A 72,089-nucleotide genomic window follows, 5' to 3' on the forward strand; every position below is an offset into this window, starting at 1 on the left:
ATGATATAAAGGAGCAATTAAAGCTGTCTAAAATTGGAGTGGATTGTCCCTTCCTAACCTGAAATTCTGTATTTAATATATTACCTCTTAATAGCAAGTCAGAGAGCTACACCTTATAGAGCTTTGACTGTGTTGAGCTCAGGTGGGTAAAATGATCAAGTAGGTCACCCCTTGTTTACTTAAGGCCAATCATTCACTTTGGGTGAGTCTAAGTAGTCCATTCTTCCTCCCATTTTTCATTCCCACTCTCTGCTTTTTGATCAGAGGAAAGAGAAAAGGAAGCCCCAAATCGTCAATATGGGTATTTTATTAGCACTTCTGATGACAATGGAAATATTTCTAAAATAAGACTTTGGCATTACCTGATCAGGATATTGTGCTCATCTCTTCCCTGCTCTGTGTAAGGAACTGCATCTTAGCACTTGAAACTGGCCATGGTGGAAACATCTACAGAAATTAGCAAATACGGCAGACCATCTTCCCCCACTCCCCCAGCTCATCGACCAGTGCCCACTGCTTTAGCATCCACACCACCCAGTGATGACAGAGCTGGCACTGTTAATAATGATGACAGACCTTCTACTAGATTTTTGGACCATGTGTCTCTATAAGAAATACATTTATAGACAACGGTATTTAACTTTCATATAAGGGCAATTTGGAATTTAAGTAGTTTAGTGTAATTAACTAGTTTCAGATGAGTGGAATCTTTAGGGGAAAGTATTTGGGAAAAGCTGGATTCATTCTCAACTGCTTTCTAGACCACATCTCTTTTTTCTTTAAGGAAACCCCATAATAACCATGGTCTGTATATTTGAAGAGTCTGTTATGCACAGCTACTTAGGGAGTGACCATGTGACAGACTAGGAAGACATGTCCAAGATGAAGGCCCTCTGGAAGTGGGAAGATAAAGCTCTCTGCTGGCCAGTACTCCTTGTGCCACCTATTGGATTTTGAAAGAACAATCTCTCAGCTTTTGATTCAAAGGTAAGACTCCAGCAAGTATTTTCTGCAGATGGAACATATTCGTAATCTTCCTTAAGGCAGAACTATTGTAAAAACTTTGCATTGTACGCGTTGTTATGAGGGAAATCACCATCAGCCCAAGATTCCCAGGGCCAACTGGTTTCTTTATCATCAACAAGCTCCAGGAATTACAGTCGGCATTTACTGAGCACTCGCAGTATACTATGTACCTTACAAGCATTCTCTCATTTTATCTTCATCTAACCTTATGTAATGGGTATAAATATTTTCATTTTACAGATAGGGAAACAACTTCAAGTGGTTAAGTGGCTATTAGAGTTAAAAAGTTTCTGTGATCCTAGGAAACAGGATTTACATTGCCTACTGCTTTGTATACAGCAGACATTCCATACATAGTTGAATCAGTTTTTTAATGTGAATAAATAGAGCACCATTCTTCTTAATACTTGGAGCCCTTTGACCTATTAGCCTTTTAAGCAGCTTTTATCTAATGGAAAATCAGAATGATTTTCATTTATTTTGCTTCTACATACATTCCAAGGGCAGAGCTCCCTGTAATATCTCATTAACCCTACAATGACATAGAATTATTCTCCCAATTTTAGAAACAAGTTAATGGAGGCTTAGCTGGAATTAGGTTGTCTTTTGATGTTTTCATCACACCAAGTCAAGGCAGAGGAAAGACCAAAGGCATGCATTAAGAAGAACCTAGTTCCTACTGTATAACACAGGGAACTATATTCAACATTCTGTGATAAGCCATAATAGAAAAAATAGGAAAAAGAGCGGATATATATGTATAACTGAATCGCTTTGCTGTACAGTAGAAATTAACACAACATTGTAAATCAACTATACTTCAATAATAAAAAAAAAAAGAACCTAGTAAAGTTATGACCAGAAAAAAGGGTTCTAGATAAACCCGGAGGGAAACAGTCCTCAGAGAGTGACCACAAGTCAGTTCTGCTGAGTATGTCACTCAATGGACAGAGTTCTGTGCTTACTAAGCACTGTAGTAGGCATGGGGGAGATCAGACCAAATCCTGATTTTGAGAAGCCTATGGGCTTTTAGGGAAGAGAAGACAGAGACACATATACATAAGCAAAGTGAATTTGCAGTACGAGAGACTAAAAAGGAAAAGCAGACAAGACAGCGGTGGTCATTGAGAAACAATTAACACAGGCAATAAGCATTGCAGGAGTTCAGAAAAGGGAGCGATTATATTTGCATAAATTTACGCTGACCTCAGCATCTTCACTATGAGCTGTGGGAAGACAATGAAGTTTGAGAGAGCACCTGGCTTCCAAGGAGCTCACTTTCTTCCCTGGAGACTTGAGCAGATCATGAGAGGGTTTGCAGGAAGTAGCCAGAGAGATGAGGAGAAGACCAGAGACCTGATGATCAAGACCAGCAAGATGGTGCTGGGACAGCTCACGTGGCTACTGAGCCTGGATGTTCTGAATTATTAATGATGTTTCTCTCACTGTATTTTTCCCGCTTTCTACCTTTAAGCAAAAGTAGCCTGGAGTTCTTCCTGGACTTTGCTTTTGAAATTTTTAAGCCCTCCAGAGAACTCTCAACCTTGGCTCCTCTTGGAATCACCTGGGGAGTTTTTAAAACACTGCCACCTGGGTCCCACACCCAAATACTCTAATTGACCTAGGGTGCTCCTTTGGTGATTCTAATGAGCAATCAAGTTTGAGTATCATTGACTTAAAGGGTTCCTTGACAGGATAAGAGAGAATGAAATTTGCTAGAATGAACAAAGTATCTCGGAGAAACCGGAGAGGTGGGGAACTTCCCTGCTCCAATCTAGAGAAATAGCCTTGATTTGCTACTCTGGAGTACTAGGAATCTGGGTCAGGCTTCCCCACAGCCCCATGGGGGAGGTAGGAAGACTCCAGAGAGAGTGGCTGTGTGGTGGCCAGGGCTTCTCACACTGGGATATACACACAGATCACAGGGGATCTTGTTAAAATGTAGTTTCTGACTCAGTAGGTCTGGATGGGGCCTGAGAGTCTGCATTTCCAAAAAGTTCCTAGGTGATCCCAATGCTGCTGGTCCACAAACTGGCAAAGAACTGCATAGCCAAGACCTAGGCCGTCTACCTTAAGATTCTCGTATCCATCTAAAGCAACAAATAGGAGGAGCCATGACCCGTCAAACCTGAAGGGTTCCACAGACAGGGACAGTAGACATCTGTGCAGTGACCTGGTTATACTGACAACCAAGAAGCAGATGGACCCCATCTGCAAAGCCTTCTAGACTAAAAGGGGAGCATATCCTGTCAGGGGGTACTGGCAGATCACAGATGACCCATTCAAAAGGGGTCTAGAAACCAGAGGGCAAGAGAAGCCAGCTGATATGGCCCATCAAAGTCAGCCTCCTGGGCACAGAGCAGGGTGAAGGATGGGCACAGACCTGGTGGGGGACATATACAGGAAACTTAGCACAATCCTCAAGAATGAGGTGAAGTGTTCGCCAGGCCAGCTATCTTAGTCTGTTTGGGCTGCTATAACAAAATACTATGGACTGGGTAGTTTAAACACTAGACATTTATTTCTTACAGTTCTGGAGGCTGGGAAGTCCAGGATCCAGGCATCAACAGACTTGGTGTCTAGTGAGAGCCTGCTTCTTGGTTTATAGATGGCATACTTCTGTGTCCTTACACGACAGAAGGAGTGAGGGAGCTCTCTGGGGCCTCTTTTTTAATGGCACGAATTCTATAATGGAGTAGGACCCTATGGGGCCTTCCCGGAACAGACCCCCCCACCCGCTCAACGTCCTCCCCCCACCCCGCCTCTTTGTAGAAAAGCTGTAGTCTCCCAGGCCTCCGCTGAGTCACAAAAGCCTGCCTCAAGAATTAATGATTGAAAGGATGTGAACATGTAATGACAAAAATAGCAAATTTAAACAGTCAAACAGCCATATGGCAGTCACAGAATTTTTAGTTCCTCCCTGAAGTACCTGAATAACAATATCTGATGCACATTTCCTGAGTTGTTTTACAGATGCTAAAACCGCCACCAAATGGAAGAAGTTAACTACTTGATGACCATAAGCACTTAGCCCCCAGACCTACTGGAGCCTAAGGATTGGTAACGTTGATCCCTGTTACCCCACCCTGTTACCTCACCATCAACCACAACTCTTCGATTCACACACCCTGTGACTCCCCTCCCTCACCTTGCCTTTAAAAATGCCTCCTTGAGGGCCTTCCCTGGTGGCGCAGTGGTTGAGAGTCCGCCTGCCAATGGAGGGGACACGGGTTCGTGCCCGGGTCTGGGAAGATCCTACATGCCGCGGAGCAGCTGGGCCCGTGAGCCATGGCCGCTGAGCCTGCGCTCTGCAACGGGAGAGGCCACAACAGTGAGAGGCCCGCGTACCGCAAAAAAAAAAAAAAATGCTTCCTTGAAACCCACTGGGGAGTTCAGGTCTTTTGAGCACAAGTGGCCTCTTCTCCTTGCTCAGCCCAGCAATAAACCTTTCTTTGCTCCCATCCCAACTCCAACATTTCAGTTTGTTTGGCCCCACTGCGTGTCGGGCACACGAACTTGGCTTTGACAACAATTCCAACACGAGGGCTCCATCCTAATGACCTAATCACCTCCCAAAGGCCCCACCCTCCAATACCATCACATTGGGGGTTAGGATTCAACATATGAATTTTGTGGGGGATGCAAACATTTGGTCTATAGTACCAGCCCAATGGGGGCTCAGCCTCAGTCAGAAATTAAGTTGGTATGGAAAATAAAGAAAATGACACCAGCGTTTGCATCTGAGACTCTTACCCCTTAAGATTGGAGCTTACCTTAAGTGTCAAGGATCCTCATGAGTGGCAGATGAATCACAACCCGAACAGCAGAGCTTTGGGGATAATACTTGTGAACCTGTTGGAGAAGTGATGTGCAGAGAAGATGTGGGTTTCAGAAGTTGCTGCTGCTTTCAGGAATGTGTTGAGAATAAGCCACACGTGCTTTGCAACCTGCCAACAGGTGGACAATAGAAGGAAGAGAAAAAGAATGCTGCCTTGTTAAAGTTTTGCTGACAATGTGGATTTCTTTGAGCTGCTCAGAAAAATACTTAGAAAGGCAGGGGTAAGAAAAGTTAACTTTAGGGCCCCACCTCACACCCTGAATTTCTTAAACATCAAGACTAAACTAAACCTCTGACCATCTTTCTGGGAAAAGAAGGGCACAAGCCTGAGGAACTCCAACCTAGGGGAAAGTGGCTAACTGACCTATTTAGAACTGCTTTTGGCCGGCTTGAAATTTAGCATCAGTGGGTTCCTGGCTTACCCTGAACACCTGTGACTTTTCCCAGCGTCTGAAGTTTGGCAAAGGAGGAAGGGGGTGGAAATGGCCGCACACTTTTAAGGTGAAGTGCTGAAAAGGAGGGTTCAGCAGCACCTTCTCCGACCTGGCCAGATAAAACAGCTGGAAAGTCTCTAGTTGCAGAGAGCGGGGGCTACTCTTCGTTAAGGTGCGCCAGCTTCTCACTGCAGTGGCTTCTCTTGTTGTGGAGCACGGGCTCTAGATGCGCGGGCTTCAGTAGTTGTGGCATACGGGCTCAGGAGTGGTGGCTCGAGGGCTCTAGAGCGCAGGCTCGGTAGCTGTGGTGCACGGGCTTAGTTGCTCCGTGGCATGTGGGATCTTCCCAGACCAGGGCTCGAACCCATGTCCCCTGCGTTGGCAGGCGGATTCTTAACCACTGCGCCACCAGGGAAGTCCCCAGCACACACAATTTCAACTGGCACTTCTCAGTCCTTTGGGAAGCCAGGCAGGAGTTCCTTGTGCAGGCCCTGAGAGTAGGCTGCCAAGGCAAAGGGACTCTGTGTCTCTGCACCTGCCTGCATGTCCCTTTACCTGCCATCAGTGCAAGGGCCTGGGGACATGTTACAAGAAACTGAGCTTTGGACGAGGAGGCAGAGTTATAAATAGAGTCCAGGTCTTCTTGACCTTGAGTTTTATTTCTCACACTATTACAGTGTCTCAGAAGTTGAAGGCTTTTGACAATGTGACTGTACTGGGTATTGGTTAAGTAACTGAAGCAATAACTAGGCCTGATGATTAGAAATTGTTCTGAGACCTACTACACATCAAGTGCCAAAATAAATTCCAGGTTAGGGAGTTCTGTGGTGGGCTAGTGGTTAGGATTCTGGGCTTTCACTTCCATGGCCCAGGTTCAATCCCTGGTTGGGGAACTGAAATCCTGCAAGCTGAGCTGCACGGCAAGAAAAAAAATTCCAGGTTAATTAAAAAGTTAAAGAATAAATACTACAACAAAAGAATTAAAAGAAAGCATAGGCAAATATTTAGCTGATCCTAAGGGGGCCAAGGTCTGTCTAAACACAATAGCAAAAAGGAAAAAAATTATAGATTTGAAATATATATAAATTCTTCTATGATTAAAAAATTGCCAAAATTTAATAGGAAAAAAGTTGGGAAAATATTTGCAGTATCTATGATCAGTGGTTAATATCGCTAATCTAGAAGGATACATAAAGAAATAGATGATCATCTCACTTTAGAAGTGCTAATGGCCAATAAGCATTTGAAAAATATTAATGAAGACAACAGTGAAATATAAAAAATGTTTTACGAGGTTAATTTTATGTGTATTTTACTACAATAAAAAATGGGGGCTTCCCTGGTGGCGCAGTGGTTGAGAGTCAGCCTGCTGATGCAGGGGACACGGGTTCGTGCCCCGGTCCGGGAAGATCCCACATGCCGTGAGCCATGGCCGCTGGGCCTGCATGTCCAGAGCCTGCTCTGCAACGGGAGAGGCCACAACAGTGAGAGGCCCGCGTACTGCAAAAAAAAAAAAAAAAAAAAAAAAAAAAAAAAGAGAGGGAAAAGGATATAGTTATGTGCAAAGAACTGAAATCTTAGGTAGGAAGAAGAGATTAAAGAGCTTACAGGAAAGTGAATTTCCTTTAATACTCAGTCTTATCCCTGCATGTGTTTGGAGACTTTCCAGAGAGTAGTTCCCAAACTCTAGTAGATAGTGAAGTTTTTTTACTACTCTATGGGGAAATGAGAAGACAGCATAGTCCGCTTTTCCAAAAGTTAAACATTTTCAGTGTTTACCATGAGCATAGTCTTTCACACCTGTTTGTTATTACAGGCTTTTTTTTCTTTTTGTAATATGTAGTGATAGTGTAAGATAATTTTTTGAGAAAGAGAATATGTATGGGTCTCTAAAATGTCTGCATCTGGCTCACAAGAGACCTGACAACACAACGTTCTCCCTCAAATTAGGGGAAGACAGTGACAAGTCCAGACACTTGCAAACAACTACTCTCAATTTTTATGGAAGACTTACAGCAAAGTTTCATTTACTATTCCATAATACATGATATTATGACAAAATCCCATTTACTTCTTTTGGATTGACTGAGATAGGGAAAAACATAATATCCAGTATTGTCAAGGTTGTGAAGAAAGGGGCATTCTCAGACATTTACATCTGGATTGTAAATTGGTTTGACTTTTCCGGAGGGTAATTTGGCAGTTTATATTATAAATCTTAAAATGTGCATAACTTTTGACTCAGCAATTCCTTTTTAGGAATATCCTAAGGATGATCAAGGATGGACACCAAGACTTATCTACAAGAATGTTTACTATAGCGTTATTTTAATAGTGAAAAATTGTGGGGATGGAGTATTGAGTGTTATATTTGACAGATTTGGGCGGTGGGTAGAGGGGTATTCATTATTGTATTAATTTTCTATTGTTGCTGTAACAAATTACTACATAAAGTTAGTGGCTTAAAACAACACAAATTTATGTGCAACATCATGGATGGACCTTGAGCACCTTATGCTAAGTGAGATAAGCCAGACAGAGAAAGACAAGTACTGTATATTATATGTAGAATCTAAAAAAGTCAAACTTGTAAAAAATACCCCAAGAAACAGAGTAAAATGGTGGTTACCAAGGAATGGGAAGTAGGGGGTAAGATTGATGGTGTTTAAGGGTACAAACTTGTAACGAGTACTAAAATAGCCATAAAGATTTTTTTTAACATCTTTACTGGAGTGTAATTGCTTTACAATGTTGTGTAGTTTCTGCTGTATAACAAAGTGAATCAGCTATATGCATAGATATATCCCCATATCCCCTCCCTCTTGTGCCTCCCTACCACCCTCCTTATCCCACCCCTCTAGGTGGTCACAAAGCACCAAGCTGATCTCCCCAAATGATGCAGCTGCTTCCCACTAGCTATCTATTTTACATTTGGTAGTGTATATAAGTCCATGCCACTCTCTCACTTCATCCCAGCTTACCCTTCCTCCTCCCCGTGTCCTCAAGTCCATTCTCTATGTCTGTGTCTTTATTCCTGTCCTGCCCCTAGGTTCATCAGAACCATTTTTTCTTTAGATTCAATATATATGAGTTAGCATGTAGTATTTGTTTTTCTCTTTCTGACTTATTTCACTTTGTATGACAGACTCTAGGTCCATCCTCCTCACTACAAATAATTCAATTTCGTTTCTTTTTATGGCTGAGTAATATTCCATTGTATATATGTGCCACATCTTCTTTATCCATTCATCTGTCGATGGACACTTAGGTTGCTTCCAGGTCCTGGCTATTGTAAATAGAGCTGCAATGAATATTGTGGTACATGACTCTTTTTGAATTATGGTTTTCTCAGGGTATATGCCCAGTAGTGGGATTGCTGGGTCGTATGGTAGTTCTATTCTTAGTTTTTTAAGGAACCTCCATACTGTTCTCCATAGCAGCTGTATCAATTTACATTCCCACCAACAGTGCAAGAGGGTTCCCTTTTCTCCACACCCTCTCCAGCATTTATTGTTTCTAGATTTTTTGGTGATGGCCATTCTGACTGATGTGAGGTGATACCTCATTGTAGTTTTGATTTGCATTTCTCTACTGATTAGTGACGTTGAGCATCTTTTCATGTGTTTGTTGGCAATCTGTGTATCTTCTTTGGAGAAATGTCTATTTAGGTCTTCTGCACATTTTTGGATTGGGTTGTTTTTTTGATATTGAGCTGCATGAGCTGCTTGTATATTTTGGAGATTAATCCTTTGTCAGTTGCTTCATTTGCAAATATTTTCTCCTGAGGGTTGTCTTTTCATCTTTTTTTATGGTTTCCTTTGCTGTGCAAAAGCTTTTGTTTCATTAGGTCCTCTTTGTTTATTTTTGTTTTTACTTCCATTTCTCTAGGAGGTGGGTCAAAAAGGATTTTGCTGTGATTGATGTCATAGAGTGTTCAGCCTATGTTTTCCTCTAAGAGTTTTACAGTGCCTGGCCTTACATTTAGGTCTTTAATCCATTTTGAGTTTATTTTTTTGTATGGTATTAGAGAGTATTCTAATTTCATTCTTTTACATGTAGCTGTCCAGTTTTCCCAGCACCACTTATGGAAGAGGCTGGCTTTTCTCCACTGTACATTCCTGCCTCCTTTATCAAAAATAAGGTGACCATATGGGCATGGGTTTACCTCTGGGCTTTCTATCCTGTTCCATTGATCTATATTTTTGTTTTTGTGCCAATACCATACTTAGCATACTGTCTTGATTACTGTAGATTTGTAGTAGAGTCTGAAGTCTGGGAGCCTGATTCCTCCAGCTCCGTTTTTCTTCCTCAAGATTTCTTTGGCTATTTGGGGTCTTTTGTATTTCCATACAAATTGTGAAATTTTTTGTTCTAGTTCTGTGAAAAATGCCAGTGGTAGTTTGATACGGATTGCATTGAATCTGTAGATTGCTTTGGGTAGTACAGTCATTTTCACAATGTTGATTCTTCCAATCCAAGAACATGGTATATCTCTCCATCTGTTGGTATCATCTTTAATTTCTTTCATCAGTGCCTTATAGTTTTCTGCATACAGGTCTTTTGTCTCCTTAGGTAGGTTTATTCCTAGGTATTTTATTCTTTTTGTTGCAGTGGTAAATGGGAGTGTTTCCTTAATTTTTCTTTCAGATTTTTCATCATTAGTGTATAAAGAGTTGATGTAAAGTTTATTGAACATAGAATATTGTAAGAATGTAATGTGATAATTATTGTTACAATGGCAACCATATTACATAAATATATCAGAGTAACACATGTATACCTTAAATTTATACAATGTGACATGTCAACTGTATCCAGAAAAATAAATAAATGATAAAAATAGATAAAACAACACAAATTTGTTATCTTACAGTTCTGTAGTTCAAAGTATGACCTGGGTCTCACTGGGAGAAAAATTGAGGTGCTGGCAGGGCTGTGTTCCTTCTGGAGGTTCTAGGGGAAAGTCCATTTCCTTGTCTTTTCCAGCTTCTAGAGGCTGCCTGCAATCCTTGGCTCACCACCCCCTTCTTCCATCTTCAAAGCCAACAACATGGCATCTCTCAGGCTCTTCTTTCATCACCACATGTCTCTCTCTTTCTTTCTCTTCCACTTTTAAGGATAATCCAGGATAATTTTCCTAGTTTAAAGCCAGCTAATTAGCAATCTTATTCCCACCTGCCATATAACTACAGGTCCTGGGGATTAAGAAGTCTTTGGGGGCCATGATTCTGCATACACAATTGTATTATTCCATATACTTATCTGTCTGAAAGTATATAATATTAATATTTTAAATATTAAGTATTTAAAACCCAGCTGTAATGTCTATTTTACTTTATTTTATTTTTTTTCCAGACAGAATTTTTATTTTATTTATTATTTTTGGCTGTGTTGGGTCTTTGTTGCTGCACGTGGGCTTTCTCTAGTTGCCACTATTGGGGGCTACTCTTCCTTGTGGTGCACAGGCTTCTCATTGAGGTGGCTTCTCTTGTTGCGGAGCATGGGCTCCAGGTGCATGGGCTTCAGTAGTTGTGGCATGCGGGCTCAGTAGTTGTGGCTCACAGGCTCTAGAGCTCAGGCTCAGTAGTTGTGGCGCATGGGCTTAGTTGCTCCGTGGCCGGTGGGATCTTCCTGGACCAGGGCTCGAACCTGTGTCCCCTGCATTGGCAGGTAGATTCTTAACCACTGCACCACCAGGTAAGTCCCCCTAATGTCTATTATAGTGTATGGATGAAATAAGGACATATATTCACAGGATGAATGCTATGTGCCCATTAAAAGTCATAGTGTAGGAGAACATGTAGTAACATCGAGTGATTTTCATTATACAGTAAGTTGTGGGGGGAGGGGATCAAGTCTATAAAAGAATATGTACAAGATGATACCAATTATGTAATACCAAAACCCAAAACAAACCTACATGCAAGTGAATAAAAAAATGTCTGGAATGATAAAGGTCAGAATATTAACAATGCTTATCTCTGGATGGTGATTTAAATTTTCTTCTGTTTTTCTGTATTTTCCAAAATGTACATTACACATGTACTATCTTTTCGAAGAGAAATAAAAATTGATCGAGAACGTCTATCTAGGACAATTTTCTGATGAAGCGTCTCCTTGGTTTCTTAGGTTTTGACGACACGCATTCACAGGATGGTCCTCTTCATCAAAAATATTTCAAGTCTGGCCATCGGCGATACTCGCTGTTTTTTTCAGGCTCCAGCTGTCTGCTCTGGAAAGTGTGACCCACGGAGGACAGGAAGGAGCCACACGATGAACTAAGCACGGCAGCGAATCGGCGCTTCTTAAAAACTTTTTTCAAGGCCAAGCAAACCCAAGGCACAGCTACATCCCGCAAAGAACTTAATAACCGGTACCGGTACCTTGGAAGCAGGATGCGCAAGTAAACGAGCTTCTTTCATAATCTCGCTGGCACGTGTTAATGGTTTTAATTAATAATATTGTTTTTAATACATAAAAGAACAGAGGCATCACCCGTGTGCCCGCCCGCAGGGCAGCCGAGAGCGGAAGGCTTGGCGGCGGGACCTACAAGTGACCCAGCGTGCCTAGCCGGGTCCGCTCTGCAGCGGTGCCGGCGCTCCCGAAGCCCGAGGGGGCTTCCCATCCGGGCGTGCACCGCCTGAGCCTGGCTCCAGGAACCACTTGCCCAGGGCGAAGCCCTGGGGACGGCGGCCTTGGCCCAGGAGCCCGTTAGGTTCGCGGGCTTTGGAACTCGAAAGGGCTAGGGGCTCGGCACCTCCCCTCGCCCGCCGCCCGCGGACCCCGGCCGGAGCCAGCCCTCACCACAGAGAGGAGCGCCTAGAGTCAACGGGCCTGCCGCTCCGCTCCTCCCAGTCTCCTCTATCCCGGAAGTTGACGCCGCGCTCCCGGTCGCGTGCTGCTTGCTTGGGGTGTCGCCTTAGAGATCTGCACGGGCTGGGCTTGCGAAAGGATCAACATGCCTGTGAGTTGTTTACTTTCGGGCTTCGCGTTTGTGTCTGCCTTCTCTGTAGGCCGAGGGGCCCCAGGGGCGGGCTAGCTCGATGGCTCCGCGGGCCCCCGGGGCTCCCGGCCGAACGCGGCTCGGCGGCTCGGATCCCGCGGCTCTTTCGCGCGTGGTGGACTTGTTGGGACTTGCCCGGCGGCGCGGCAAGTCGGGCCCTGCCTGGGCGTGGAGCCGTTGGGACTGCACCCGGCGCCGCCCTGGGTGCAGTCTGGAGTCGATGGCTGGGAGGGGACAGCTCCCCGGGTACCTTAGTCAGCCCTCCTGGGTTTCGGTGGGAACCCGCGAGGCTGTGACCGCTGAAGTCTTCTTGCTCTTCTTTTGCTTCGTGGGTCTTAACCCCCGGTGCCTTCTTTTGGAAGCGATTTCCTACTTGTTTCCTTTTTGGAAACTGTCTTCGCAGTTGCCTTACAAATTATTAAGGACCGTCTCGCGTCAGCCACTTAAAAGAGTTCTTAGCAGATGTTGAACCCTGGGGGCAGAAATCACCTCGGTGTTGGCATTCGCCGGGTCTACCTCAGCGACTTGTACTCTCAGCGGGTCCAGGGTCCGGATCACGTTCTTACTTAGCACCACAGTTTTATTTTCACTGGCGACTGTTATTAGTTAAGAAGAACGGAGCTAACCTTACCACATGTTTCCTGATCGTTCCCCTTAACCGGAACTTGGAGAACACAAGCATTATAAAAAAGTGTTGATGCAAGTTAACAGGCTTTAAAATAAGTAACATCTAAAGTGTTGTCTGCTGAATATGACTGTTATTCCTATTTTTGCATGTATATTTCACATATGGTTAAATCGGCCAGAGTTGTGGTGTCATTCTAGTAGTAATAATATGCTTTTTTATTCAGTTGGCTAGAGATTTACTGCATCCTTCCTTGGAAGAGGAAAAGAAAAAACATAAGAAGAAACGGCTGGTTCAAAGTCCAAATTCTTATTTTATGGATGTAAAATGTCCAGGTAAAATTTCAGACTTTAACTCCTTTCCTAAGGAAAATTTCTATAAGAATTACTTACAGAATTTCTCTGTAAGGGTTACTCATAGTGTGTTGTGTATGTTTCGATATTAGGACCCGAAGTGGGATTACAGAATTGGAATGTCATAAGGGTTATTTCCATAATAAACCACTTTAGAAACATCTGGGTGGTGGGGGTGTGTGTGTGTGAAAATGGGACTCCACAGGGGACATGACGTTGGACTTACTAAGTCTTTAAGCTGTTCAGATGATAAGTTTTCTTTTTCACGATGCAATGAAAAGTATATTGATTCTTCAGTGGAAAGCTGCAGGGTCCGGTATGGTGGTCATTAGCCATATGTGGCTACTGAGCACTTGAAATGTGGCTAGTCAAAATGGAAAAATTCTTTCTCATTCTTTTCTTCTTGAGGTATAATTGACATAAAACAATATATTAGTTTCCGGTGTGTGACCTCATGATTCCATATTTGTATATATTGGGAAATGATCACCACAATAAGTCTAGTTAATATCTGTCACCATACATAGTTACAAAATTTTTTTTTCTTGTGATAAGAACTTTTAAGATATACTCTTAGCAACTATAAAATATTCAATATGGTATTATTATTAACTATAGTCACCATGCTGTATCTTTTTTTTTAATGCTGTATCTTTAAGTGTGAAATATACACCAGATTTTTAAGATGTAGCATTGAAAACAAAAAGGCTTTGATTATATGGTGAAATGATAATATTTTGGAAATACTGAGGTTCAGTAGAATATATTATTAATTTCACCTTTAAAAAAACTTGTTTTTAATGTGGCTACTAGAAAAGTTTGTTACATACATGGCTTGCTACTGCACAGCACTGAAGTTCCTAATCTTTTACAGGGTCTTTACTAGAAATATGTTGAACAGGTACTGTGTTTTTTTCTGCTTTTCACTTTTAACACTTCCCTTTTTCAGGCTGCTACAAGATTACCACGGTTTTCAGCCATGCTCAGACAGTGGTGCTTTGTGTAGGTTGTTCAACCGTGTTGTGCCAGCCGACAGGAGGAAAGGCCAGACTCACAGAAGGTAAATCATTTGGCATTTTCTAACCCAGTGATCAGATTTTATGATTTTAAGATCTCTCTTTACTAAAAATCAGTTTAAAAGAAATCTTGAATTCATAATTACCAAAATAATTCTTTTATTGCTCTTTTAGTAAAGAGTGCCCTGTTCAATTAGATAAATTTGTACTCTTGACCTTGTAAAGAATTGCTTTATCTATTATTTTTCTTAGTTTAGAGCACCTGATTCTGTTGTATTTAGTCAGTTTGCTTAACTTGGAATGTTAGACATAAATCAGAATGGAGCAAAAGAATAAATACATAAGATATCTAAAAACATAGGATTTAAAAATTTCTCCTGTAAATATTTTGTTTCAAATGTACTTGGTACATATGATTTAAGATAGTTTTAATCATTGCTAGCTAAGCAACAGATAACTATAATGAAAATGTCAGAGGTTTGATTTCTCTGAGCAACTTATGATTAATATAGTCTAATTTTAATTCTTTCACTTTTGTGAAGAAAAAATAATACGTATGTATATAATTTTCCATAGTAGTACTTAGAGATTTACAGTTCAATAGTGATATTTGAAATTTGCTTGTGGTATTTTGAGGAGCTGTGAATTCCATGTTATTCTCATTGGAAGAGTTATAAGTGGATTGCCAATAAATCCAAGATCTATTTGGTGTGACTTTGTGAGATCTAACTGAAATTAGCACAATATTTAAATGCAGTATTGCTCTTAAAAATGTACTTGCAAGATTGCCAAAACCTTTATATCATGCCATGATTTTAGAACTTTGTGTCCATGTGCTGACAGATGATTAAAAGGGTGCATCTGTACCAGAATTATCCTAAAAGATCTGAAATGAACTCTAATCAGAATTATTTTCTTGAACTCCATTATAACATTTGAGAATCGGGAGTGACAGTCACATCAGAGTAAATTCAAATATAAAAGATATCTTTTAGCAAATTTCTGGTATAAAAAAAATAAATAACCTATATATGAATATTGCTCTACTATTTCTAAAACTTAAGCTTTTATGTAAAAAGTATTTTTTGTCATTAAAACTGTACCAAAGATAGAACAGACTTGTGTTTAATGTGCTCTTGTGATTCCTTTGCAGGGTGTTCATTTAGAAGAAAGCAACACTAATGATGCACACAACTTCCTGAATTTGTGTTCTATCACAGAAAGCCTTATCAGTTCAGTAATTCCAGTTAATCTACCAAGATAATGTAATTATGTTTAATTTTGTAAGGTATACAACAGCGCTCTCCTATTTTGGTGTCAGTTTTTCAATAAAGTTTTGATTATGGGCAAACTTTTTTTCAAGTATGTGTTAATGTACTATACATTTATATATGCTGTGTATATGAATTTGGTTTAAACATTTTTAAAAGGGTATTCTGATTAGTTTGTGTCTCGCTTCAGGAGTAGAAACTTTATTTGATTTTCAGTCCTTTTCCAAATTTACGTGAGGGGGCTAAATACAAATGGAAAGAAGTTCATTATTTATTAATTCTAAATATAGTTTTGGTATTGTAACTATGGAAACATTTATAGAAGTACATATTTAATGCAGTACCAATCACAGTGTAATGCCTTGGATTTATATGCCCATAAATACTGTATACTTTAGTACAGTAACTGCAGCTGGGGTCTGAGTTATAGAAAGCTCGTTTTGGGGCAGAAAATTTGAGAGGAGAAATCAGGAGTAGCATGATTTACCTGGGATGTTCTGGCAGGGGGCAGTAGATGGTATTGAATTCTCTGGTCCAGACAGGTGAGCACTCCTGACTGAAAAATGTGTTGAGTGGTTGTTATCTCATTGTCACTTTTACGGTTTATGAAGTGGCCCTCGGGAGTTAGGGGGTAGAGTGTATCTTTCCCTCTCTAGCACCTATATGACTGCTCATTAGATTGGGAAGATAACTGCTTCTCTTTTACCTGTTACCTTTAAGGCAGGCACTGAAGACAGTCATTTCCTATCAAGAGGTGTTCCTACATATATACACCCCCAATCCGAGAGACTGATCCTTTAACATACGGATTGGTATATCAGAGGAATGTTGCATGAGAACTGAAGAACTATGGAAAGTTTGGAGCGTATTTAATATATGGAGAAATAAATAACTCAGAGCTTCCCAAACTTTCTTGGTTTATGGCATCTTTAGTCTCAGTAATTTTTTCATGGAGTCCCCTGGCCAAAAGAAATACCTAACAGTTAAATTTATTAAGTAGTTAGGTTCTAGCAACTGTAGTAACCATTTGAAAAAAAAGAACACATAAATTAAAAGCAAAGTGATAATTTTTACCTCATTCTTAAATTACCTACTAATGGAATGAGTGTGCCTTTTGGGCACTGCAGTTTCTCAAAATTGGGATCATGTTGGACACAGCCATCCTCATTTTGTTTCACATTGATTTTTGCATAGTACTAGCTTTTTATCACAGCAATGGCCCAAAACCCAGCTTCACAAAGATACATCATCAAAGGGAATGTGGGGCTATCTAATGTAACAATTACCTGGAACTAGAAGTTTGCATGGTATCCAAAAGATGTCAAGTATCAATGTTTCTCCCATGATGCTCCAAGCCACCTCAGCTTGCACAGTTTAGGAACCTTGGAAAAATCTGTGGTAAATAAGGAGCAAATTCCTGAAAATTTTCTTGGAAATAGTATTGGAAGAAAGTATTGTACTTTAAAGAACCTATCTAAGGATTAATTTAAAGAGATACTTGGCACTGGGAACTGAATGATATATTAAGTTTTACTTCATTATTAATCTAAACATACTACTGGGTTTGAAAAATGCTCAGTAGAGAACACTCAGACTTTTCCAAACTTCAAGGTTTGCAACATACATTATTTACTGAATTTTTTTCTTTAATACTATTATTTATATTGTCTTCATTGAGCAGGCTCAGCGGCCATGGCTCACGGGCCCAGCCGCTCCGTGGCATGTGGGATCTTCCCGGACCGGGGCACGAACCCGTGTCCCCTGCATCGGCAGGCAGACTCTCAACCACTGCGCCACCAGGGAAGCCCTGTCTTCATTTTTTAATGTAAATGTATTTTTTAAAAAAACCTTATATCTCTTCCATAAATTAAAAAAAAAAGGTTACATAAAGATAATTAAAAATAAAATGAAATTCTTGGCTTCTGACCTGGTCGGGTGACAAACGGTTTCTTATCTGGTTGCCCCTGTAAGTCACCTGATAAAGGTCAGTTTTTTTTGGTTTGAGATATAATGTAGATACCATAAAATTCAACACTTTACCGTGTAAATTTCAGTGGTTTTTTAGTATATTCACAACGTTGTACAACCACTACCACTATCTAATCCCTGACAATTTTCATCTCTCCAAAAGGAAACTCCATACTCATTAGCATTCACTCCCCATTTCTTCCTCCTCCCAGCTCCTGGCAACCACTAACAGACTTTCTATCTCCTTGGACTTGCCTACTCTGGACATTTTATATAAATGGGATCATACAATATGTGGCCTATTGTGTCTGGCTTCCTTCACTAGCATAATGTATATCATGGCCATTCATGCATGTATCAGTACTTCATCTCCTTTTTGACTGAATAATATTCTGTTGTAAGAATATACATTTTGGACTTCCCTGGTAGCACAGTGGTTAAGAATCCGCCTGCCAATGCAGGGGACATGGGTTCAAGCCCTGGTCTGGGAAGATCCCATGTGCTGCGGAGCAACTAAGCCCGTGCGCCACAACTACTGAGCCTGCGCTCTAGAGCCCCCGTACCTAGATCCTGTGTTCTGCAACAAGAGAAGCCACTGCAAGGAGAAGCCTGCGCACCGCAACAAAGAGTAGCCTCCACTAGCTGCCACTAGAGAAAGCCCGCGCGCAGCAACGAAGACCCAACGCAGCCAAAAACAAACAAAAAAAACCTATTTAGAAAGAAAAAAAGAATATAAATTTCGTTTATCTATTAATCAGTTGATGGACATTTGGGTTGTCTTCACCTTTTGGCTACTATAAATAATGCTGCTGTGAACTTCTGTGTACACATTTTTGTGTAGACATGCTTTTTGTGTGTGTGCGGTACGCGGGCCTCTCACTGTTGTGGCCTCTCCCATTGCGGGGCACAGGCTCTGGACGCGCAGGCTCAGCCATGGCTCACGGGCCCAGCCGCTCTGCAGCATGTGGGATCTTCCCGGACCGGGGCACGAACCTGTGTCCCCTGCATCGGCAGGTGGACTCTCAACCACTGCACCACCAGGGAAGCCCTGTAGACATGTTTTAAATTCTCTTGGGTATATACTTAGGAGTGGAATTGCTCGGTCATACAGTAACTCTGTATTTAGCTTGTTGAGAAACTGCCTGTTTTCCAAAGCAGCTGCACTATTTTACATTCCTACTAGCAATGCACAAGCATTCCAATTTCCTACATCCTTGCCAATACTTGCTATTGTCTATTTTTTTGATTATAGGCATCTTAGTGTGTGTGAAGTTATCTCATTAGGGTTTGATGTGTATTTCCCTGATGACTAATGATGTTGACCATATTTAAATGTGCTTATTGGCTATTTGTGTATCTTCTTTGGAGAAATGTCTATTCAGATCCTTTGCCCATTGTTAACTGGGTTGCCTTTTTATTTTTGAGTTGTAAGAGTTCTTACGTATTTTAGATACAAATCCCTTATATACATGGTTTGCAAATATTTTCTCCCATTCTGTAGGTTGTCTTTTCACCTTTTGTCCTTAGAAACACAAACATTTTAAATTTTTATGAAGTCTAATTTATCTAATTAGATATGGAAAACAGTATGGAGTTTCCTTAAAAAACTAAAAATAGAGTTACCATTTGATCCAACAATCCCACACCTGGGCATATATTGATATCTGGAGAAAAACCATAATTCGAAAGGATACATGTACCCCAATATTCATAGCAGACCTATACCAGGTTGACTGTTATTTTCTTACCTAGCAAATCCTCACATTAGAAAAAAATTAGGGAGACTAGTCCTGTCCGATTTAGTTAAAAGCCTACATTTTACATTTTTCTTAGGGAAGCAGGTTTAGTTTCACTTATTCTACAGGAACAGAATACTGGAGCTGCCACTGCCTTCTGGACCCAGAGCTCAGGAGACGCCAGCTTCAGCCCTGGTCGATGTTTTGTATTCTGAAGTCCATGAGTGTCTTTTTCATTTCACATTTTATATATCATGCTATGTATATAAGAGAGGGGGTGTGTAAAAGCATGACTCTACTGTGCCATCTTTGTCTTTAATTTGCATATTAATAACAAAAGTGTATTTTTTATTTGCAGCCAGATTTACTAATTAAAATCCCAATACATGTTTTTTTATTCATTTTATGTGACTTTTTAATTTTTGCTAAGCACTCCATCTATAAAATTGCATGCCACTAACTGTCCTTTTATTGGGTCTGTAAATTTTTAGAGATGCTTTTTTTATGGGAAGACAAGATAATTTTAGAACAGGCTGTTGAGTCAGATATGCCTGAATTTGAAATGAGTTCTAATGGTTAATGCTTGTGTGACTTTGGGCAAAATAAGTACAATAATTTCTATTTAATCGGGTTGTTTTGAAGATAACATATATAAAGTGCTTAGCACAATGCCTGACACATAGTAAATACTCTGTTAATAGTATTCTTTTAAATAAAAAAGGATCCTGTGTATTCAAAATCAAGCACTTTCAAGTTCTGTTTTTTTCTTCCAAATTATTTACCCACTTCATTACCACACTGGAGCATAGTTAACTATTGCTGCAAATGAAGTCACCCCAAAATTTAGTGGCTTAAAATAATGATGACATTCTTTTTCATGATTCTGTGGGTTGGTCTTACCTGGGCTCACTCATGCATGGAGGCTCAACTGGACTGGAAGGTCCAAGATGGCTTCAGTCACATGTCTGGTACTGGCCGTCAGCTGGGTTATCCAGTAAGGTAGTCTGGTTTCCTTACGTGGCCGTCTTGGGGGCAGTGTTCTTGGAGGGTGAAGATGCAAGTTTGATGGCCTCTTGAAGCCTAAGCGCTGGAACTTGTGCAACATCATTTCCCTGGGTCAAAGCAAGTCACAAGGCCACCTCTGGTTCAAGGGAGTGGAGAAATAGACACCACCTCTGGTTGAGAAGAGAGGCAAAATCACATTGCAACGGAGCATGCACAATGGAATGGGAGGAATTTGTGGCTATTAAAATTTTTACCACATGTTGGGAGAACTCCAATATTTATCAAGGTTATTCATTCTCTAACCCATGAACATGTCCACAATCAATTCTTAAAGAAATGCTGTATTCATTTCCCTATTCTGGATGAGCACAGAATATAAGTGGGAAATTTACATTAGAGGAAATCCAGATGGCCAATGAACATATGAAAATAGGTCTAACTTCACTAACAATAGGTAAATGCAAGTAAAAACAACCAGATACCATTTCCCATCCATTGCATAGTCAAAAATTGAAAGTCAGTGTTGTCATATAAACAATAGAATTAGGTTCAACCATATAAAATTGTTTATATTCATGCATTTTTGAGGTAGAAAAACTGCAATTTCATACGGTCAAAGGATGTTCCTTATAGCACTGCATATAATAGTAAAAAAAATCCATCAATAAGAAAATGGATAGTATAATGTGATATAGTCATACAGTGTAATATTTCATAGCAGTTAAACTGAATTTATATTTACCAACTTGACCAGATCACAAAACAATGTTAAGTTTAAAAGGAGAGTGTAGAAAACATCTATACTATGGTGCTATTTGTGTAAATGTAAATAATACAATTTAATACTATATCAGATATGAATATATATACTTGGCTGTGAAAGTATTAAATAAGGGACTGGAAGGATATACCCCAACTCCTGACAGCAGATTCCTGCAGGGCAAAAGGAGTGGGACTTTGGGTGGTGGTTCTAGGAGTCTTCAGCTTTATCTAGTATGTTTTATCTATTAGTATTTTTTAAAATATTTATTTATTTGGTTGCACCGGGTCTTAGTCGCAGCACGTGGGCTCCTTAGCTGTGGCATGTAAACTCTTAGTTGTGGCATGCATGCGGGATCTAGTTCCTGGACCAGGATACGGAGTCTTAACCACTGCACCACCAGGGAAGTCCCTAGTATTTTTTAAATGAAGAAAATTTGACTAAATGTTAACATTTTAAATTCTGGGTATTGGGATTATATGGGTATTTGCCATGTGAACCTTTTGTGCTTTCTAGTATTTTTTTTTTTCACAAAATAAAAGATCAATTAGCTATTCTGGTATCCTCTAAGAAACAGAACTCAGACTATTTGAACCTGAATCAATAGCAAATAACAATATAATTCTTTAAGCCTATAGTTATGAAAATGTAGCTGTAAAATCCTAAAAGGTTACAAGGTGAGGTTATTATTCTATAAAAGTAATCTTTTTTCTTTATAAAATGCAACAATGAACTCTAACCCATCTATGTTTTTTCTATTAAAAATTACAAAGACATATTTCCATAATCTCAGCTTTCAAATCTGGGGTAGAATTTTAAACTTTTGTATTCTGTGATAGGAAGGTAAAGCAAATCATTTGTTGTCAATAATCACCTTGACAAGTTGTAAATTTCAGGAAAAAAAAAAAACTAAAACACAAGAAATTTGTGTCAAGTTCTCTTGTGTTCTTTTCCCTAATATTAAGGATCAGCCACACCAGAATTACCACTTCGGAAGATGTAGAAATTTATCAATGCTGTTTCTAACAATATTAAGTAAGAAAATAAGTTATCATAGCAGACAGGAATTCCATCTGAGGTCTGTGAACCCCTGATGTTTGTACATTGGTTCATTTTCTGAGAAGATTCCCAGCTCTTCTCCAAGCTTCAACAAGAATTCTAAAAGGTGAAAAACCAGTCTAAAGCAAGTATCCTGCTCATAATGCACATTCACTAACTTCACAGGGCTCTTCACACTTCGTGGCTCTTCCTGCACAGACAGTTCAGTCACGCTGCACTTCTCCCAGACACCCAGACAATGCTCTTCCCTCCTCTCCCAATGTAAATGTCACCTCCTTGGCAGCTCCAAGCAGTTCGCTCTGTGGTCTGTGCTAAGGTTCAAAGCTCACATTGATATCACATGATCAAACTAAAAACATGTATCTGCCAATATCGTAAGTATTTTTTAAATTGCCATTAATTTGATTTGCTTTTAGTCACAATATTTAATGTTTAAAATTTAGAATAACATTAAAGGAAGGCATTTTATATTTATCAAAGACAGCATGGATCGAAAAATTTGACAAATATGAATAGAAGACCTAAAGGTCAGGAGAAGCCAGAAAGAAATAAGGAGATGAAATGCATCTGTTGTAGGGAGCTGCTTTCTCTGTACTTTGACCCCTCAGAAATATCCATCTACTTACCTTCACAGATCAAAGTGGAGTGAAGAAACAGGCTGAGAGCTCAGAACTATAGAAAAGCCCTCTTTTATTAGACTGTATAAAAACTTTGATTTCTTTTTGAATTTTCCTGAATTCAGTCTCCAATATTCGTCATCTATGGCTGTTACGCAGTATTTCCCAGTACCTCAACACTACAATAAGCCATCCATGGAGCCAGTCTCCAAGATAGTTCCCAATGAACCCTATCTTCTGGTATTTAGCCTTTGTGTAGCCTTCTCCCACATTGAATCAGGGTGGGTCTGTGTGACCAGTAGAATTTGGCATAGGTGATAGTGTATGACGACCTCCAAGGGAAGATTATGAAAGACACTGTGGCTTTTGCCTTGTTTCTCTCTTTAATCACTCAATCTGAGGGAAGCCATAGGACAGTCAAGCAGACCTATGGCGAAGTCCATGAAGTGAGACATTGAGACCTGTTCCCCAAAGCCAGCAAGTAACAGAAGCCTCTTGCCTATAGCCACATGGGTGAACTATCTTGGAATGAGATCCTCTAGCCTCAGTCAAGCCTTCAGGTGACTGAAACTCCTGCTGACATCTTGTCTGCAGCCACAGGAGAGACCGTGAGCTAGAACTATTCAGCTAAACTGCTCCCAGAACTTATGAAACAGAGAATTTGTGAGATGGGGTAGTTTGTTATGCAGCAATAGATAATTAATGCTCATTACGCTAAATAAAAGAAGCCAGACACAGAAGGCCACATATTATATGATTCTACTTACATGAAACATCCATAATAGGCAAATCCAAAGAGACAGAGAGTAGATTGGTGGTTGCCAGGGCCCGGGAGTAGACAGGAATGCAGAGCAAATGTTAATGGGTATAGGATTTCTTTTTTGGGTGAAGATGTTCTGGAATTGAATGGGTACACAATCTTGTGATTATACTAAAACCACTAAATTGTACAGTACACTTTAAAGGTTGAATTTTAAGGTATGTGAATTGTGAATTCTATGTGAAATTACCTATTTTTTTTACATTACAGACTTTGATACCTGGAAGTGGAGTGCAGCTGTAACAAACACCTGAAACGTGGGGGTGAATTTGGAAGAGAACAGTAAACAGAAGTTGAAAGGACTTTGAAAAGAGTGTCAGTGAAAGCCTGAGGAACCCTGAAGAAACTGTTTAGAAGTATGGTGGCCTTTGAGGAGGCTGCAGGCATGGACTTAAAGGAGAGTAAGGAAAAATGTTACTGGAAATTGGAGGGAAGAGGATTATTGTTCTCCAGTGGCAGAAAGTTTAGCAACACTGTTGCCTGCAAGACCACAGAAAGTAGAAAATATGCCTAATGAACTGGGTGAATCTAGCTGAGATTTCCAGACACAGTGTTGACTCTTGGCTTCTTCTTGTTGCTTATGCTAAAAAGAAGGAGAGAGAGAAGCTAAAGGAAGGACTACTAAACAAAGATGAATCAATAATTGATGGTTTGGAAAGTTCCCAGACTCCCCAGATGGCAAAAGATGCTAAGATTAGGAAACAATTTCAAAGCAAAGATAAAATTTACGGTACTTCCAGGAAAAAAACAGTCTAAAGACAAAGTTGAGGGTATAACTATAAAACCCTTTATGACTGTGGAAAGAACCAAGATGGTGCCTCGAAAGCTACTTAAACAATAGGCCTTAATAGAAGCTTAACAGTGTTTTTTCCAATTGTCTCAGCAGAATTCTAAGTTAGAGAGGGGTATATTTTGAAGAGATTTGGGGGTATGGCTTTTTTTTATTAGCATGAACCTCAATGAGATTAGCAAGAACCTCAATGGGACTCACAAAGTTTTTAAAAATTATATTAGCAGGAAGACTGTTAACTTAGACTGAAAGGAGAGTACAAAAGAGCCCTCTGGACCCTCAAACTTGTACAAGCAGAAAGCAGGCTGAGAAAGCCACTCAGATACAAACACATACTGCCTTTCATGAAAAAAACAGTAACTCAGAGGGCAGAACTAAGAGCTCTGAGAACACAGCCAGGAGCCAAGAATTATTCTCAAGCCTTGAGTACTAATCAAGCAGCTGCCAACCTGTGTCTGGTTGGATGTGGGGAACAAATAACATCTTCAGTTCACAGGTCTTAGGATCTGTGAGTGAATGAGCCATTTGGGAAGGATTTCCTCCAGGACCAGAGAAGTCTTTAGAAGACTACAACATCTTATCCGAAACCTCATTACAGACCCTGGTGCCAGACCCACCCAGCCAATCTACTCCTAAATTCCTGAGCCTCAGAAACCATGGGATAATAAATACGTGTTCTTTTAAGATGCAAGAGATAACTAATATACCATTTCTCATAATCTTGTTTCTGCTGTCATATTAAAAGTACAATATTATGAGGTTCCTGTCAAATGAGATTTTCTCTATACTATACATTTAAAAAGTACATTTTTATCAGAATGTTTTATTTCAAGAATTAACACTTTTTTCAAAAAGTAAAAATATAGTTACTTCCCTGAGTATAAAGAATTCATCTTACAATAAAAGACAATTACAAAATTAAGCAATTAGAGGTACATAATTCTCTGCATTCAATTATACTCTATTACAAATTTATTCTTTAAAATCTCATGTATTTGGGGACTTTAATGTTTCAAAAAAACAAACAAACAAAAACAAAATCATAACGGCTCGTTTTGCACCTGTGATGTTAAGGCATGTCTGATCTGTCTTTATCAAATTCCAGAGCAATCTTTAAAGCAGTGTTGTTGAGGCCAACAGATTGCATGTTACATATGATAGAAACAACTGTTCCTCTTGGGGGAAACTTGTTATTTATAGCTTCTGCATCCAGTTCTTCAGGAAGGACCAGTAGGACACTACTGGCACCCACTGCACCTCCAGTGTGTGAGGCATAATGCCGTTGCTTCCTACAAGAACCATATGTTTGCTTCTTTTCCACAACACCCCATGCCATTGCATATTTACCCTCTTTATCCCAAGACATCTCTGTGTTAGGCACTGGTGTCCAAATCATAAGCATTGTTTCTGGTTTGAGATATCCAGGTAAAAGATTTTCATTTGAGTTCTTAAACAGCCCGACTTGGTAACCATACAGCATTGCATTCCCAAATTTCAGAAGGTCACCTACTGTAGACAGAAATCCACCACCAGCCCATTTATAGGAGTTATCCACGTAAGGTGTGTTGACAAGACGTCTCTTTTTATTGTAAACATAAAATCTAAAATGAAATAAGAATAGTCATTAAAAATTTGATAGTCTATTATTGACTTTATACATGAAGATGAACAGGAAAATGTATACATGAGACAGATTGTATTTCACTGTAGTGAACATACTTTCTCAGAAACTAACCACTAATTTTCAGTATGAAAATGAAACAGAGATAAGTGAGTAATTAAAGTATAGAAAGTGGGTTGTTTTTTCTATTGGCAAGGCTTGCCCATGCTAAGTGTATCAAGCTTCTAATACCTGTAAAAAATGTACTGATTAGTACTACACATGATATTTTCCCCGTGCACATGCAGAAACACCTAATGTTTGGTAGACATTTTCAGTCCCTGGGCTCAATGAATCATGTGCCACATGTAAATTTTATAACTGAAAATGTATATATGGGGATGTTCAGAAATAAGATTAATATTTGTAAGGAGACTATTTCTCCTGGTTAAAAATACATAGAGATACTGTGTATAATGACGTGATGTGGTACTTTCTTGGTGTAGTGGAAGAAGCAGGAGTTAGCAAATCTCAGTTTGAATTCCAACTCTCACCCTTACTGGCTATACTTATTTGATTTAACAAACACTTATACCAGCGGTCCCCAACCTTTGTGGCACCAGGGACCGGTTTCACGGAAGACAATTTTTCCACGGACCAGGGCGGAGGGGGGATGGTTTCGGGATGATTTAAGCACATTACATTTATTGTGCAATTTATTTCTATTATTATTACATTGTAATATATAATAATTATATGACTCCCCATAATGCAGAATCAGTGGGAGCCCTGAGCGTGTTTTCACTTGCCACTCACTGATAGGGTTTTGATATGAGTCTACAAGCAGTTGATTTATTATGGTCCCTATGTAGTCAAACCTGTCTGCTAATGATAATCTGTATTTGCAGCCACTCCCCAGCGCTAGCATCACTGCCTCAGCTCCATCTCAAATCATCAGGCATTAGATTCTCATAAGGAGCCCGAAGCCTAGATCCCTCACGTGCGCAGTTCACAGCGGGGTTCGCGCTCCTATGAGAATCTAATGCCGCTGCTGATCTGACAGGAGGCGGAGCTCAGGCAGTAATGCAAGCGATGGGGAGCGGCTGTAAATAGAGATGAAGCTTCGCTCGCTTGCCTGCCACTCACCTCCTGCTGTGCGGCCCAGTTTCTAATAGGCCACAAACCAGTAACGGTCCGTAGCCCTGGGGTTGGGGACCCCTGACTTATACAGTTCTTACTATGTTCCAGCCATTGTTCTAAGAACTATATAAGTATGAACTAATTTATTCTTGTAACAATGTTAGGAGGTAGGTAATATAATTCCTGTTTTACAGATGAGGAAACTGAGGCACAGAGAATATAAATAACTTGTCCAAAGCCACAGTTTTTAAGAGGCAGAGTTGGATTAAAATCCAGGCAGTCTGTTACCTCTCTGCTTCCATCCTAATTTGTAAAATGGGGACAAAAACATCTACTTTGCAGAGTTAGAAATAAATGTATAAAGCACTTTGCATATTTCTGATAGGTACTTAATAAATGGTAGCTGTTATTCATTCAATCATTCAACAGTTATTGATGGAACACTATGTGCCAGGCACTGTTTGGATGTTGGGATAAAGTGTAAACAAAAGAGAATAACCTCATGGGATTTCCATTCTAATATGAGGAGACAGTACCATAAACATTAGGTACATGAAATGAAATCACAAAATAAACAAAAAAAGGACACTTGGCTCATGAGCCTCCTTCCTTTCAAGTTTCATAATAAAATGGTGTTTTAGGGCTTCCCTGGTGGCACAGTGGTTAAGAATCCATCTGCCAATGCAGGGGACACGGGTTCGAGCCCTGATCTGGGAAGATCCCACATGCCGTGGGGCAACTAAGCCCGTGCGCCACAACTACTGAGCCTGCGCTCTAGAGCCCGTGAGCCACAACTACTGAGCCTGCGTGCCACAACTACTGAAGCCTGCATGCCTAGAGCCCGTGCTCTGCAACAAGAGAAGCCACCGCAATGAGAAGCCTGTGCACCGCAACGACGAGTAGCCCTTGCTCGCCACAACTAGAGAAAGCCGCGTGTAGCAATGAAGACCCAATGCAACCAAAAATAAATAAAATAAATAAATTTATTTTTAAAAAATGGTGTTCTTAGGTTTTCAGTTTGCTGACAGTCTCACCCGTAATGACCTTCATCTTCATCCTAACTTGGTTGTTCATAAAGCACTGTCAGACCTGAGTCTCACCATCACTTTAAACTGTATTATCACTAAGGTCTCAAACTCAGACATTTCTTCCTAGGACTATGACTTCCAACCCTTCCAGCTCTCCAAATGAACCTGCTTTCTGCCCTCAATGGGACCTTCATCCATCCCCCTTGGGTCATCCCAATTTTCCCAGGTCTTTTAGTTCCCAGTGGTTTCCCCTGATTTTCTCTTCTAGGCTGAACTATATCAGCTGTGGTCTCATTAGCACTCTTTTGAACTAACAGTACACCAATCCATCAATCCTAAATAAATCTAGGTACCCCTTATCTATCAAGAAAGGCTCCAGGAATTCATATAACAAAGCTGACTGGTATAAGTTCATACTCTTGCTAAGGGTCTTCACTGCTGTTCTCAAATCCTTTTATTCTTTTCCTGGGTACTCCCTGGTATACTCTTCATAATAGGTATTCCCAATCTCTTCCACCCTCAGTCCTCTACCCTACCTCAGGCCCAGTCATTTTACTGAGAAGATTGAGGCCATCCAAAGTGAGCTAGAAACTCCCATCTTTATCTTAAAATGCATTTACATCATCATCCAATCTTTAAAAATTTTCCTATTGTTTTTAAGAGGCATTTTTTTAGTTGTCACAATTATTAAGAGGGCTCTTACTGACATTTAGTGGATAGGGGCCCAAGGGTCCTAATGACCTGTGGTGTATGGGAAAGTCCCACACAGTGGTGCATTCTCCTATATCCTGTGAGATCAACTATCCTACGAGATACCCATGTAAGTAAAGAATCTGTTTATAACTAGCTGAGCCTAGAACCCTCTCCATTTTATATGTAAATACGAAGTACTTTGTACTCTACAATGTATTTTTCTTGAATGTAACCACTGTGAAAATTGAAGATCACACTCTATTTTGCTCAAAACTTCAGCCAGAGTTAGCCACCAAGGACATGAGTTGAAGCACCAATGCAATAAACCTGTATTGGTCTGCATTTTGTTGTCACATTTAAAGTAATTTTATGTATTAAGTTGCAGTTGAGTTTATTAAGTCTTCTCGTGTTGTTGTGAGTAAACATTATCCTATTGAGATATTATTATAAATTTAAAATATTCCTTTTATTTCTTCTTTATATTTCAGTTAGAGTATTGAGTGTAGGTTATATGATCTCTTTCATTTCAGATATTAAAGGAGGTGTTATTACATATTTGTTAAATTAAGGGGCAGTGGGTCTAAAGGCACTGATACTCACTGTTCAGTATAATCTAGCCCTTGCTTACCTATTTGACCTCATCACGTACAACATCTTGCCTTACTTTTTTCATGCCAGACTTCTTTCTGTATTTGCAATAAGGCACACTAGCTTTCCTTATTATTCGTGTTTCAACTCAACAGACATGGCCTAAAACCAATATATTTTAAATAGATCTCCCCACTAACATCCTCTCCCTCTACATCCCATCACCCTGTTTTATTTTCTTCTCATATCTGAGATTCTTAGTTTACATATTTGTCTGTCTCTTCCCATAGAATGTAAGTTTCATAAAGGCAGGAATCTTATCTACCTGGTTCATTGATGCTTCCCCTACCTAGAACAGTACTGGCCATCCACTAAGTACTTGTTAAATATGTTGAACACATGAAAGCATCATTTGTTGGCTAGCATTTAATGGAGACCCCTTGCAAGGAACTGGAGAGAAAAGAAAAACCATACACCCGTGGCTGCTCTCAAAGGGCTAACTGTCCAATAATCTTGTGAGACAGTTCTTGAATTTCAGAGCACCGTATGAATCACCTGGAGATTTTGTTACAATGCAGATTCTGCTTCAGTACGTCTGGGGAGGGCCCCAAATTCTGCAGTTCTAACAAGCTCCCACGTGATTCCAATATCGCTTTGAGTAACAGGTTGTGGGATGACTAGCAAGATGGATGTGAGGAATCCTGAGCACTAGTGAGAGCTAGGCTTGTTGAAATTGTTCCTGGGGAGCAAAATAGTTCAGTTTGACTGAAGCAGAGAGCTTTAAAAGGTGATGCCGGAGGAGTAGATATGGGACAGGGCACAGCTCACAAAGGACTTTCTGCGCCATGCTAGGAATTTTGACTCCTTCACCTTAGTTCACAAAATGCTCTAGTTTTCTATATCCTAAGGGGAAAAAAACCCTTTTCTTTTTTGTTTTACCCCTGTTACAGCTTCCAGCTACCAGTCCTTTCACTCTCATTTATTGCCAAACTACATAAGACAGTCCGCACCTGCTGTTTCCATGCACTCACCCTCTCCATTCATTCAATTCTGTAAAATCTGGCTTCTGTTCCCCCATCTCTACTAGTCAGCTCTCTTGCGGGTTATCAAGATCTTCTAATTCCCTTTTTATGGTCCTCATCCTAACTGCCCCTGTAGCACTGTGACCCAGCACTTCGCTGACACTCCCCGCAGGCCACTTTGCTCTGTGCTCTCTCTTCTCACTCTCAATCCTATGATTCCCTGTATCCCTCCAATCACCAGTGATTCCAGTGTCCCAGGTCTTCTCTTCTACAGAGATAACTACAAAACTGCAGCTGTACCACAAACTCTGTTCCAAATTTACCATCGAATTTTCTACTAGCATTAATAATTCTCAGATTTCTTTTTTTCTCAATGTTGTTTATCAGAATCAGCATTGGGCCTCATCCCTCCCTTCAAAATTCGTAAATTTGAAGGGACAGTGGGCATATATAATTTGAAAAAGGACTTCTCTTTCTTCTGTCAAGATTCTTATATGTCCCCCAAAAGTCCAAGTCATAATATTGGGTGAAGCAGGAGTGACCACAGGTATGTGCTCTGAAGGTTAAAAGAGAAAAAAGTCTACAGAGGATCTTAATATGCTCTCCTGAGAACCAATGATTTGATACGTGGTCTCCTCAGTTCTCAAAATGAACATGTCCAAAACTACTCTCTTCTGAACCTTCGTATATTTCTCCTCTCCATTAAAACCTTTCTTGCCTCTCTTGCCCTCAAATCTCTCATATCCAATAATGATAAATCCTCATTCAACCTCAGCTTTCTGTCCGACCATTCTCCCTCCTTCCATTCCTATGGCCACTCCTGTATTTTAGGTCCCCATTACTTTCTGCCCCAACTCTGATTACACTTTTATTTCCCGCCAATCAAATCTCAAAGAAGCCACATAACAGAGTAACAAAAATGTTTTCTCACTGAGAAATATATTTATTAGAGTGAACTCCAAGTTTTTAAAGTAGGAGAGAACTACCAATCTATTTTGGTTAATAATCAGCTTTGTGCAACTTTTAATAAAGCATTTCAAAGCACCTACATCAAGGTTGGAAATTAGGATGACTCAGTCACTCCTCTTTTAAAATATAAATTTATGGAGAATTTTAGACTTTAATCTAGAATTCTAAACTTTAAAAAGGTAAATTCAGCCTTTAATCTTTTGATTCCTCTTCACAGAGGACAAATTAATGACTTTTCATGAAAATAAATTTGTCCAGCTGAATGATAACTTTATTATTTCAAATTCTTAAGGAATTTCTGCACTAAAAAGAATGGAATTATAGACACGAGTTCTTAAGTTACTGGGACATCTTTGTAACTGAATAATTGATAGAATGATGCCAGATGACAAACAGCCTCTCCCCACTTATTTAAGAATCCCTAGTTTCTACACAAGATTATATTATCACAGAAATATACATCTACAAACTCACAAATTCAAAATAAAATTTTAAAAGCTTCTTAAATGCCTTTACAAACAGTTATGCATCACTTTGTATTTTATTGCTATGGGAAGTTTAAAAAACCACAAAATTTAAAATGCATATTATAAACACCCAATCCCACTCTAACATTTAGCATTAACATGGACTGAACCTACTACTAGAGTCCATCAGCTAAAGCATAGAAAACAGCTTCATAAGAAACAATGCTTAATTTTAGAAGATACTCTAGAAAATAAAGATAATAAATAATAATTAAGATAATAAGAAAAGGTAAAGACCATATCTGTACTGTCAAAATACAGCAAACCCTTCAGAAAACATTCATTTTATTTGATTTTGGTCCTATCCAACTATGAAAGAGATTTTTGTTGCAAGTATTGTGCCAAACACAAAGAAAATATGAACAGAGTCTAATAATAAGCTAATGCATTGACTAAGGATTCCCCCCATCAACAAACTGAGTGTCTTTCAGTGGCAAGAACATTCACTCCATTCCCCTGTGGTCTTTGCTTAAAGAGTTATTTAGTTTACTTGCCTATACAGACTATACTTGAAATACAGAATCAGTATCTATTTACATATACAGAATCAATGTTCCCAGTCTTCCATTTAAGAAACCCCAGTTTTATTCAGGACAACAGTGCACCCAGCTAAAAACTAATTTCTCTGCATTCCTTACAGCTGAATGTGCCCTGTTGCTAAAATTCTGGCCGAAGAAATGTAAGTAGTATTTTGGAGTGGGATTCTGGGGGAATACCTTAAACAGGTGACAGGCACTGGGAGGCACTATTTTAAACACACACACATACATACAGAGAAATGATAAAGATGATAAATATTTACTCTTGGGATACAGTAACTCTAAGAAGCCTAGGTCAAGATAATGTAAACATATTTAATTTATGATTATACCAAGGGGTCAGCAGACTAGATAACAAAGCTGCAAACTTTTGCTGGAAATTTTATTTCTTGTACAATGGTACCATAAAACAAATGAACAGATACATATGCATTTACTAAATTTTACTTTAAGGTTTTTCTTTTTAAACACACATCTTTGAGAAGATTTCTTTTACTCCCTGAATTTCTCCCCAAAGCTGGTGAAATAATTACTAAGCTCTTTTGAAATAATTACTACAAAAATAAAAAAAGAATCAGTTGAGCTTTAGAGGCCCAAACAGATATTGTATCAAGTAAAATAAAAACAAAGCAAATGGACAGAACATTTCCTTGGTAACATATTTCCTTCTTCTTTTAGTGTCCTATTTTATTTCTGCAGCCTATTTAATCTACCTATAATGAATCACTTACCCCTTTAGCACCACTGGGCACAACTAAAACCTAAAGAAAAAACCCAGAGTTGACAGCAACCTTTAACAGTAGAAACAGAAACCCACTGCCTTTTTCAAAGAATGGGAGATAAAATGAAATTAACTCAATCATATGCCATATTTTGATTTCTGTGCATCATAAATTAATCACTCATTAAGAAAACAGTACATGATAGCTGCCTTGCAGTCTGCACATTCACGGAGCCTTAATTTTCAGCTGAGAAAAGAGGCTCAATGCTTCTCCCTAATATGTAAGTGTAGGCATCTGTTATCAAATGCCTAGATTTGAATCAAAATAAGGTCATGCGTCTATGCCATCTTTATTACAGAATCTTTTCTAGATTCAACTGACAACTTCAGGTATTTGTCATTTTTTCTTATGCTTTCCAGTAGAATATAATGTTGGACCTAAAAATAATAAACACTGTCTGAAGTGGTTGAAAACTACAGGCCATTTCCATCATTACAGAGTCTACAAATAACAAATGCTGGAGAGGGTGTGGAGAATAGGGAACCCTCCTACACTGTTGCTTGGGAATGTAAGTTGGTGCAGCCACTATGGAAAACAGTAAGGAGGTTCCTCAAAAAACTAAAAATAAGAGCTAGCATATGACCCAGCAATCCCACTCCTGGGCATATACCTGGATAACACTGTAATTCAAAAAGATACATGCACCCCTATGTTCATAGCAGCACTATTCACAATAGCCAAGACACGGAAACAATCTAAATGTCCATCAACAGATGAATAAAGAAGATGTGGTACATATATACAATGAAATACTACTCAGCCATAAAAAAAGAATGAAATAATGCCATTTGCAGCAATGTGGATGCAACTAGAGATTATCATACTAAGTCAGAAAGAGAAAAATACCATATGATATCACTTATATGTGGAATCTAAAATATGGCACAAATGAACCTATCTACAAAACAGAAACAGACTCACAGACATAGAGAACAGACTTGTGGTTGCCAAGGGTGGTGAGGAAGGAAGAGGGATGGACTGGGAGTTTGGGGTTAGTTGATGCAAACTATTACATTTAGAATGGATAAACAACAAGGTCCTACTGTATAGCACAGAGGACTGTATCCATAATCTCCTGGGATAAAACATAATGGAAAAGAATATAAAAAAGGAATGTATATATGTGTATAACTGAGTCTCTTTGCTATACAGCAGAAATTAGCACAACACTGTAAATCAACTACACTTCAATGAAAAAAAAATAGAGAATAAAAAAGAAAAAAACTACAGGGACTTCCCTGGTGGAGCAGTGGGTTAAGACTCCAATGCTGCCAATGCAGGGGGCTTGGGTTCGATCCCTCGTCAGGGAACTAGATCCCACATGCACGATGCAACTAAGAGTTCGCATGCCACACTAAGGAGCCTGTGAGCCGCAAGTAAGGAGCCCGTAAGCTGCAACTAAGGAGGCTGCCTGCCACAACTAAGACCCAGCTCAACCAAATAAATTAAATATTTTTTAAAAACCACCCAAAATAAAAAAACTACAGGCCATTTAAAAATTAAAATTCATTGCTTGCTGCTAACCTAATTTCTTTTAGGTTCAAAAAAACTTCTTTCAGGCTGATTTGCAATGCATATTTGATCCTTTTGAATAAGCTGGTAATTTAAAAATGGTAACTTAACGAAATACAACAGAAAATTGAACAAAACTAGTATGGGGATAGGAGGATAAAGCTACAAAATCTACCATTTCATCTAGTCAAGTACCATTTAGCCATTTGTAAAGCATGTCCTCTAATGGAACCGTAAAAAGTAAAAGTAACAGCTGATTTAAACACAGTTAAATGTGTTGTTACCTTTCTAACAAACCAAATAATAATAAGAGTAAAATGGAAAAGAAAACACCATAACAGTAAAACTCATGTTACGTCTTTAGTCCCCAAATTCTCTTCCAATGCCTTTTTTACAAATTACTTGTAAAAATTATGATAAAATTTTAGTTTGATATATTTCAATAAAATGATTTTCAAACTTTTACAGTAGAGAAACCTGGTATATACCACCTCAACAAAGTGATTAAAATTACCATCACCAGTAATGGAACAAATTGAACTCATGTGACTTCTGAGAGACTGAGAGACTAAATGTAATGTGTGAGCTTATATTAGACTCTGCACCAGAAAAACAAGTTTTTTTCCTTTTGTTATAAAGGACATTATTGGGACAACTGGCAAAATTTGAATAAGGTCTGTAGACTTGATATGAACCTTGTGTTGATATTAATTTCCTGGATGTCCTTATCTTTAGAAAATACACATTCAAGTATTTATGGGTACCATTTAAGTATAAGGGGCACCATGTCTGCAACTGATTTCCAAACGGCTGAAAAAAAAACAACAAAGAGACTGACAGATAAAGCAATGTGGTAAAATAATTAACATGTGGGGAATCTGGTTGAAGCGTATATGAAAATTCTTTGTACTACTTTGTGTAACTTTTCTATAAGTATGAGACAATTTCAAAATTAAAAAAAAACAATTAAAAAAAGGTAAATAAAGCATGAATGAAAACATAAAAAAAGGGATGATGGAAGAGCAAATTATAGATGCCCGTGATGGGTGCAATTTTAGTTTAATTATTCATGTGCTTAAAATTATTATTGCTATCTTTCACCTAAGGATCTTGGGGTACTTCAAATATATGTGTATTTGAAAAATAAAATATATTTTATTTTCCTTACATTATAGGTGGAAAAATAGACATGTAGAAAAGCTCCCAAAATGTGGCAAGTTGATTCTGGAATGGAGACAAGCAAAATGTGACTTTAAATTGATAACAGTGTAAAGATGTGATACAGCCAGACACACCAGAAGGTATTCATTTACCTTGCTCTATTGTAAATCACTGGCTCATTTTCTTCCTGCACAGTTGTCAGCATATCCAAGTCATGGAATATTTTCTGCATATAGTCCAAATATTTATATCCTGAAGCTCTTTCTACTATGGCTGCCAATAGGGTATAGCCAAAAGTTGAATACAAAAACTGACTACCTTGAGACATCATTTTAAGGGGGAAAAAAAAGAAAATGCTTCATTATTATTTAAAAACATGTAAAATATTTTCCCACTGAAAATTGGCATATCTTTAAAACTGGAATATTTTACTTTAGCGTTTAGGTAAAGATCATGGATGATATATTAACAAATTTAGTCAACTTTGCAATGGCCCTGCTTATTCCATGTCTCTAACACAAGAATAAAATGATGATCCATATACTTATCAGTTTTTTTGTTTGTTTTTTTGTCTTTTTTGGCTGCACCGAGTGGCCTGTGGGATCTTAGTTCCCCAGCCAGGGACGAACCCCGTGCCCCCTGCCATGGAAGCACAGGAGCCCTAACCACTGGACCACCAGGGGATTCCCACAAACAAGTTTTTAAATGAAAATGGAATACAAGTACATAAACCTGCAATAAATTTAAAGATAAAGTGGTTTTAGTAAGCATCATATCAAAAAATATACAGAAAAAGTTATTTTTATAGATCAGCTTTTTGGGAAATAGAATTTAGTTGATGCCTACTAATTTAAGAAATGAAAGCACAAAAGAAGTTGAACAATTTAAATACTAAGTTAAATACTAATGAAATACTAAAATATTAGCAATACTTTATCATGCCAACATCGGTTTAGATTTTATTTGGAGAATTATTCCAATATTTAATTTTTTCCATGAATATCTTGATACTGAGAATCCTCTAAATGTCTAGGTAGCCTCCAATGAAGCTAAATCAAACAACTAGCTGCCTGGATGCTAGGCTTTGTTAAGAACTACAGACAAAAAAGCAAACATCTGACAACAAAACCCATGCCATAATCATCAACCACACTGAATGCACTCAGGATGGTATCATTTTGCATTTTCTGAAAATTAATACTTCAGTAATGATGACTTTGTAAAAAGAAGAAATTAACACTCACCAGGTTTAAAGAACAAAGGGTCATTTTTAAATAATCTTAGGGATTCAATTGAATTTTCAAATTTTTCTTTCAAATATAATTCACCTTGTTCAAAATCATTCTTTTTCTTGCAAGGTTTTGAATTTCGGCCTTTGGCTTCATTATCTTGCTCTATCTTAGCTTTAGCAAAGTCATTCTTTTCATTACTTTTGCCTCCTTTTACTTTTAACTCTTTTTCTTGGTCAGATTCCATCGTCCCTTTCATCATCTTCAAGGCTTTATAAGCTTTCTCTTCTTTCACCTTTTTCATGTCCTTTTCATAATGACGAATTCCACTTAAGTGGGAAATCAACAATCTTGTTGTGACAGAAACCTAATTGTAAAAACATGAAAATTAAATTACAATATTAAACTGCGTAATAAAAAGTTAGTAGCCCTGGAATAATGTTTCAGCAATATTTTCCATTTTAAACTGCTGCTAGAATCATGTGTCATGTACACACCTTTAGCCTCAAATTTTGGAAGAATACCCACTCGGTTATTATCTGGATAAAACAAAACTTTAATCCATTAACATTAAAAACAAACCAAAGAATCCTATGAAAGCTTTTAAACCACTTAAATGTCATTAGAAAATTGAACTGTAAGATTTATTACCTTTTCACCTTCATATTCTTTTTCTGGGAATTCAGGAACATAATGTTGTACTGGAATATCAAGATCCAGTTTCCCTGCTTCCCACAATTTGGCAATAGCAACCATGGTGAGGCTTTTGCTGATACTAGCAATTCTCATAACTGTCTCTGGCTTGCATGGTACACGGTTCTCAACATCAGCATAACCTAAACCTTTGGGAAAAAAAGCAAAAAGTCACTATTAATAGGCTTCGTAGTCAAAGGAGTCTTCAAAAACTGTAATAATACTATCTTAAAACATTCTACGTGTTTATCTAAAGGAAAAGGTATTTCACTTGTATAAGTTAATTAAAACTCGACATATAAGGGATGAGTCTTAGCAATACTGACAACAGTAAGCCTAACAATTTAACCTTATAACTAAACTGAAATTGTACACTGTACACGACAGTAATTTTCTAATTCAGTTACTAATGTTTCTTAGCTTATCTAAACAATTTGGTTATTCCACATTTTAAATAAGTTACTCTACATTCTTTAAAGAAAATATCATTGTTCTTCAGATTACATTTATTCTTGATTTTTGAGTGACTTTCTACTGAATTCCTTAAAATAACCAATAAAAACAAATGTGAAAACCCAATCTAGTTAATCATTAATTTAATTCATCTGCAAGTCAGAAGAAAAACAATGTACCACTAATTTAAAGCTCTTTCTAGAAAATATTTTAAGTTTGGTTTCATCTTCTACAGGATAAAGATGTGGAAATCTGAGACATACAAAGAACTGAAATCTGAAAAGAACAAAAAGGCATACAATAATTATTTTCACCTGTAAATGTAAATCATGCTGAAAAATATCTGCAAAAAAACCAAGCCCTCACCTATAGAGCTGACTTTTATATAATTTTGGATTACAATATCTGTCATAAATGTTGATCGGGGTACACTTAAACTTGAAGGAAGAATCATTTCTCTTTAAATTCAAAACCTTATTGCTCCTATCAACTTCTAAAGGTACTACTTCCTCTAAACGATGTCTGAAACAACATTTCCTAAAAGTTGAGTTCCTAAAAACCTGCTGTGATGAGTTGGACCAATTTGTGTGCAATGAAAAAATAAATCAAATTATAAAATGCTTTGATAAAAGTATCATAAAATGCTTAGAAGTCTCTCTTCCAAAGCTGCTTGCTTTTTGTTTGGAAAAAAAAGCTGACACCTCTGCATAGTAAAAACAAAACAAAACAAAACAAAAAAAACTAATAAAGTAGGTTGTAAGCTCATTAAGGACAAGGAATCGTGTATATCCCTTGTTCTTAGTACAATGCATTTTACAGAATGGGGGACTCAGTAAATTGTTGACTGAACTAAAAAAGAAAAACATTAAACTCTGACGTTTTATCTAGTCATCAGGGTTATCTACAAATGTGCAGTTAACAGACCGTTCTATATACACCACTTTGAGAACAATACAACAAACCATCTTTAAGACTTCAGTTTACTCATCAGAGTCACACTTTAAATCCTGCTGTTTATAGAAAGTCCAATTCTTCAGTTTGTTAGTTTTCTCTACAGTATGTATAGTTTTATGAAAACTGAACAGCACTTCATGGGATTCACGCCGAACAAGTAACACATCAAGATTTCATTCACCGACTGGCACAAAACAAGCCAATAAATAAAACTATTCTGAGCCCACCTTCTGACCAGACTTCTTTTCCATCTACAGAGACTCCAACCACAATGCCCGGTGCGCCCACCTCATCCTAAGAGCCAAGGGGAGAGAACGGTTCAAAGACAGGCCGAAATCCCTCGCACGTCCGCCAGCGCCTTCCTCTGGTGGGGCTTCCCTCGGCCCGGGCCCCGCCCACCTCGGCTCGGGCCCCCGCCCACCTCGGCTCGGGCCCCCGCCCACCTCGGCTCGGCCGGCCGGGAGTTAACCGTGAGGGGTGTGCCCACTGGGAGCACTAAGGGGAAGGGGCGGTCCCCGAGGCGGGCCGTGACCTCCGCCCCGACTTGGGCAACCCCCCGAGAGCGTCTGACCATGGCCGGGAGGTCCGGACACGGGAAGTCTTTCTGGGAAGCCGACCGCGGGCATCCAGCCGCCCGGGGTGGCGTCCGCTCGCTCCGAGAGATGACCACCAAACGGCCTCATGCCGGGGTGACGCCGGGGGTGGGGCGCCGGGTTCCCGGCCGCCTACGCCCCCCGTCGCCGCACCTTGATCCTGTGCAGGAGGTCGCGGCTGCGGTCGATGGCTCTGGCAAAGCGCCTGGAGTGCGGCGGCGTCGGGGTCTGCGGAGACCACTGGGCGAGGGGCTGCTCCTGCGGCGGCAGCGGCTCGGCCTGAGGCGGCGTCTCGGGGTCTGGGGCAGCGGTGGGCGGCGCGGGGGACGCACCCCTCAGCCCGCCGGCCAGCTTCACCCCGAGCGCCAGCCCCAGACCCAGCCCGAGGCCTCCGACCCAGCCGGGGCCGAGCGGCGGCAGCCCGGCGCGCTGGTGAGCTGCACGCCGCCCGCAGCCCCAGGCGCAGCTCCCGTGGGTCACGGCCCGGTTTGTCACGGCTGACAGGAGCCGGTACATGGCGTCTCTGGCGAGCCCGCAGCTTCAGAGCTCGCGCAGGCCTGGCGGGCGGCAGAGGCGCGAGGAAGGGAGGGGAGAAGGGGAGGGGGCGGTGACCGCGTTCAGGCTCTAGCAGTCGAGGCCCGATGGCCGGAGCGCCGATCGCATCGAGTCCTTCCTCTTTTCCTTTTTTTCTTTGCCTCGTCTCTTGATATTTCTTCATCTTCCCCCCCCACCCCACACACACACTTTTCCTTCTCTGCCTCCCCTTAGATCAAGTGTCACCTCCTCAGAGAAGCCTTCCTAGCCCCCGTCCCCATGGGAGCTCTCGCCACACCTAGACCCCCAGTGCGCACGCCTCCTTAATAACACTTACGTTTCACTGAACTAATCTGATTTCTTACCAGACTGTGACCCTTTTCAGAACCTTGACTTTTACTTTTGGATCTTCATCTCCTGCAACAGCGCTTGGCACACAGCAGCCGCTCAGCAGGCGTCTCCTTTCCCCCCAGGACCCTCTTTTCTAACTGTCTCCATTCTTTGTCTCTTTTGGGCTCCTTCCATTTCTCTGAGGCCCTTTAAAATCCCTTACTTCTCAAAGTCTAGCTCCATACCACATCAAACATATTGTTATATCTACGCCTCATATTTTTAAAAAACTTGGTTGTTGTTGTAAAAAAAAAAAGTTGTAAATAAAATCTGCAGACTTCCCTGGCGGCGCAGTGGTTAAGCATCCGCCTGCCAACGCAGGGGACACGGGTTCGAGCCCTGGTCCGGTAAGATCCCACATGCCGCGGAGCAACTGGGCCCGTGCGCCACAACTACTGAGCCTGCAAGCCACAGCTACTGAGCCCACGTGCTACAACTACTGAGCCTGAGCACCTAGAGCCCGTGCTCCACAACAAAGAGAAGCCACCCGGTGAGAAGCCCGCGCACTGCAAGGAAGAGCAGCCCCCACTCAGGGCAACTAGAGAAAGCCCTCGCGCAGCAACGAAGATGCAACGCAGTCAAAAAAAAAGAAAACAAGAATTAAAAATAAATAAAATTTGCACTTAAAACTTTTAATCCAAAAGTAAATCATATAATTTAGTTAGCTATGATTTCTGACAGCTGTAGATGATCAGAGCTTCTTGTGAAATAAGAAACCTAACCTCAAATTATCAATACTACAAAATGTAAAATGTGTATAATCCAAATTGAACCATTATGTTAATTTTGAAGATAAACATCCATTCCAATTTTTACAATTTTCTCTTTATACTTTGGGATATATAATTATTTTTTATATATTACATATTATATATATCTACTTTAAATGTTTTATTTTTAAATTAAAATATTTAATATTTTAAATATTAAATAAAATTATTTAAATAATAAATATATGTTTCCCAAAGCCTTAATACTGGGACAATATACCCAATGTATAAAATGAGTGTCTTTCCTTACAGGTGGAATTTGTAGAGAGAGAATTTTCAGACTTGAATCGACAAGCTATTGTCAAGAGAAAAAGGTATAAACATCTTGAGCTACTGTTTAAGGAAAACGCAATAACAGTAACCACATCTAGTCAGAAGATACTGGGGCTAAATAATTATAAAGTGGTGGGCTGTTCATAAAGCCTACAACCCTGAAGAAATCAGTGTATCTTAGGACCCAGAGGGTTTGGCAGTGAAACTCACTGAGGTTCCTGGAGCACCACCTGCTGTTAGAGTGGACAGGTGCACCCTGTCAAGATGGTATTGGAGGTTCCCATCATAGGGGCCCCCACTATTCCAAGCACATGTCAGTGAGAGAAAAAAATATAAAGAGAAGAATGTAAAAGACATAGCCAGTGGTGTTTACAATAAATTCTCACTTTATCATTCTTTTAAAAACTATACATATATGTTTTATGTACTCTTCTGTACCTCTCCTTGGATCAGAAGTGGAACAGAAGCAGAGAGCCATATAGCAAAAGACAAAGTCCTGATGGACTTCTTCCAGTTTAGGGTTCTCCGTGAAAGCCAGGTGCCTAGGAGGCAACTTAACCAAGCAGCTGGCAGACATGTTGGCAGGATTTTTACTATCACTGTGAGTCAGAAGCCCAGAGCTCCGATATGTCAGCTGGCTCTGGACTGGGAGCCACAGAAACCAGGTAGAAGAAAAGTAAACCACAAGACAGGGAGAGGAGTGGGATGACAGAAAAAGAAAGGAAAAGGAGAGGAAGGCAAAGGAGGAAGCAAAGAAATTTTCCACTGAAAATAAACCTACAAACCAAATTTCTGAAACATATAAGGAAAATATTTCTAAAAAGACTGGCACCAAAATCAATAATCAAGAAGTGAAATCAGCTCAGACAAATGAACGCAGTAGAACAATCTACAGAAAAGAAAAGGAAAAAAAAAGGAAGAAAGAAAGAGAAAAAAGGCCATTCCCTGGCTAAAAAAAGATGGATTAATAGAAAACAAAATAAACATGTTTTTTTCAAAGAATTCTCAAAGACAGAAGTGAATCATAATATTCACAAAACGAACAAGGAATTATGAAATAATAAATGAAACAAGAATATAAGGATGGAAAAGAACTTATCAGAAATCATATAAATAAAAAATCATGAGAGCTTTAGAAAGAGTATCTCTTCCTAAGTTGGAAGTACAAATTTGGTGAGCTGTCTCTATCCGAGGTCAGTTTTTGTTTTCCTTTAGTGTTTACTTTTGCAGGCTAAACGTCTCCAGCTGCTCTAACTATTCTTCATTTCTCAAGGTTTCCAGGCCTCAAACTGACTCTAAGAACTAGACACAGTACTCGAGAATATACCAGTAAAGTGACACCATCAGTTCCCATCCTCTGGACAGTTACCATTTTTTACCAGTTGTATCATGGCATTTGTTCATAATGAATTTGTTGTCAGCAATCAAGTCTTTTTTTACATAAACCATGTAGTCAAACCCAGCTTCTTTTCCATATCAGGTACTTGCAAGATTGATTTAATATGTAGAGTGTCTCTATTGACCTTTATCTTATTGGTTTTGGCTTTGTATTTCCATGATATTATTTTAAATCTAAATTCTGTCAAAATAAACCTTTGACTTTCATCTTATCTGCAAACAAGATAGGCAAGCTTTCTGTCTTGTTCAAAATACTGAATAGGGCTGGACCTTAAATAGAACCCACTAGTACACCAGTAGAAACTTCTCTCCAGGAGATCAGAGGTCCAGTAGCCAATACTCTTTTGATATGGTTGTTCAAACAGATGGAAGCTCATCATTGCTATTCTGTGACTACTTTGTGACCCTCCAGTGTGACAGACCCTCTAGTACTATCATGAAGATAGTACTTCTGTTTCCTCTTCTTTTTTCCTCTTCTGAATGTTTCCCATTGCAATCTTGACCTCAGGTCCATTGAAAGCTTTTGCAAAACCCTACTTTATTCATCCAACACATATTTATGGGTATCTGCTCTTTGCCAGACAAAGTGTTGAGGTTACAACGGTCACTCAAAAGAGACACACTCTCAGCCCTCCTGAAACCTCCTAGGCTGGAGAGTAAGATAGTCATGAATCACATAAACACACAAATAAAGGTAAAATCCCAACTGCATTAAGTGTGTTGCAGTGTGAAATGCAGTGTGTTGAGAGTTTATAATGGTGAAATTTGACCTAGTCTGGGAGATTAGGCTTTCTTGATTAAGTGAAATTAGATCTAAAACCTTAAGGTTAAATGGGAATTAACTTGGTTGAGTATGGGCAGACAGAAAGAGGAAGTGTTCCATGCAGAGGAATCAGTAAGTACAAAGGCCCTGTGGTGGGAGAGGAGGTTTCATTCAAGGAAGTAAAAGATAACCATGGCAGCTGGCATGGAGAACTAAGGGAAGTGAGGTGAGGGATGAGGGTGGGGACTGACCATTTAGGACCTTATCTCTCTCTCCCCTGTTATTTCTTTAGAAGGAATACTCTTCTAGAGCAGCTTCTCCTTGTAAGTCCTGCTCTAGTATATAGTGTAATATGTAATATTATGAAATACTATTTATTTTCTTGGCTTAACATTTCAGGTTTGCTTCATCATTCATACTCTGTGCTTTGGTCATAAATATTACTGTTAATCAGCTTCCTGCTCCACCTTCCAACCCCAAGAATTAGTGAGTTACTTCCCCCTTCATGCTGATACTTTCTTTATTCACACTTGTTCCTCATACTATCTGGTTTATAAGTTTTGTTTCAGTGACTTATTCTTTTATCCCTTAAAATTTCAATAAGGATATATTTACTTTGGATAGCAGTTTGGGAGTATCGATTTAGCTATTAAATATGCTTATAATTCATGACCCAGCAATACCATTTTTAGGTTATATATTCTACAGCAGTGATTTTCAAAGTATGGCCCTTGGACCGGCATCATTACCAGCACCTGAGAACTTGTTAGAAATGCAAATGCTCAAGTCCCACCCAGATCTACTAAATCAGTGGTGCCCAGCAATCTGTGATTTTAAAACCCCACCAGCTGATACTGATACATGCTAAAGTTTGAAAAAAATCTACTCTAAAGAAATATCTGCATACATTGTATCAGATAACTTTTGCTGTTAGAACAAGTATTTATTTAGCTCACAGGTCTCCAGGTTGGCAACTTTGGCTAGACCCAGCTAGGCAGTTCTGATTTCCTCTGGCTCAGTCACTGTCAGCAGTCCGCTGCTGGGATAGCTGGGGGCTGGCTGGCGTAGGATGCCCTCAGCTGACACAGCTCAACTCTGTTCGGTGTGGTCTCTCTTTCCCCAACAGCCTGGCCTGGGTTTGATCACCTGGTGGCTGGACAAAACTCCAAGGGATAGAAAGCAGAAGCATTCAAGGCCTCTTGAGGCCTAGGCTTGAAATTGGCACACTGACATGTCTGCTGCATTCTACTGGCTGAATTAAGTCCAAGGTCATCCTAGGTTCAGGGGGAGGAAAAAGGACTTTACCTGTTGGTGGGAAGAGCTGCAAAATAAAATTGCAAAGTGTGTGGATACAGGGAGGGTGGAGATTGTGACTTTTTTTTTTGCCATCTTCGACACACATGCATATAGAAACAATACAAGGTTATTGCACCATTTTTGATGATAACAAAACAATGAAAACAACTTAAATACCCTTCAGTAAGGGAATGGGCAGATTGTGGCACATACATACCAAAGAATACTATGTATCCATTGAAACGAATAAGCTAGATCTCTTTCTAGGTCAACTAGAAATAAAAAACTTTGTTTTTGAATGAAAAAAGGAAACTGAAGAGCAATTGGAAAGAATACCATATATATATATAATTTATTTATTTATTTAGGCTGCACCAGGTCTTCACTGTGGCATCTTTTAATTGTGGGATTTTAGTTGCGGGATCTTTTAATAGTTGCAGCATGCAGGCTTCTTAGTTGCGGCATGCATGCATAATCTATTTCCCCGACCAGGGATCGAACTCCGGTCCCCTGCATTGGGAGCGCAGAGTCTTACCCACTGGGCCACCAGGCAAGTCCCTACCATTCATATATTCTTAAAACCTACACAATATTATATATTTCTGATGGGTACATATAATACATTTATGAAAGTATTACAGAAAGTCTAGAAGTATATACATCTAACTTATACCAGTGATTACTCTTGGAGAGTGGGAAAGGAGGCAAGAATTCAAAGTGGTAGTCAGAGAGGATATTAGCTTTATCTGTTAGGCTCTCATTTAAAAAACACATTTATATGTATTCTGTGAAATTAAAAATTTAAAAATAAAACACAGATTTCGTAGGAAGCTCATTTCAGAATAAGTCTCTTCTTTGACATGTTCTTCCAGGTCGTTATGAGATTCTGTCATTCACTCAGTCACGTTTAGTGAAGACTGCTGTGTTCTATGCACTGTGCTAGTCGCCAGGAGCACTCAATCTTGCCAAGTTCCCAACATTTTAGTCTCTAAGTCCTTCATTTTCTGACCCTTGTCTTTGAGTCGTTAGCAAGAAATTCTAGGTTTTTTCTTACTGCATCATGGAGTTCCATGTTTATCACAGAAAAGAGCTGTGAATGGTGGGACTTAACCAAATCTGGATCTGGGAAGATGCATACCTCCCAGTGAACTTTGTCATGATTAAATAGATAGATGTCATCTCTCAGCAGGGATCACATACTGTGTTAGCATTGTCATTTTCTTTTTTTTTAAAGTTAATTTCTTAATTTATTTATTTTTGGCTGCGTTGGGTCTCCGTTGCTGCGTGCTGGCTTTCTAGTTGCAGCAAGCGGGAGCCACTCTTCGTTGTGGTGCGTGGGCTTCTCTCGCTAAGGAGCACGGGCTCTAGGCATGCGGGCTTCAGTAGTTGTGGCACTTGGGCTCAGTAGTTGTGGCTCACAGGCTCTAGAGTGCGGGCTCAGCAGTTGTGGCACATGGGCTTAGTTGCTCTGTGGCATGTGGGATCTTCCTGGACCAAGGCTCGAACCCATGTCCCCTGAATTGGCAGGCAGATTCTTAACTACTGCACCACCAGGGGAGTCCCAGCATTGTAATTCATTTTCATCCCATCCCTATACCCTCTTGCAAAACCTACTCTGAGAGCTTGCTCCAAAGCTTTTATTGAGCAAAGGACAGAAGTTCATACATACTTGTCACAAATGACTGGATGACAGGTAGACCCTTACTCAAGGTAGGCCAAATCAGTTTCTCTGTCCCAGAACTTTGTAACTGTGGTACAGAAATTCTGGTCAGTCTTTCCTGAGTGGTTGTGCTGGTGGTATGTACTTCCATCCTCATCACTCTTATTCAACACAGTGCTAGAAATTCTAACCAGTACAATAAGGCAGGAAAGAAAGTAAAGGGTATACAGATTAGAAAGGAAGAGGTAAAACCATCCCTATATGCAGAGAACATGATTATCTAGGTAGAAAAATCCCGAAGGAATCTTAAAAACAAATAAAACCTCATAGAATTAATAAGTCCAACAAGGTCATAGGCTATAAGAAAAGCATACAAATACTAATTGGATTTCTATATAATAGCAATTTGGACACCAAAATTTTAAGTGCAATACCATGTTTTATCACTCAAAGAAATCCCAAAAGCTTTAGGTGTAAATTTAACAAGGTACGTACAGGACTTGTATCCTGAAAACTACATAACAGTGATGAAAGAAATCAAATAAGACCTAAATAAATGGAGAGACCTACCATATTCAAGGATTGGAAGATTCAACATAGTACAGATGCCAATTCTCCCTAAATTGATAGATAAGTTTAATACAATTACTATAAAAAAAAGCAAGATTTTTTTTGTAGATACAGGCAAGAATATATTAAAATTTATATGGAAAGACAAAGAAACCAGAACAGCTAAAACAATTTTGAAAAAGAAGAATAAAGTGGAAGAAATTAGTCTACCTGATTTCAAGGCATATTATATAGCATAGTAATCAAGACTGTGTGGTATTGACAGAGAAAAAGACACATAGATCAATGGAACAGAATAGAGAACATAAAAAGAGACCAAAACAAATATGTCCAACTTATTTTTGACAATTATGCAAAAGTAATTCGATGGAAGAAAAATAGTCTTTTTAACAAATCATGTTGGAACAATAGGACACTCATAGGCAAAAAAAAAGTCTCAATCTAAGTCTCACGCATTATACAAAAGTTTACTCAAAATGGATTATACATTTAAATGTAAATGTAAAACTATAAAACTTTTAGGAAAAAACTTAGGAGAAAATCATCAGGGTCCAGGGCTACTGAAAGAGTCCATAGACTTGACACCAAAAGCATGATCCATAAAAGGAAAAATGAATAAATTGGACTCAATCAAAATTAAAAACTTGCTCTGAGAAAGACTGATAAGAGGATAAAAAGACAAGCTACAAAGTGGGAGAAAATATTTGCAAACCACATATCCAACAAAGGACTAGTATCTAGAATATTTAAAGAATTCTCAAACCTCGACAGTATAAAAACCAAACAACACAATTAGCACATGGCCAGAAGACATAAAGAGACATTTCACTGAAGAGAATATACAGATGGCAAATAAGCACATGAAAAGATATTCAACGTCATTTCACTACAGAAACAAAAACTAAAAGTACAATGGAACATTAATACACATCTACTGAAATGGCAAAAACAGAAAGCACTGACAACACCAAATGCTGGCAAGGACGCAGAGAAACTGAATTACTCATACATTGCTGGCAGAACTGTAAAATGGTACAGCCACTCTGAAAAATAGTTCGGCAGTTTCTTTAAAAAAAAAATAAAACGTGCAACTACCATATGACCCAGTACTTGCAATTCTGAGCACTTAGCCCAGAGAAATGAGGACTTATGTTCATACAAAAGCCTGTACACGAATATTTATGCTAGATTTATTCATAATAGTCCAAACTGGAAGCAACTCAGATGTCCTTCAACGGGTGAATAGTTAAAAAAAAATTGTGGTACATCCATACTATGGAATACTATTCAGCAAAAAACGGGAATAAACTGTTGATACACACAACAACCTGGACGGATCTCTAGAGTATTACGGTGAGTGATAAAAGCAATTCCCAAAGGCATGTATGTGTATGATTCCATTCATTTAACATTCTTGAAATGACAAAATTATAGAAATGGAGAACAAATTAGTGTTTGCCAAGGGTTAAGGAGGTGGTGGGAGTGAGAGGGAAGTAGATGGTGCTTTAAAAAGGCAACATGAGGGATCCTTATGGTGATGGAACAGTTTCTTGACTGTATCAATTGTTAGTATCCTGGTTGTGATTAATGTACCATAGTTTTGTAAGATGTTACCATGGGGAAACTGGGAAAGGAATACACAGCATCTTTCTGTCTTATTTCTTAGAACTGCATGTGAATCTACAATTACTTAAAATAAAAAAGCTTATTTAAAAGTAAAAGAAAAAATTTTTTTAAATTAAAGAAAAAGTAAAAGATGTGGTAGGAACCAGGGTGAGTATTCTAAAACTCAAATACAATCATATCTATCCCCTATTTGAAATGCTTTAAAGTTCCCTTTACCAATAGGAGAAAGTCCAGATGCCTGTGGTTAGGCATGTTGATATCCTACTGAGAAAAACTATTTTTCCCCAGGGGAAAAAAAATTCCACAAAGGAGTGAACCACATTATCTCCCCTGCCAAGAGGGTAGCCAGACCTCTGGGTCCTGAAGGTCTGGGCTTTCCTTACCCACCAGGGGGGTAGTTAACAACTATAACGTCATTTGAGAGTTCTCAAGACCAATGAATTATATAAACAGAGATGGTTTTGTCTTTCCTAGCTATCTAATTTGCTTGGCCAAATCCCTTTCCAACTGGGCAGAGGGGAACTTCAGTGACATCTCTTTCTGGTCCAAAACCTTTTCAGCAATATCTAGCTATTAAAATAGTGTATTTTCAAGGGCATATTCAGTTGCTTTAGGTACTATTTCCTTGGCCAAGTTCATTTCAATGCCCCCTCTCCTAGAGCTGGGCAGGTGCCTCCCCCATGGAGGCCTTGGCAGGGCTTGAGTGGAAGCTGCACAGGGAGAGGCATCTGCTCGCTTTCTTTCATCTCCTGCTTCCCTTCCTTCCAGTCCCTCACACCCACACCCCCTGTCAGGAGCAGGTGTGGGGAAAGGAAGCAGACTGGAGAATGGTGGTTGGTGCAGGTTCCAAGACTATGGCCTTGAGTCTTGGCCATGCAGCTGGCAGAGCCTTGGAGAACCTGCCCCAGAAGGCATGACTGTCTGTGCACCTTGAGCAGGAACCACCGAACCTCATGGCTTTGCAAAGCTCAGTGAGGCCAGGAGAGGCTAAGATGCACATGGAAATAAAGTTAAATGGCATAATCAGAATTTGAATTGGGGTTCACTCCAAAGTCTGCCCACTTCCTTGCCTGGTTCTCCTGGGAATTTGTGTAATTCAGGCAACAGAGTGTGCATTCCACATGAAAATTTGCAGAGGAAGGAAGGTCATAACCTCCGACAGCCTCCATTCCCCTGCCCAGCACTTCTGTGTACTGTCTTTTCAGCCTGTTTCTTTACCTCTATCTTCAAATAGAGACAAAATAGCCAGGGACAGTACTGTAGGATTTCAAAGCTGGTAGGCACATTAGATGTTACTTAGTGTGGTTTCTGTGAGATAGGGCATTTCGAAACGCACAGAGCTTTTTTTTTTTGCTTATCATAATGTGGTGGTGGGGGGGATGATTTTGAAAGTCCTCAATCTGTGAGACAGTTATGCTGACAAAGATTCTCTCCTTGACCAAACTCTAGCCAGCCTCTACTGAGCCCTCTTCTTGACAAGGCCTCAACTTTGACTGTAAAGACTTGAACAGTTTCTAATCGTTCAAGGGCCCCCTAAAGTGTCTGTCTGAGAAAACCCAAGGCTGCCAAAATCAGGTACTGTTTGCTTCAGCAACACCTGATGATAGGGTCCCTACCTCCCAGTCTCTATGCGAGGGCAGGAGCCTAACTTCAATTAATAATTAATAAGCCTAACTTCAATCAATAAGCCAGTTAGCAAATCGATATGGCTTTCATGTGGACTAACACCCTTGTCCAGCTTTTTGTAATTTTTACTTCCCTGACAGCTCCTTCCTATTCGCCCATTTTTACTTCCTACTTCAGCTCCTTCCTACTCCCCCATTCCCTCTGCACCAACAGAACTGGTGCTCAGCTCTCCCCCTACTGTCAGTAGTTTCTGAATAAATCTGTTTTCACCACTTTAATGTCCAGCTGTGTTTATCTCTGACAGTTCACAAAAATTGTTCTGCCCAAAATACCACCCTTGAGAAAGAGGGATCTTGTTTCCACAAGGTCTCATGGGTGTGTTCACTTTGTGATAATTCGTACACTTATGATTTGTGCACTATTCTGTCTATATCTTATACTTTTTATACTTTAATGTAAAAGTTCATGTATAACAAAATAAAACCATGGAAAAATTGATTAAAAAGGATAGGTTGGGCTTCCCTGGTAGCGCACTGGTTGAGAGTCCGCCTGCCGATGCAGGGGACACGGGTTCGTGCCCTGGTCCGGGAAGATCCCACATGCCGCGGCGGGACGGCTAGGCCCGTGAGCCATGGCCGCTGGGCCTGCGCATCCAGAGCGCAATGGGAGAGGCCACAACAGTGAGAGGCCCACGTACTACAAAAAAAAAAAAAAAAAAAAAAAAAAAAAAAGGAAAGGTTAAGAAATAATCCCCAGCAACCACTGACACGTTTTCTGTCACTATGGATTCATTTGCAGTTTTTATAATTTTATATTTATATATGAAGTCATATAGTATGTATGTACTCTCTTTTTTCTTTTTGACCTGGCTTCTTTCACTCAGCATAAGTATTTTGAAATTAATACATGCTAGTTTGTATATAAATAGTTTTTCTTTCCTTTTTACTGATGAGTAACATTGCATTGTATAGGTATACCACATTTTGTTTATATACTTACCTGTTGATGGACATTTGGGTTACTTCCAGGTTTTGATCACTACAAATAGAGCTGCTACGAACATTCATATACAAGTTTTTGTGTGAACATAGGTTTTCATTTTTCTTGGATATACACCAAACACCTGGAATTGCTGGGTCATATGATAACTCTGTTTAATCTTTTGAATATCTGCCAGATTGTTTTCAAAGTAGCTACATCATTTTAATTTTCTACCAGCACAGTAGGAGGGCTTCAATTTTCCCACATCCTTGCTAACACTGACTTTTTGATAATAGCCATCCTTGCAGGTGTGAAGCGGTATCTCATGTGGTTTTGCTTTGCATTTCCCTGATGGCGAATAATATTGAGCTTATTGGCCATTTCTACGTCTTCTTTGGAGAAATGTCTATTCAGTTCCTTTGCCCATTTATATAACATTCTTGAAATGACAAAATTATGGAAATGGAGAACAGATTAGTGGTTACAAGGCATTAGGGACTGGGGTGGGAGGAGGAGAAAAGAGAGGGGTGATGTTTTATAAAATGTCAACATTAAGGAAACTGATGGTGATGGTGATGGAGTTGTTCTTTATCTTGACTGTGGTGGTGAATACATGAACCTACATATGTGACTAAATTACATTAATTAAGTACACACACATTCAAATGAGTACAAGTAAAACCGGGGAAACCTGATTCTGATTGGTGGATTGATTTTATATCAATATCCTGGTTGTGGGCTTCCCTGGTGGCGCAGTGGTTGAGAGTCCGCCTGCCGATGCAGGGGACACGGGTTCGTGCCCCGGTCCAGGAAGATCCCACATGCCGCGGAGCAGCTGGGCGCATGAGCCAATGCCGCTGAGCCTGCGCATCCGGAGCCTGTGCTCCGCGATGGGGGAGACCACAACAGTGAGAGGCCCACGTACCGCAAAAGAAAAAAAAAAAAATCCTGGTTGTGATATTATACTATAGTTTCGTAAGATGTTACCACTGGGGAAAACTGGATAAAGGATATATGGGATTTCTATGTACTATTTACCAGTACATGGGAATCTACAATTATCTCAAAAAATAAAAAGTTTAATTAAAAACTGCAATTTAAAAAACCCTTATGATCAATTCTTTAACAAGATGTAACATCCCTTTCTGTAACAACAGAAAGTCAAACTATGTGAGGTAAAAACTGATAGAACTGCAAGGAGAAATAGATGAATCTACTATCATAGTTGTAGACTTAAACAACTCTTCACCAGAAATAGATACAGCAGGAAGGACCCAGCTGAACTCAATAACACCATCAATCTACTGGATATAATGGACAACTCGAGACAACATCATCCAATCACAGCAGAATACATATTCTTTTCAAGCTCACAGGGAACATTCGCCAAGATAGACTACATTCTGGACCATAAAATACAAAACAAAACTCAACAAATTTAAGAATAGAATTCCTACAATGTCTGTGTTCAGACCCTAGTAGATTTAAACTAGAAATTAATAACAGACAGATAGTTGGAAAAATTCCCAACTACTTGGAGACTTAATACTACACATAGATCACATAGATCTAACACATAGATCAAAGAAGAAATCTCAAGGGAGATTAAAAAAATTATTGAACTAAATGAAAATGGAAACACAGAATATCAAAATTTGTGGGATGCCGTGAAAGCAATGATTACAGGGAAATTTACAGCACTGAATGCATATATTAGATAAAAAGAAAGATGTAAAATCAATCTTGTAAACTTCCATCTTAGGAAACTAGAAAAAGAGCAAATTAAATCCAAAGTAAGCAGAAAAAATAATAAAAATTCAAGCAAATATCAATGAAATTGAAAACAAAATTAATAGGGAAAAAATCAATGAAACCAAAAGCTGGTTCTTTGAAAAGGAAAATAAAATTATCCTCTAACCAGGATAACTAAGAAAAAAAGGGAGAAGATGCAAATTACTAATATCAGAAATGAAAAAAGGGAGTTCACCACAGACCCCATGGACATTAAAAGGTTAATCAAGGAATACTATGAACAACTCTATGCCCACAAATTTGATAACCTAGATGAAATGGACAAATTACTTGACGGACACAATCTGCCAAAACTCACACAAGAAGAAACAGTCTGAGTAGGCCTATATATATATTAAAGAAATTGAATCAATAATTAATAACCTTCCAAAACAGAAAGCCAGGCTCAGATAGGTTCACTGGTGAATCCTAGCAAACATTTCAGGAAGAAATTACATCAATTCTCTACAATCTCTCTTAGAGGTTAGAAGCAGAGGGAATACTTCCTTATTCCATGAGGATAGCATTACCCTAATATCAAAACCAAAGATATTACAAGAAAAGAAAACCGTGAACCAATATCTTTCATGAACAAATAAGCAAAAATCCTCAACAAAATATTAGCAAATTGAATCCAGCAATGTATAAAAATAATAGTATACCATGGGCAAGTGGGATTTATCCCAGGTAAGGAAGGCTGCTTCAATGTTCAATTTAATGTAGTCTATCACATCAATAGGATAAAGAAGAAAAATCACATGATCGTATCAACAGATATAGAAGAAGCCTTTGACAAAATTCAACACCCATTCATGATCAAATGCTCTCAGTTAACTAGCAGTAGAGGAGAATTTCCTCAACTTGATAAAGAATATCTACAAAAATCCTACAACTAACATCTACTTAATGGTGAGAAACTCGAAGCTTTCCTGCTAAGATCAGGAACAAGGCAAAGATGTCCCCTCTCACTGCTTTTCACATTGTACTGCAAGTCCTAGCTAATGTAATAAAGCAAGAAAAAGAAATAAACTGTATACAGATTGGAAAGTAAGAAATAAAACTTTGTCTGTAAATTACATGATCATCTATATAGAAAATCTGAAGGAATCAACAACAAACTCCTGAATAAGCCATTATAGCAAAGTCACAAGATACAAGGTTAATATATAAGAGTTAATTGCTTTCCTACATACCAACAATGAATAAGTGAATTTGAAATTTAAAATATAATACCATTTGGATTCCATTTGTGTGTGTGTGTGGATATCTATTATAGACTTTTGCTTTGTGGTTACCATGAAGTTTTTGTATAGTAGTCTATATATATGTGATTGTTTTAAGTTACTGATCTCTTAATTTCAAATGCATTTTTAAAACCCTGCATTTGTGCTGTCGATTCGTGTTTTGATATCATATTTTATATTTAACTGTTTTGTGTACCCCTTAACTGCTTATTGTGGATATAGATGATTTTACTACTTTTGTCTTTTAACCTCCCTACTAGCTTTGTGTTTGGATGATTTCCTACCTTTTCTGTATGCTTGCCTTTACCAGTGAGTTTTTCATTTCCTAATTTTCTTATTTCTAGTTACGGAAGCAACCTAAGTGTCCATCAACAGATGAATGGATAAATAAGATGTGGTATATACATACACACACACACACACACACACACACACACACACACACATAATGGAATACTACTCAGCCATAAAAAGGAACAAAATTTTGCCATATGCAGCAACATAGATGGAATTGGAGGGCATTATGCTAAGTGAAATAAGTCAGACAGAGAAAGACAAATCATGATATCACTTATATATGGAATATAAAAAATACAAAAAACTAGTGAATATGACATAAAAGAAGCAGACTCACAGATATAGAGAACAAACTAGTGGCTACCAGTGGGGAGAGGGAAGGCGGAGGGGTAATATAGGGGTAGGGAAGTAAGAGGTACAAACTATTAGGTATAAAAGAAGCTACAAGGATATATTGAGCAACATGAGGAATATAGCCAATATTTTATAATAACTATAAACGGAGTATAACCTTTAAAAATTGTGAATTACTATATTCTACACCTGTTAACTTACATGATATTGTACAGCAACTATACTTCAATTAAAAAAGTTAATCTAAAAAAAGTAATACCATTTACATTAGCACCCTCCAAAATGAAATACTTAGGTATAAATCTAACAAAATATGTACAAGATTTTTATGAGGAAAACTACAAAACTGATGAATGAAATTAAAGAACTAAATAAGTGGAGAGCTATTTCATGTTCATATATATGAAGGTTCAATACTGTCAAGACGTCAGTTCTTTGCAACTTGACCTATAGATGCAATACAATCTCAATTAAAATCCTAGCAAGTTATTTTGTGGATATTAACAAACTGATTCTAAAGTTTATACAGAAAAGCAAAAGACTCAGAATAGGTAACAGAATAATTAAGGAGAAGAAAAAAGTTGGAGGATTGACACTAACCGACTTCAAGCGTTGCTATAAAGCTAACATCAAGTATTGGTGGAGATACATTTGGTAGATTACTCCTTTCTGCCCGTGGACGCCGCCGAGTAAGCATCGTTGACGTCTCTCCTCCCCCTCCACTGCCGTCATGTCTAGTCAGAGTCACCCAAAGAGCCCGAACAGCTGCGGAAGCTCTTCATCAGAGGTTTGAGCTTTGAAACAAGTGATGACAGTCTGAGGAGCCACTGTGAGCAGTGGAGAACGCTCACAGACTGTGTGGTAACGAGGGATCCAAACACCAGGTGCTCCAGAGGCTTCGGGTTTGTCACATATGCCACTGTGGAGGAGGTGGATGTGGCCATGAATGCAAGGCCACATGAGGTGGATGGAAGAGTGGTGGAACCAAAGAGGGCCGTCTCAAGAGAAGATTCTCAAAGACCTGGTGCCCACTTCACTGTGAAAAAGATTTCTGTTGGTGGCATTAAAGAAGACACTGAAGAACATCATCTAAGAGATTATTTTGAACAGTATGGGAAAATTGAAGTGATTGAAATCATGACTGACTGAGGCAGTCGCAAAAAGAGAGGCTTTGCTTTTGTAACCTTTGATGACCATGACTCTGTAGACAAGATTGTCATTCAGAAATACCACACTGTGAATGGCTACAACTGTGAAGTAAGGAAAGCCCTGTCTCAGCAAGAGATGGCTGGTGCCTCATCCAGCCAAAGAAGTCAAAGTGGTTCTGGAAACTTTGGTGGTGGTCATGGAGGAAACTTCAGTGGTCGAGGTGGCTTTGGTGGCAGCCGTGGTGCTGGGGGATATGGTGGCAGTGGGGATGGCTATAATGGATTTGGTAATGATGGAAGCAATTTTGGAGGTGGTGGAAGCTACAATGATTCTGGCAGTTACAACAATCAAACTCCAAATTTTGGACCCATGAAAGGAGGAAACCTGGAGGCAGAAGTTCTGGCCCCTATGGTGGTGGAGGCCAATACTTTGCCAAACCCTGAAACCAAGGTGGCTTTGGTGGTTCCAGCAGCAGCAGTAGCTATGGCAGTGGCAGAAGGTTTTGATTACTGCCAGGAAACAAAGCTTAGCAGGAGAGGAGAGCCAGAGAAGTGACAGGGAAGCTACAGGTTACAACAGATTTGTGAACTCAGCCAAGCACAGTGGTGGCAGGGCCTAGCTGCTACAAAGAAGACATGTTTTAGACAATACTCATGTGTATGGGCAAAAAAACTCGAGGACTGTATTTGTGACTAATTGTATAACAGGTTATTTTAGTTTCTGTTCTGTGGAAAGTGTAAAGCATTCCAACAAAGGGTTTTAATGTAGATTTTTTTTTTTGGCACCCATGCTGTTGATTGCTAAATGTAATAGTCTGATCATGACATTGAATAAATGTGTCTTTAAAAAAAAAAAGTATTGGTGGAAAGAACAGACAGCTAGATCAATGGAACAGAATAAAGAGCCTAGAATTTTTTGCAGATCTAGAATAAAAAAAATCTTAAAATTCATGTGGAAACACAAAGACCCTGAATAGCCAAAGCAATCTTGACAAAGAAAAATGGAGCTGGAGGAATCAGTCTCCCTGACTTCAGACTATAATACAAGGCTACAGTAATCAAAACAGTATGGTACTGGCACAAAGACAGACTTACAGATCAATGGAACAGGATAGAAAGTCCAGAAATACACCCACGCACCTACGACAAAGGATACAAGAATATACAATGGGGAAAGGACAGTCTCTTCAATAAGTGGTGCTGGGAAAACTGGCCAGCCACATACAAAAGAATGAAATTAGAACATTCTCTAACACCATACAGAAAAATAAACTAAAAATTGATTAAAGACCTAAATGTAAGAGTGGATACTATAAAACTCTTAGAGGAAAACATAGGCAGAACACTCTTTGACATAAATCACAGCAATATCTTTTTAGATCCACCTCCTAGAGTAATAAAAATAAAAACAAAAATAAACAAATGGGACCTAATTAAACTTTAAAGCTTTTGCACAGCAAAGGAAATGAAAAGACAACCCAAAGGACTTCCCTGGTGGTGCAGTGGTTAAGAATCCACCTGCCAATGCACGGGACACGGGTTTGAGCCCTGGTCCAGGAAGATCCCACATGCCGTGGAGCAACTAAGCCCGTGAGGCACAACTACTGAGCCTGTGCTCTAGAGCCTGCATGCTGCAACTACTGAAGCCCGCATGCCTAGAGCCCGTGCTCCACAACAAGAGAAGCCACTGCAATGAGAAGCCTGTGCACCGCAACAAAGAGTAGCCCCTGCTCGCTGCAACTAGAGAAAGCCTGTGCGGCAACAAAGACCCAACACAGCCAAAAATAAATAATAATAAATAAAATATATTAAAAAAAAAAGACAACCCACAGAATGGGAGAAAATATTTACGAATGATGCAACTGACAAAGGATTAATCTCCAAAATATACAAACAACTGATGCAGCTCAATATCAAAAAAACAAAAAACCCAATAAAAAATGGGCAGAAAATCTAAATAGACATTTCTCCAAGGAAGACATACAGATGGCCAAAAAGCACATGAAAAGATGCTCAATACCGCTAATTATTAGAGAAATGCAAATCAAAACTACAATGAGGTGTCACGTCACACTGGTCAGAATGGCCATCATCAAAAAGTCTACAAACAATAAATACTGGAGCGGGTGTGAAGAGAAGGGAACCCTCCTACACTGTTGGTGCGAACGTAAATTGGTACAGCCACTATGGAGAACAGTATGAAGGTTCTTAAAAAACTAAAAACAGAGCTACCACATTATCCAGCAGTCCCACTCCTGGTGATATATCTGAAGAAAACCATAATTCGAAAAGATACACACACCCTAGTGTTCATAGCATCATTATTTACAATAGTCAAGACATGGAAGCAACCTAAATAAATGTCCATTGACAGATGAATGGATAAAGAAAATATGGTATATATGTATCATGGAATATTACTCAGCCATAACAAAGAATGTGATAATGCCATTTGCAGCAACATTGATGGACCTAAAGATTATCATACTAAGTGAAGTCAGACAGAGAAAGACAAATATCATATGATATCACTTATATGTGGAATCTAAAAAAAATGATATAAATGAACTTATTTAGAAAACAGAAACAGACTCACAGACTTAGAAAACAAACTTATGGTTACCAAAGGGGAAAGTTGGGGGAGGAGGGATAAATTAGGAGGTTGGGATTAACATATACACACTACTATATATAAAATAGATAACCAGGGACTTCCCTGGTGGTCCAGTGGTTAAGAATCTGCCTTCCAATGCAGGAGACAAGAGTTCAATTCCTGGTTGGGGAACTAAGATCCTACATGCTGGGGGGCAACTAAACCCATGCACTACAACTAGAGAGAAGCACTTGGGCTGCAACTACTGAGCCCGTACACTCTGGAGCCCACATGCCACAACTACTGAGCCCAAGCACTCTGGAGCCCGTGAGCCAGAACTACAGAAGCCCATGTGCCACAACTACTGAGCTCTTGCGCTCTAGAGCCCATGTGCCACAACTAGAGAAACCCGTGTGCTGCAACTAGAGAGAAGCCTGCAACAAAGAGCCCCACACACCACAACAAAGACCAAGTGCAGCCAATAAATAAATAAATAAACTAAAAAAAAAAGTAATATACATAAGGACATCTAATAACCTAAAAAAAAAGTACCACATAGAAAAGAATATATATAATAGATAACCAACAGGACATACTGTATAGCACAAGGAATTCTACTCAATACTCTGTAATAACCTATATGGGAAAAGAATCTGAAAAAGAATAGATATATGTATATATGTATAACTGAATCACCTTGCTGTACATCTGAAACTAACACAACATTGTAAATCAACTATACTCCAATAAAAAATAAAAATTAAATAAAAAAGAATAAAGAGCCCAGAAATAGACCCACATAAATATAGTCAACTGCTCTTTGACAAAGAAGAAAGGCAGTACAATGGTGCAAAGAGTCTCTTCAATAAACAGTGCTGGAACAACTGAACATTCACATACATACATACATAAACAGACAGACCTTACACCCTTTACAAACATTAACTCAAAATTACCTAAATGCAAAACTATAAACTCCTAGAAGAAAACATAGGAGAAAACCTAGATGATCTTGGGTATGGCAATGTCTTTTTAGGAACAACACCAAGGACATGATTACATGAAAGAGTTTATTGATATGCTACACTTCATAAAAATTAAAACTGCTCTGTGAAAGACAGTATCAAGAGAATGAGACAAGCCACAGACTGGGAGAAAAAACTTGTGTAAGACACATCTGATAAAGGACTATTATCCAAAATATATAAAGAACTTTTAAAACTCAACAATAATAAAACAAACAACCCAATTATAAATGGGCCAAAGGCCTTAATAGACACCTCACCAAAGAAGATATACAGATGGCAAACAAGCATATGAAAAGATGATTCACATCATATGCTGTCAGAGAAATGCAAGTTAAAATGAGATCCGACTATACACCTATTAGAATGGTCAAAATCCTGACTACTGACAACACTAAATGCTGGCAAGGATATGGAGCAACAGGAACTCTCATCCTTTGCTGGTGGGAATGCAAAATGGCACAGCCACTTTGGAAGACAGTTTAGGAATTTATTATAAAACTAAACATACTTTTACCATATAATACAGCAATCACTCTCCTTGGTATCTACACAAAGGAGATGAAAACTTATACCCACACAAAAACCTGCACGTGGATGTTTACAGAAGCTTTATTCATAGTTGCTAAAACTTGGAAGCAACCAAGATGTCCTTCAGTGGGTGAATGGATAAACTGTGGTACATCCAGACAATAGAAGATTATTCAGCAGTAAAATAAAAAATAAGCTATCAAGCCATGAAAGGACAAGGAGGAAACTTAAATGCATATTACTAAGTGAAAGAAGCCAGTTTGAAAAGGCTACATACAGTGTGATTTCAACTACAGGACATTCTGGAAAAGGAAAAACTAGAGACAGTTAAAAGATCAGTGGTCACCAGAGGTTAGGGGTGAAGGAGGGATAAATAGGTGGAGAACAGAGGATTTTTAGGGCAATGAAACTATTCTATATGATTATAAATTTGACCAAACACATAGAATGACCCTAAAGTGAACCCTAACGTAAAGTGTGGACTCTGGGTGGTAATGATTTGTCAGTGTAGGTTCATCAGTTGTAACAAATGTACCACTCTGGTAGGGAATGTTGATAATGGGGGAGACTATGCATGTGTGAGGCAGCGGGTATAAGAGAAATCTCTGTACCTTTGGCTCACTATCGCTGGTAACTTTAAACTGCCCTAAAAAAAGTCTATTTTAAAAGGTTTAGGGTGCAAATGAAATTGTGACCAGTGAAGTAAGTTCAAATCCCTGCTCTGGTACTAACTGTATAAAAACAACAACAGGGACTTCCCTGGTGGCACAGTAGTTAAGAATCCACCTGCCATTTCAGGGGACACAGGTTCGAGCACTGGTCTGGGAAGATCCCACATGCCGCGGAGCAACTAAGCCCGTGCGCCACACCTACTGAGCCTGTGCTCTAGAGCCCGTGAGCCACAACTACTAAAGCCTGTGCACCATAACTACTGAAGCCCCCGCTCACCGCAATTAGAGAAAGCCTGTGTGCAGTAATGAAGATCCAAGGCTGCCAAATAAATAAATTTTAAAACACAACAACAACAAAAAACACCTTATCACCCTGAAAATATTTTCATGTCTTGTCTTGAATATGGTTATTGCACAACTTCCAAAGCCCAACTCAATTCCTGTCTCCTGCACGTAGACTTCTTTGATCAATATAAGGCCTAAATGCTCTCTCTTCTACCTCAGTCTTCTGTTTTCTAATTATTATGTTGTTTATTCTGGTTTAGATTGCAAAGCATTGAAGGCATAACTTTGTCTTACACATGTTTATGTCCCTCACATGCAAAGCACGGGATTTGTTTTGTGGTCTGATGGGTCTGAATTTGGGTGATGAGCTCCAAACCTCAGTTTCTTTGTCTATAAGTCAGGGTTAATAACAATAACATTGAAGGTTTGTTGTGAAAGATTAAATGTGCTTCAACCTGTAAAACGATAAAATATAAACCTTAGAAAGTGGACTGAGTAGGAGTAAAGATTAGAACTGTTTATTCCCCTCTAATATCATTTTTGGTGAAAGTAGAAAACAAGCTGTCAACTACTGAAGTCCCTAGTTCTTTTCCTGCTACATATGAACTAATCTTTCAGCTTATGTTTGTATGGTTATTTTCCTCCAGCATCTCCTTCCCTCAACTTGTCAATTTAATTGTTTAGTCACTGCCTCAGTGATTAAAGACAAAATAGGAATTCAATTTCAATCATCTGAAGAGCCAGCCTATGCCTCTCCTGGACTGGGATTGATGGAAGTTTAGCAAATAGTCCTGTCTTGAAATGTCATAATGACTTTTTTAAAGAAAGCAATCAAGTCATACATGAATACATTCTCACTGTAGTAATGGGAATCTTAAAGTCTTGGGAACTGGGACCAACCCTACAGCCATTCCATGCCCTTCTTCTACAGGTCAACAGGAAGTCGGAAACATGGCTCAGGAGCTCTGTTGTTGCAGCTGACTGTGTCCCCCAAGGGCCTGATGGGTGTTCCCACTTCATTGCTGAGCAAGTTGTGCAGGAGGGATCCAACGGAGGACCTCTCAGTCACGTGATTTCTCCAGTGGCCTTAGTGACAACAAGTCTCAGACAGATTTACCTCCTGGAGAAGTAGACAAGGGTTTTTTTTTGTAGGTCCACAAAGTAAAGGATGAGATCCCGGACTGCTGTAGGTATCTATTTCAGTCTCACAGCTCTAAACAATTTCCCGTTGCAGATGTTAAAATATCCAGAATCCATGGAGAACAGAACAGATGACATCACTCATCATGCCTCTGCTGCTCTGAGGGCTTTCTGCAATTCACAGGGTTTGACGACACCTGTATGGAGCAAGCCTGCCTGTGCTTACAGGCTGCGTTCAATCCACAGCAGCTTGTAAAACTTTCTATGGAGAGTCGTTACAGGGCCAGACTTTTATGCTGGGGATGCACAAACATGAACAAGCACCAGGGACTCTCATGAGCTCTCCATTAGTAGAGACAACAGGCGCAGAGCCTCTGCACATGGTCGACAGGCTCCGTCCTGCACTCGGGTGCCTGCAGAAGGGCCAGTGAGCTGAGATCCCGCCTGTGCTCCTGTTGCCAAGCTGTGTGTCTAGCTCTGGAAGAAGGGGGGCCTTTTTCTAATATGCACAAGTGAACAGTGTGTGCTCCCCACAGCCCTGGTCTGAGATACAGCGTTAGAACTCATTAATACAATAAGAAAAGTGCTGTAATAGAGGCAGCTATCAATAGCTATGAGAAGGAAGGAGAGAGTAGGTGAGTCTTCGTAGGGAAGGAGTTAAGGGGAGTGACAGAGACTGAGGGACATTTCATGAGGGCCTTGGAAGAGGAACAGGAATTTGCTTGTTAGAATTAGTGAAAGAAAAGCAAACAGGCAGGGGAAATAGAGTGAGCAAAGATGCAGCGCTTGAAATAGAGTGAGCAAAGATGCAGCGCTTGACATTGCAACATGTTTCTAGAACAGGGAGTAGCTCAATCTGGCTGAGGGAGGTAGGTCAGAAGGTAGGCAGAGCCAGATGGTGCCAGGCTTCTAAGCCACCCCGAGGATGCTGGGCTGCAGCCCATAGGCTGATGGTTCTCAAACTCTGGTGCGGTCTGAAACACGCAGAAAGTTTGTTACAAGTATAGCTTCCTTGGCCCGAGTCCCGGGCATGGGTTCTGATTCAGTAGGTCTGGGGAGGGGTCCAAGAATGAACATTTAAAATGATTTTCCTATAGGATTTTGACATAGTGGTCAGAGGAGAAACAGGGCTTAGATAAAAGGGTGTTCAGAGGAGTTTAGGCAGCAGAGGGTTTGCTGGGCTCACTGGAGCGAAGATTGCCAGCTGCCAAGTGGAGAGTGGGACAGCTGGGGAAGTCTCCTTTGCCAGTACGTGCTCTTAGAAAGCTATCTCAGAGCCCAGCCCTTAATTAATCTGCACCCCCCAAGCGCAAAGGTCAGGTAACAGCTTAAAATGTGAAGAAAGCAGACATTAGGGACAAAGGCAAAGATTTCAGGCCCAGCTGTACCACCTGTGGGTTGGGTCACTTCAGGCTAATAATTATTTCCCCTCTGAGTCTCTGTATACCAACAGGACCTTGGAGGCCCCTGTCAGCCATATGGTATGAGGCTTTGATCCCTCCCAGTGAGAAGTTCATTGTATAAGAGGATGCTGGATAAGGCCGGAAAAAAAAAAGACTCTAGTAGTGGAAGTTGGAACAGAGTCAGAGTTGTTTTGGGGAAGGAAAGTTCTTTTTTCCTGAAACCTTCCCAAGCCTCTCTGTGCCTCACAGCACCCAGCACAGTGCCCTGCACCTTGCAGGCACTCAACACATATGGCTTAATGATGAACGGCATCAGGGTGTCAGAGTTGGCTCTTCAGGGCTGAGCACATCTGAAATGCCACCTCTGTGCTTTATCCAGTCAATGATCAGCAGGCATTTCATATGGTGACCCTCCTATTATCCACTTATTAATTAGGGCTCTCAATTATCTGGGTGCTTTAAAATACTCTCAGGTAATGATAACAATAACCCTGGGAGGCTGCAACATTTAGGTGATTGGATAGAAAAAATTAAAAAATAAATTTATTTATTTGGCTGCACCGCGTCTTAGTTGCAGCACACAGGATCTTCATTGCCGCGTGCGGGATCTTTGTTGCAGTATGCGGGCTCTTTTCGTTGCGGCATGTGGGATCTAGTTCCACTGACCAGGGATCAAACCCGGAACCCCTGCATTGGGAGTGCAGAGTCTTAGCCCCTGGACCACCAGGGAAGTCCCAGAAGTAAAGGTTTTAAAAGGTGATGAAAACTTTTTCTTGGGCTTAAACAGTCATTACTATATGCAAATTTTGGCTTTAAACTTTGCCAAATGGAGGTAGGTATGTAGGTTATTTGAAAGTATAATACAAAGCATATACCAGAAAAAGCAGCCTTTGGTTTGCTGCAGAAATTGTGTTCCTTCCCATCCCAAATCCAAAGACAATTATAAATTTCCTTTGTTTATCAGTTTGCGAATTGGAAGAGCCTGCAACTAGGAGGCCGTTAGTCCAGAACACTGCAACAGGTATGTTAAGCACACTAGTGGTCAAGGAAAGGTTAAGACCAGAGTGGGAGCTGTGACCAGGAAGCCCATGCATTTAGCAGATGCTCCTCAAGTGAGGCAGAGCTGTTGGTGTTCCACCCACAGTTCATGCCACCCCTGCCAGCCGTTAGTACCTGCATCCCTGTGCCTGAGGATTCTTTGGTGCCAGAAACTGTTCTGCCCATGAGTGCAGCAGTCAGGAGGTATTGGAGAATTAATTGCTGCCCCCCACCAAAAAAGAAAGATTAGGTATATGCCCCAACTGCCCAACTGACAAACCACCTGTACTGCCATCCTTGTCTCAGATACCATTTCTGGGGAAATCCCAACTAGACATCAGGTCACTGGGAGGGTGACACTGAGGTCATTGATTGGTAGTCAGGGTGCTAACAAAAGACAGGGCCACCATAGGGCTTGCAAAGCTACAGAGAAAGTGGCTGAAGAGTCCCACATAAAAAAAGCTGAGCACGGGGAAGGCTCACGGTGGAGGTGGGACGTGGAAGGAAGAAGGGGTAACCTTGTTTGGATGCCTACTCTGGTCCTGATCCTGTGTTTGGTGTTAGACATACATTACCTCTATCAATCCGTATAGCCACACTATAAAGCAGGAAGATGTCATCTCTGTTTTACAGGTTAGGAAGCCATGACTGAAGGAAGTTAAGTGACTTGTTGACAATCTGTGACTGTCAAGTGGCATGGAGAAGGGATTTGAACTCAGGCCTTTCTGCTGACAAAGTCTGTGCTCTATTCCCAAGAGCTCACCTAATAGCCCACAAATAATGAGTAACTATCAGCGACCAGCGTGATCTCTACAAAGAAGAGCCAGTGGTGCCTCAGGTCAGGCCAGGCTTCCCAGGGTGGAAGGAAGGAACTTAGGGAAGTTGAGGTCAGCCATACTAGTTCTCAGCAGATCCAGAAATTTGTTCTATGCTTCTAACAGTGGTCTGGCCCAGGGGAACTGAATGTAAACAACTAAACTCTCCAGAGACTCATGTATGATCCAGGTATTAAACTGTTGACCAGATACTCATATTACCTATTGTATTAGTTTCCTACGGCTGCTGTAACAAATTTCCACAAACTTAGTGGCTTCAGACAACACAGATTTGGACCTAGAGATTATTTTACTAAATGAAGTAAGCCAGACAGAGAAAGACAAATATCGTTGTCTTATATGTGGAATCTAAAAAAAAAAAAGTGATACAAATGAACTTATATACAGAATGGAAATAGACCCACAGACATAGAAAACAAACTTACAGTTACCAAAGGGGAAAGGGTGGGGGGAGGGATAAATTAGGAATTTGGGATTAACATATACACACTACTATATATAAATAGATAACCAACAAGGACCTGCTGTATAGCACAGGCAACTATACTCAATATTTTGTAATAGCATAAGGGAAAAGAATCTGAAGAAAAAGACATACATGTATATGTATAACTGAATCACTTTGCTGTACACCTGAAACTAACACAACATTGTAAATTAACTATACTTCAATAAAAAGAAAATAAAAACAACAACAACCCCCCCCATAGATTTATTATCTTGCAGTTCTGGAGTTCAGAAGCCTGAAGTCAGCTTCACTGGTCTAAAATCAAGGTGAGGGTATGCGTGCATTCCTTCTGGAGGCTCTAGAGGAGAATGTTTCCTTGACTCTTCCAGCTTCTAGAGACGTCCCTCATTCTTTGCGCCTTTCATCTATTTTCAGAGCCAGTAGCATTGCATCTTCCCATCTCTCTCTGACCCTGTGCTCCTGCCTCCCCCTTGAGATTACATTTGGTTTATCTAGATAATCCAGCATAATCTCCCCATCTCAAAATCCTTATTAATCACATCTGCAAAGTCCCTTTTGCCACATAAGGTAACATATTGACAAGTTCCAGGGATTTAAACATGAACATCTGTGGGGGCCATTATTCAACCTACCACAGTGGGCCAGTTTTTCTCTCCAAGTAAGGAAAGGCTCCACGTAAGCCTAGTCTATGATCAGAGGCTGTTTGGGGAAACTGAGACAAAGCCTCGTAGTGTGGATGGTCTCCACGGTCAGAGTCATCAGTCAACCATGAGCCAGCTGGGCACCACTCCTCCATCCAAAAAAACGGAGTGGGAACTTCTGGTACTCAGGCCTCCCTTCTCATAGATGCCATGCACTTTCATCAGGTAGACCACACACTGATGGTCGGTTACTGATCTCTACTTACAGATTTCCCTGGCTCCCAACTCCCCGACCGGGCCCGTCTACAAATCATTTTTTACGGATGCTTGATGGCACCTGTCTCACCCTGGGTCCCCATTAATTGTGCCCATTAACGTGGTCTGACAGACCATGTTACAAACCAGTCTCCAGAGCCAGCATTTAACCCAGGTATGCCCAGGGCCTCACTGCTCCCTGCCCTCTCTCCTTATCTCTCTGACTTGACCATATACTCCAGACTCCAAAAACCTCTCTGCCCTTCCTCTGTGGTTTTGACAAGCTGTTAGGATTTCTTTTTTCCCTGGATTCTGTTCACAGATAATCTCATCCATTATGTTGATTTTTATGAGTAACCCTGTCTTGAAGTTTTGAGAATAATTTACTTTACCTTCAAATGTACTGACCTTTTTAAAAAACAACAACTCTGATTCATAGTTGTATGTATTTTCCACTCAGTGTCTACCTCTCTGAAATTCATCCAAAGAATGTTCCATGAGAACCTGTTTATGTGCCAGGCACTGGGTTAAGGGTCCCAGGATACGACAGTGAGCAGTTGTGACCCTGCTCTCACAGAGCCTGGAGACAAGTAGGGAAGATGGATCTTAATCAAATAATCACATTCATGAATATGTAATTTAAAATGGAGGTAATTACTCTTAAGAAGCATGGTTAATGAAAACTTAAAGAGATCTGCCTAAGATAGGGGGGTCTCATGGGAAAGTTCCCTAGGAAATGCCATTGGAACTGTGATCACTGGGTGAAGTGGAGCGGAAAGGTTGGGGGAAGCATGGGAGGTTAATGCAGCTGCTGGCAGAGAGGGAAGGACCAGGAGAAGGGTCAAGATGCAGAGGCAGGCAGGGGGCAAGGGAAGGGTTTTGAGTGTTAGCCTAATAAGAGCAAAAGGTTTTTAGCAAGGGGAGGGTGACACAATCAGGCTGGGGTGCTGAAACCATCATTCTGGTTAGAGCACGGAGAATGGAGATTTTGTGGGGAGGGGAGGGCAGAACTGGAGCAGAGAGAGAGCAGGGAGGAGGCTCTCAGGGTAACAGAGGTGAGACATGAAGGTGACTTGGCTAGCGTGGTGGCAGTGGAGGAGAGAAGGGGCTGCTTCCTTAGAGGTAAAACCCATCAGGGCATGGTGAATGTTTAACAGGGGCGGCAAAAGAGTGGAAGATTTCAGTGATGAAACCAAAAGCTTAGAGGCTTACATAAACTCCTATTAACTGAATTCGTGTTTACATTCAATTGCAATCACTTTTATAAAGACCGAAATGCTCGCTGTTGTGTATTTTACGACAGGCCTAACGAGAACAGCTGCATTCAGTGTGAGAGGGTTGCCCATCCTTATGAACCCCAGAAATGACCACAGTGATGGCTTCTGGAAGAAGATGACCTACCCAAGTTCAGGTCCTTGGGAGGACAACATGGTTGACGATCTTACTACCATCAGAATCCCTCTAACAGGCTTCGTAGTAGGGGGAGAGGCTGTCTCTAAAACCAAACCACCAGCCAGAGTTGGGCTGACCTTAGACTGAGAGACTTACAGTAAATGAGAGAATTCTGGGAATTCAACCCCAAGAATGTTGGCCTCCTTCCCCACTTGTGACTGTCTTTTGAACTGTAGGGTTTGGCAGTCATTCAAACCAAATAACTCTGGGGTGCAAAAGCAACGGAGTCCAAAACAATCTCTGGCTCATTGTTTCAGCTTAGATGTCTTTATTGGGCAGGTCTCTGAATCCTTTTCCTTTTCTCAGTTACAACAGATTCTCTGGTCTAAAGAGAATCTGCATGAACATATTTTTCTCGATATGCTTTTCTATAACAAGGCATTTGGTTGCTTCACTGGGACAGAATTTCTAAGATTTCAAACTTGAGTCTCTGGTCCTAAGTATCCTGGTGGCACCACTTGGATGCTCCTAATTAAAGTCACTTGTTAAAGTGAGTGGGCTCTTTTGGAACACCCCGTCAGATTCTACTACTCAAGGGTCAGAGACCTGGCCTCCCAGCTTAACAGAGGGGCAGTGGGGAGAGCAGTGTGTATCCTGGGACGAACCCTGAAGGCTCCCAAGCAGGAAGCCTGGCCAGTGAACTCCGAACTGGGCTATTACATTCAATTACACATTATGAAAGGGGAAGGAATGAGGAAAACAAATTAATGCTTAATAACAATTGCATCCAACGCACATCTAACTCTGAAATCTCATAGTTGAGATCTATGTGCGCCTGAGCCCTGACCATCGTCAAACCCCTACTTCATTATTAACAGCTGTGATTCTCAACCTGCCCTTTGCATCGTGGAGGTAGAGGTGTGGGAGATGAGGGTTTCAACAAAGGTCTTTGGTAATGATCTCAATCATTGCCGCATGACAGGTGAGTCATCCAACTCACTCCATTTGTACCTTACCTGATCCTATAAGGCAAGCTATGGCCACTTCAGTTCTGTTCTGTCATCTGTTCTACCCATCCAGCACATTTTTCCCCACAACAAGGCACTCACCTGTGTTTTCTGTTGGAACCACAGCGACCAGCGTGATCTCTACAAAGAAGAGCCAGTGGTGCCTCAGGTCAGGCCAGGCTTCCCAGGGTGGAAGGAAGGAACTTAGGGAAGTTGAGGTCAGCCATACTAGTTCTCAGCAGATCCAGAAATTTGTTCTATGCTTCTAACAGTGGTCTGGCCCAGGGGAACTGAATGTAAACAACTAAACTCTCCAGAGACTCATGTATGATCCAGGTATTAAACTGTTGACCAGATACTCATATTACCTATTGTATTAGTTTCCTACGGCTGCTGTAACAAATTTCCACAAACTTAGTGGCTTCAGACAACACAGATTTGGACCTAGAGATTATTTTACTAAATGAAGTAAGCCAGACAGAGAAAGACAAATATCGTTGTCTTATATGTGGAATCTAAAAAAAAAAAAGTGATACAAATGAACTTATATACAGAATGGAAATAGACCCACAGACATAGAAAACAAACTTACAGTTACCAAAGGGGAAAGGGTGGGGGGAGGGATAAATTAGGAATTTGGGATTAACATATACACACTACTATATATAAATAGATAACCAACAAGGACCTGCTGTATAGCACAGGCAACTATACTCAATATTTTGTAATAGCATAAGGGAAAAGAATCTGAAGAAAAAGACATACATGTATATGTATAACTGAATCACTTTGCTGTACACCTGAAACTAACACAACATTGTAAATTAACTATACTTCAATAAAAAGAAAATAAAAACAACAACAACCCCCCCCATAGATTTATTATCTTGCAGTTCTGGAGTTCAGAAGCCTGAAGTCAGCTTCACTGGTCTAAAATCAAGGTGAGGGTATGCGTGCATTCCTTCTGGAGGCTCTAGAGGAGAATGTTTCCTTGACTCTTCCAGCTTCTAGAGACGTCCCTCATTCTTTGCGCCTTTCATCTATTTTCAGAGCCAGTAGCATTGCATCTTCCCATCTCTCTCTGACCCTGTGCTCCTGCCTCCCCCTTGAGATTACATTTGGTTTATCTAGATAATCCAGCATAATCTCCCCATCTCAAAATCCTTATTAATCACATCTGCAAAGTCCCTTTTGCCACATAAGGTAACATATTGACAAGTTCCAGGGATTTAAACATGAACATCTGTGGGGGCCATTATTCAACCTACCACAGTGGGCCAGTTTTTCTCTCCAAGTAAGGAAAGGCTCCACGTAAGCCTAGTCTATGATCAGAGGCTGTTTGGGGAAACTGAGACAAAGCCTCGTAGTGTGGATGGTCTCCACGGTCAGAGTCATCAGTCAACCATGAGCCAGCTGGGCACCACTCCTCCATCCAAAAAAACGGAGTGGGAACTTCTGGTACTCAGGCCTCCCTTCTCATAGATGCCATGCACTTTCATCAGGTAGACCACACACTGATGGTCGGTTACTGATCTCTACTTACAGATTTCCCTGGCTCCCAACTCCCCGACCGGGCCCGTCTACAAATCATTTTTTACGGATGCTTGATGGCACCTGTCTCACCCTGGGTCCCCATTAATTGTGCCCATTAACGTGGTCTGACAGACCATGTTACAAACCAGTCTCCAGAGCCAGCATTTAACCCAGGTATGCCCAGGGCCTCACTGCTCCCTGCCCTCTCTCCTTATCTCTCTGACTTGACCATATACTCCAGACTCCAAAAACCTCTCTGCCCTTCCTCTGTGGTTTTGACAAGCTGTTAGGATTTCTTTTTTCCCTGGATTCTGTTCACAGATAATCTCATCCATTATGTTGATTTTTATGAGTAACCCTGTCTTGAAGTTTTGAGAATAATTTACTTTACCTTCAAATGTACTGACCTTTTTAAAAAACAACAACTCTGATTCATAGTTGTATGTATTTTCCACTCAGTGTCTACCTCTCTGAAATTCATCCAAAGAATGTTCCATGAGAACCTGTTTATGTGCCAGGCACTGGGTTAAGGGTCCCAGGATACGACAGTGAGCAGTTGTGACCCTGCTCTCACAGAGCCTGGAGACAAGTAGGGAAGATGGATCTTAATCAAATAATCACATTCATGAATATGTAATTTAAAATGGAGGTAATTACTCTTAAGAAGCATGGTTAATGAAAACTTAAAGAGATCTGCCTAAGATAGGGGGGTCTCATGGGAAAGTTCCCTAGGAAATGCCATTGG

The 72,089-nt window shown here is 40.0% G+C and overlaps 2 protein-coding genes, 1 long non-coding RNA gene and 1 pseudogene across 6 annotated transcripts; 2 read left to right on the plus strand and 2 right to left on the minus strand.

Annotated features, from left to right (window-relative positions):
• Positions 1–12,151: 12,151 nt before the first annotated feature.
• RPS27L (ribosomal protein S27 like) lies at positions 12,152–15,650 on the plus strand. 2 transcript variants are annotated; one of them, XM_024735197.1, is made up of 4 exons: positions 12,152–12,262; positions 13,153–13,261; positions 14,229–14,339; positions 15,449–15,646. In XM_024735197.1, the coding sequence occupies exons 1-4, from the start codon at positions 12,257–12,259 to the stop codon at positions 15,475–15,477; spliced, it is 255 nt and encodes an 84-aa protein (XP_024590965.1). In that variant the 5' UTR covers positions 12,152–12,256; the 3' UTR covers positions 15,478–15,646. The 2 variants fall into 2 exon arrangements, with proteins under 2 accessions (XP_024590965.1, XP_024590966.1); XM_024735198.1 differs by lacking the exon at positions 12,152–12,262 and adding an exon at positions 12,290–12,575 and having other exon boundaries at positions 15,449–15,650.
• A 109-nt stretch (positions 15,651–15,759) lies between these two features.
• On the minus strand, positions 15,760–23,803 carry LOC112393132 (uncharacterized). The gene is made up of 3 exons (XR_003001835.1): positions 23,479–23,803; positions 20,171–20,445; positions 15,760–16,959 (listed from the first exon to the last, which is right to left on the minus strand). It is a non-coding gene; the product is annotated as an uncharacterized LOC112393132 (long non-coding RNA).
• A 190-nt stretch (positions 23,804–23,993) lies between these two features.
• LACTB (lactamase beta) lies at positions 23,994–40,391 on the minus strand. Of its 3 annotated transcripts, none has more exons than XM_024735282.1 (6): positions 39,958–40,373; positions 39,439–39,505; positions 37,763–37,953; positions 37,211–37,478; positions 36,035–36,200; positions 23,994–25,922 (listed from the first exon to the last, which is right to left on the minus strand). In XM_024735282.1, the coding sequence occupies exons 1-6, from the start codon at positions 40,318–40,320 to the stop codon at positions 25,391–25,393; spliced, it is 1,587 nt and encodes a 528-aa protein (XP_024591050.1). In that variant the 5' UTR covers positions 40,321–40,373; the 3' UTR covers positions 23,994–25,390. The 3 variants fall into 3 exon arrangements, with proteins under 3 accessions (XP_024591050.1, XP_024591049.1, XP_024591051.1); XM_024735281.1 differs by having other exon boundaries at positions 25,129–25,922; positions 37,127–37,478; positions 39,958–40,391; XM_024735283.1 differs by lacking the exon at positions 23,994–25,922 and having other exon boundaries at positions 36,036–36,196; positions 37,127–37,478.
• Positions 40,392–54,145: 13,754 nt separating this feature from the next.
• LOC112393101 (heterogeneous nuclear ribonucleoprotein A1-like) lies at positions 54,146–57,155 on the plus strand (annotated as a pseudogene).
• The last annotated feature ends 14,934 nt before the right edge of the window (positions 57,156–72,089 follow it).

This window comes from Neophocaena asiaeorientalis, unplaced genomic scaffold, assembly GCF_003031525.2.
Source record: "Neophocaena asiaeorientalis asiaeorientalis breed wild unplaced genomic scaffold, Neophocaena_asiaeorientalis_V1.1 scaffold264, whole genome shotgun sequence".
Taxonomy (NCBI): domain Eukaryota; kingdom Metazoa; phylum Chordata; class Mammalia; order Artiodactyla; family Phocoenidae; genus Neophocaena; species Neophocaena asiaeorientalis.

Bases quoted from the DNA above. Each gene is read 5' to 3' on its own strand.
- LACTB (XM_024735281.1), bottom strand. From the start codon at position 40,320: ATGTACCGGCTCCTGTCAGCCGTGACAAACCGGGCCGTGACCCACGGG. The intron at 39,506-39,957 runs GTGCGGCGACGG...CTTGGCTCTTAG, and splicing joins ACCTCCTGCACAGGATCAAG to GATGAGGTGGGCGCACCGGG. The intron at 37,954-39,438 runs GTGGGCTCAGAA...TTTTTCCCAAAG, and splicing joins AAAAGAAGTCTGGTCAGAAG to GTTTAGGTTATGCTGATGTT.
- RPS27L (XM_024735198.1), top strand. From the start codon at position 12,342: ATGGCTCCGCGGGCCCCCGGGGCTCCCGGCCGAACGCGGCTCGGCGGC. The intron at 12,576-13,152 runs GTGGGAACCCGC...TTTTTTATTCAG, and splicing joins GTCAGCCCTCCTGGGTTTCG to TTGGCTAGAGATTTACTGCA. The intron at 13,262-14,228 runs GTAAAATTTCAG...TCCCTTTTTCAG, and splicing joins TATGGATGTAAAATGTCCAG to GCTGCTACAAGATTACCACG.